Below are 71,884 nucleotides of genomic sequence, written 5' to 3'. Positions count from 1 at the left end.
GGCAGGTGTGTGAAGTGAGTCCAGTGCTGTGGGTTTAGAAGGGCCCCACAAACTGCAGGCTTCCTTAAGTCCCCTCTTGGTCAATCCAGAGAATTAGATCTTGGCTCTAATTTCTTGCCAGTCATCATAATTTCCTGCAGTCTGGAGCCCTTCAGCCCCACAAGCCTTCAATCTCTCACTGGGTCAGCAATCCCACTCCTGGGCATACACCCAGAGAAAACCATAATTCAAAAAGACACATACACCCCAATGTTCACTGCAGTACTATTTACAATAGCCAAGACATGGCAGCAACCTAAATGTCCGTCAACAGAGGAAGGGATAAAAGATGTGGTACATATATACACTGGAATATTACTCAGCCATTAAAAAGAACAAAATAATGCCATTTGCAGCAACATGGATGGACCTAGAGATTGTCATAATGAGTGAAGTAAGTCAGACAGAGAAAGACAAATATATGGTATTGCTTATATGTGGAATCTAAAAAAAGGGTACAAATGAACTTATTTACAAAACAGAAATAGAGTCACAGATGTAGAAAACAAACTTATGGTTACCGGGGTGTAAGGGGGCGGGGGGAGGGATAAACTGGGAGATTGGGATTGACATATACACACTAGTATATATAAAATAAATAACTGATAAAGACCTACTGTATAGCACAGGGAACTCTACTCAATACTCTGTAATGGCCTATATGGGAAAAGAATCTAAAAAAGAGTGGATATATGTGTATGTATAACTGATTCACTTTGCTGTACACCTGAAACTAACACAACATCGTAAATCAACTACACTCCAATAAAAATTTACAAAAAATCTCTCACTGGGGTTCTAGTCCAAAAGGCCAGGTAGCCAGAACCACTGACTTCAAGCATTGTGAGCCACTGAAGCAATGCTTCTGGGCCACCCTCCTGGACAGAGCTCTCTGGGCCTAGGTTAAGGCTGATTTACCACCTTCGCCCCACTGCTTTGGTCAGTGGCTCTGCCAGTACTGCTATCCCCTCAGGGCTCTGCCTGGCTGGGCCTTCTCTTCCCCACTGACTGGCACCGTGGATCCAGCCTGCCTCTTTGTGGAGCTACATCAAGTGAGTTTGCTGCTGTGAGTTCCACACACTTACCTAAATGCTGCTGGGCTGCCATCGATCCAGGCATAAAGGTCCTGGCAGGCTGTGCCATTGCTTTGTTTCTCTTCACGCCTCCTAAGCCCAATCCAGAAATCACCATCAGAAGCCAGGAGGTTTTCAATGAACTTTTGTATCAGTCTCTGTTCATCTTCAGACTCGATGCTGACTAGCTGGCCCCCAGCTCTCCTGCAGGCTGCTCTGGCTTCCTCAAAGTTCAGTCTTCGAGAAGCATCATGGAAGTAAATGACTTCATAGCAAGGCTTCTGTGTTCCTCCCCGGCAGACTGGCTGACCTAGAGAAAAAAAGAAGCCTCCCTATGTTAGTGCCCCCGACATACCAGAGCAGGTATGCCTGGAGGCATCTGAATGAAGCTGTCCCTCAGCAGGAGTTCTGATTACTCATCAGTGGTTTGTTGTAGTGTCATTAAGCTCTCAGAGCAAATTAATACCCCTTCCAGCATGGAGATACAGTGACTTAGACTCCATGTTTTGTTTGTTCCATTACAGATTATTGAAAAGCAGACATTTAAAATTAATCTTTAAAAGAGAGGTAGATGAAGATTTATTGTTTCACTCAAAGGCAAACAAATAACACTTTCATGCCATTAGGGAGTCTCAGGAGATGGTGTGGCTTAAAGTGAGTTATCTCTGTTTGGGGGTTCCTTCAGGTAAGAGAGGCGTTCTGAAGTCAGGTGTGGGCTCCTCTGCCCTGGAACCCTCTGTGTATGTGTCAGTAGCAGGACTGAATATTCACCCAGTCTATGGTATAAGCAGAAGATAAAAGCATCAGATCCATGCGGTTTTCTGCTACTGGTCTTGCTTAAAGTCAACAGCTAAGGTTCAGTGAACTCTTACTATGTGTCATGTACTATGCTAAGGGCTTTTGCATTTACATACACACCTTATCTCATTGAACACTCATAGTAATCCACTGTTGTTGATATTGTTTATGCCCCATTTTACAGATGAGAAAACTGAGGCTCAGAGAAATTAGTCCGGCTAAGGCCACATAAGCTATCAGTAGCATGACTTGAGTCAGAACCCAGATCTAATTACAAAGTCACAGCCATAACCACTGAACTCTGCTCCCCACACCATCCCAGGCTCAGGTTGCACTGGGAGCCCATGTAATATGCCTCATCTGACTGACACCTGAAGGGCTGAAGACGATCAAGGACAAATGGATGGGATTCTACTGAGGACGGATAAAAAATCGTTCACCAGTACACACCACCCTGGCTTGTGTCTGGGTGCCTAAAGCCGTGCTGCACCCAAAACATTAGCCTCATTGCTCCTTCGTTAAGTCAGTATGTATCGCATGTACGCTCGTGCCTGGCGCTGTGCTAGGTGCCGGGAATACAGAAACACTTGCCGCTTCCTAACCCACAGGAACACACAGCATGTTTCTGGATCCAGATGTACAGTGAAAACCAGATTTCAACAAGGGGAATCCCTTGCAGTGGAGAGCCAGTCTGTGGGCTGTGGGTATGAACTACTGCCACAGAGCGAGGAATAAAGGATTTTGGTTTGGGAACCTCTTCCCAGCTCTCGCAGTTCTCATTTTCCTAATTTGTTTTGTAACTGTGCACGGAGCCAGATAGCATTAGTTATACTCCAAATTGTCCAGAATACAGAGCAAAAGGCCACAGGCAGTTAACTGCATTTTCAGTGCTTAAATGGGAACAGAGCACATACAGATAATCTGGAAAGCTCCTGTGAATTCTTATTTTCAGTTTCTTCTTTCATCGCTTTTGTAAAGAAATTTTCAATAAACAAATTGTAAAAGTTTTGCATCTTCTCCCTTTCTCTGTCACTTTTCTCCTATTGCTGAATAGGGAAACTCTAACAGGACTGCTCCATCAGCAAATTAGGAGGCCTCAAAAGTGGGACATTCTCACTAAGGAGGTGTTCCAGAGAGACTAGGGACCACTGGCCAGAGAGGCCGGGGCTGGGATGCTCCCTGGGGAGAAGGCTGGGCCAGCTCAGCTTTATGAGTCCTTAAAGGTGGCTCCAAATGAGGCAGCAGAGGAAAAACATATGAGCCCCAGGCACCCCCAAGGTGGAGTTGAATTTACTGGCAGTCCCCACTTTTCCATCGTTGGATTATCAAGGGAAAACATAACACCTTAAATGAGTTTCCTGTATGGCCCAGCCTGGCCACACATCCCAAGTCAGCCAGTGAGTGCCAGAGGGAGCCAGAGCTGGAAGAAGGCCCAGGGTGCAGCTGGTCCCCCTGCCTTCAGGAAGTGTTTCTCTCCTCTCATTTGCAGGAAGGGGAAGGGCGGCCACGGAGGACAGAGCCCGTGCAGCCGTCACCCAAACAGCTGAATTCGGTTACCCTCCCATTTTGCCACCCTGCACCCCACCCCATCCTGAAACCAACTTTAGATCCCTTCAATCAGCTTCGGAAGCACCGATAACGGAGCAGAGGTTTTCATTCTCCTCCATCCCTCTTGGCTAATCTGTTGCCTGCCAAGGAAACCTGAGAAAGGGGAACGGACATCCCCTCCGCCGCCCTCCCCCCCTCCCCCGCACCGCCCTCGCCTCGACATGCAGAACAAATGGAAGAGGCAAGGAGCCAGAGCACTGTACCTCCTCTGAGGTCCAAGTCCGAGGCTGCAGTGACACGACAGGAGGAAGGAAGCAGAGAGAGTCATTCCCTTGAGTCAGGCGGGGCTTGCCCCGCGCTAACTAGGCTTCTTTCCCGATCTCTAAGCGCTCTTATTCCAGGCGCTGGATCCTGCCATCCTCTCCCCCCAGAAGAGTCCAGGAGTAACGGGCTGCGGTTCCCACGGCACAGCCGATCCAGGCTGCCTACTGTACGCACCGTCTCCCGGGACAGGAGGACAAGCCCTGCGTGGGGGTCCCGGGGACCACGGCGCCGCTCTCAGTGGAGCGGGCCGAGGGGGCGCCTACTGGGGCAGTTTGCTCACTGCCCCATCTAGCCTTCGTCTCTCGGTATTCTGGCAGCCCTGGGCGGGGAACGGACTTCGAGCGGTCCAAGACACGCAGGGAACCGGCGCTAGGCTCAGCAGCCGGGCGATTGCTCCTCTACAAGTACGGGGCGCCGCAGGGCTAAGTCCACTGGTGGGGCAGGGGCGCCACCCCTCCACCCACTCCGCGGAGGGCCAGAGAAGGGGCACCGTGGCCCTGAGGACGGTCAGCCTTAGGTGGGGTGCAGTGAGTGCTGCAGCCCAGCGCCCGGGAACCAGCCCCCGCCCCAGCGCGCGCGCACTCACCGCTTAGCAGGCGACCCGTCGCGCCCCGGAGCCCCGCCAGCAGCACGGCCACCAGCACGGCCTGCGGCGCCGCTCCCGGCTGCATGGCCCGGCTCGGGTGCGCCTTCGGACGCCGGGGCGCTACGGCGGTGGAGCGGGAAGAACGGCAGCGGCGTGCTCCGCAACTTCAACGGCGGGCGGCAGCAGCATCTCCAGAGGACCGACGGACCCGGCGCCCGGAGGAGGCGGGGAGGGCGCGGAGCCAGTCCGTCGCCCCTCCGCCCTCTGGGACGTCACTGCGGGGAGAGCAGCCCCGCCGGCTGGCCCGCCCCCGCCAGGGCCTCCTCCAGCGCGCTCGGCGCCAGACGCCCCGCCCGCCCGAGGGGAGCGAGCACGGGGCGGAGCCAGCTCCCCACCCCAATTGGAACTTCCCACGGAAATCCTGCGTTTGCCCAGGGCGCGGGGACGGGGAAATCCGAGACTGGCTTCTCCGAAATCCGATGAAGACCGCACTGTGGCTAAAAACAGGACCGCATCTTGCCCCCACTCCTCAGGAGCACAGCCAATTTCCCAGCGTCCTAGGCTCCGCAGTTGGGAGACGCAAACTCTGAGACCTTCCAGGGCTCGGTAGGCCGCCGTCCAGGCACTCAGGGCTACACCTGAGAAAGGAATGGCGGATGAAGAGAACAGATGCTCAAGTAGGCAGGGTGACCACTGGCCAGGCAAATTTTGGGACAGCGTGGATAGCGTCCAGAGGAGGCTAAGTTGGAGTTCTGGGCGAGAGGAGAGTGGACTTCCCAGAAGCCAAAGGGTGTCCTTGAGCCCAGCAAGGAAATAATAGTACTTTTTGCAGGGCACATGGGTGTAGGTGATTGTTCAGCCTTGTGGTAGAAAGGAGATGACCCCCTCACTTTTCCCCCAGGAAAGAGTGACCTCATTTCCTTTGGAAAAGCTTTCCTCACCAACCCAGCCCTCAATGTGTGCTCCTTTTTCTAAACTCCCACAATAGTCGTGTTTTACATTTACTTCTTGTTGTAAACAAAATGTTTTCAACTATATTCAAATAATAAAGTGAGCCTCCTGTCCAAAAACTAAAGTACTAAGTGCTGGAAGGTGGGTCTGATTTGCCTTTTCCCCTGTACCATGCTCTTGTGAAGCATGGCAGAAGCCCCATCTGGGCCACTGACTTCTGAGTTTTGGTCTCAGATTGAGCCACTGCAATTTTAGACAAACAGGCCTGATTGATCACAGGCTGGGGATCAGCTGGTAATACTGGGAAGCTCTGCTGCTGCAGAAAGCAGCAGCATTGGCAGGAAGAGGGCTGACGTTTATGGCAGGTTCATTTACAGCCTGTCTTTATGTCTGAATTAGAACATTTCACATCCAAAATACATTCTTTTTAGAAATTCCTGATTATCAAAACAACCAAAGAGAGAGCTGAAATGGTGAATAGAAGCACCTGAGTTGGCATCAGATGCAAGTTTCTTTGCCTAAATCAATTAACTCTTGGCAACAATAAAAGTTACCTTAACTTGTGCAGGTTTGATAAGGCTACTAGATATGTAAGTGTGCAGATAGCTGAGCACTTAATGTCAATTGCAAAGGATTTATTTCCAAAATTATAACATCTGCTATAACTTAGAGAAGCTGTTACCTTGGCCCAAATAATTAAATTGTGCCCTGAGTTCTCCCTCTGACACCCTGGCCCTTGGTCCAGATAGACTTGATTAAGGTATGCAGTTAACCTAATGCAGATTACAACAGTGACCCCAATTCTTCACCCCACCCTGTAACCACACTCTTTACTGTGTGACTTTGAAGTTCTTCTTACTAAAGGGGCAGAGTATATTTCCCCATCCTTTGTCCTTGTGTTTGACCGTGTGACTTGTTTGGCCAACAGAATGAGCCAGAAGTTTCTGAGCCTAGACTGGTAATGGCCTCACGTGTTTTTGTTGTTCTCTTGCTTCTCTGCCACTCGCTGAGAGGAACATAGCTCAGATATCCCACTGGTCCGGGTACATCCCGAAGAAGATACGTGGGGAAGAGCTGCCTCTGTCAATCAACAGACATGTAGCGAGAAGCAGACCTGCCCTGCAGCCTGAAGCGGAGCTATCTGGCCATACTTAGATCAGTCAAATCCTCCGTTGACCTAAGATATGTGAGCAATAATAAATGTTTTAGATCACTTTGTTATTCAGTACTGTTGCAGCAATACCTGACCATTACACTTGGTAATGCAGAGAGGTGTCATTGGGGGAACACTGGTTGCTGAGAAGGCTCATAACGTAGAATTTTTCTTGGTAAAATTGTCTTGGTCCAGGGTCCAATCCTTAGTTTGACAAGCTCAAACCCAGTCTAAGAGACTAATATATTTACCTGTTGAGAAATAGAATCATCAGGTAAACCGATGTTTGCCTTGGCCTGTTGAGCACATACTCTCCCTCTGGGCGAAAGAAGATTTCTCGGTGAGCATGCAATCAGAACAAAGGGAATTAACTATATGGTTTGAAAGTTTAGGCTTTGATAGCCTGCTATGTCCGTCTTCACAAGAGAGAGCTATCTGTCTGGCAGTGAAAAACATCACCCTGACAGGGTAACTTTTATTCTTGATGATGCTGAGATGAGATTACTAATTTTGTAACTTTCTAAATTTCCCTTCTCTAAGCCTGATTACCTTCCTTCTATTCAAAACATTTTTTCTCCAAATAGTATTGTGGCAGAAACATTTCTTTTAGTGATAGAGTCCTTGAATTCTAACTAGGCAGATGTCCCCGCATCCACCCCCATTAAAGACTATTTCCCAGCCTCCCTTGCAGTTTGGTGTGTCCCTAATGATTAAGTTCTGACCAGTGGGTCACTGGCTCCGCTGCTGGCACTGTGAATGGGAGCTGCATTGTATGGAGGTTACGTCCAGGACTTGCAGGTGGAGGCCAGGAGTGAAGTGCACGGTGGTCCTAAATAGAGCTGGAGCCCTGGAGTGCGTGTACAACCCTGAGTAGGTCTGCCAGTTGGACAATGCAGAAGGGACAAAGTCTTAACCTTCTCTTTTCCAATATATACCAAAGGGAATGATCTTTGAAAGTGAGCGAGATTGGCACTGGATTACATCCATGTGTATAAGACAAAGGAATGTTGAACCGCAAGATTTTTTTTGATCTTCCTCCTAGAGCAATGGAAATAAAAACAAAAATAAACAAATGGGACCTAATGAAACTTCAAAGCTTTTGCACAGCAAAGGAAACCATAAACAAGACGAAAAGACAGCCCTCAGAATGGGAGAAAATATTTGCAAACGAATCAACGGACAAAGGATTAATCTCCAAAATATATAAACAGCTCATGCAGCTCAATATTAAAAAAACAAACAACCCAATCCAAAAATGGGCAGAAGACCTAAATAGACATTTCTCCAAAGAAAACATACAGATGGCCAAGAAGCACATGAAAAGCTGCTCAACATCACTAATTATTAGAGAAATGCAAATCAAAACTACAATGAGGGGCTTCCCTGGTGGCGCAGTGGTTGAGAATCTGCCTGCCAATGCAGGGGACAAGGGTTCGAGCCCTGGTCTGGGAGGATCCCACATGCCGCGGAGCAACTAGGCCCGTGAGCCACAACTACTGAGCCTGCGCGTCTGGAGCTTGTGCTCCGCAACAAGAGAGGCCGCGACAGTGAGAGGCCCGTGCACTGCGATGAAGAGTGGCCCCCACTCGCCACGACTAGAGAAAGCCCTTGCACAGAAACGAAGACCCAACACAGCCAAAAATAAATAAATAAATATTAAAAACAAACAAACAAACAAAGAAACCTACAATGAGGTATCACCTCACACCAGTTAGAATGGGCATCATCAGAAAATCTACAAACAACAAATGCTGGAGAGGGTGTGGAGAAAAGGGAACCCTCTTGCACTGTGGGTGGGAATGTAAATTGATACAGCCACTATGGAGAACAGTATGGAGGTTCCTTAAAAAACTAAAAATAGAACTACCATATGACCCAGCAATTCCACTACTGGGCATATACCCAGAGAAAACCATAATTCAAAAAGACACATGCACCCCAATGTTCATTGCAGCACTATTTACAATAGCCAGGTCATGGAAGCAACCTAAATGCCCATCGACAGATGAATGGATAATGTGGTACATATATACAATGGAATATTACTGAGCCATAAAATGGAACGAAATTGGGTCATTTGTAGAGACGTGGATGGATCTAGAGACTGTCATACAGAGTGAAGTAAGTCAGAAAGAGAAAAACAAATATCGTATATTAACGCATATATGTGGAACCTAGAAAAATGGTACAGATGAAACGGTTTGCAGGGCAGAAACTGAGACACAGATGTAGAGAACAAACGTATGGACACCAAGAGGGGAAAGCGGTGGGGGGTGGTGGTGGTGGTGTGATGAATTGGGCTATTGGGATTGACATGTATACACTGATGTGCATAAAACTGATGACTAATAAGAACCTGCTGTTTAAAAAAAAAAAAAAAGACAAAGGAATGTTGAGTCAGCTATTCATAGAACTAGAAGCAATTCACTTCTGACTTCAGACATGTTCCAGAAACTGAATAAACCAAATTTTGGGAAATGGATTTTTTTTTTTTTTTTACTGCCAGAAGACTTTAAAGTTTTCAGGACTGACCTTTCATCTCTATTTCCTTATTAATTTTTACTGGTGGTCTACAAGTTGAAGCACATAAAGCCCGTTTCTTGTTTATCTGATATTCATAACATTGATCAAATATAGCAATTTTGGAAATACCCTTCAAATGAAAACAAGATAAATAGGAGTTTGTGAATGTATAAGATGACAGAGACGATTACTGTGTGGTACCAAATACAGTGATATTCACTAAGTAAAATAGACACAAGTATTCAGTAACTGGTAAAATTCCTAGGAGTGTTGCATATTTAACTTTTATTTCTTTGTCTAATTTAACTGATTCCAATGATCCTGATGTAAGAGCAGGTTGTTTCAAAAGTGAAGATCTAAGTGAGCCATCCTCTCCCATGTGTCAATCAAATTAGTCCAAGGCTTTGACTTCTTCTTGGTCTTCTTTATCTGACTCTGAAATCACTTTCCTGTTGGCAGTAACATGAATCAGTTCCAATACACAGAACTCTGTAGTTGTGAACACAACATGGCATGAAAAAAACTTTTGAAAGTTTCTCCAATAAAGATTTACTGTCTTGCATTCTGACTATGCCTTAGATTTTGCAATCAAGTGTAAACTTCTGTGTGGGAGGAGTGGTCATTCCACTGTGAAGTGTGACTTGAAGGACACGGGAGCAGACTTCCTAAACTTAAATATATTGTGCTCACCTGAGTCAAACTTCTGAGATTTCATCATTGGTGACTGATTTCTTTGGATGACCCATTGTTCCTTCTTGTCAGCCCTCTTTTACAATGCAAATATTGGATAAAAAACATAGTGCCACTGAAACTTTACTATGTACACACTTTCTAGTTCTTTCTTTCTGACAGAAGGGGACCTGGAGTATCCTAAGATCTGATGAAGGGGTGATGGAAAGGGCGTATCTGTATATGTGGGGAAGGTTTGGGTAGAGAGGAAAGGATGGAGGGAGGAAAAAGAGGGCAAAATTAAAATAAAATTGTGTTTAAGATATTTCACAAATTTAAAAATGTTTACAAATTAATGTACAGTATAGAAACACCATTTTCTAAATTAGCTACTGCTGAACTACATGACATTTTTTAGCTAAAATTTTTTGTTACAGGGAATTCCCTGGTTGTCCAGTGGTTAGGACTTGGTGCTTTCGCCGTCAGGCCCAGGTTCAATCCCTGTTGGGGAACTAAGATCCTGGAAGCCACTTGGCATGGCCAAAAAAAAATTTTGGGGGGGTTACAAATATTTTCTGAATTCCTAAATGGAGGCAGTGTGCTAGGCACTTTGGGTGACCCAGTTTCTCACAGAACTTACAATATAGTCATAGACGAGTAAAAAATATGTGAAAAGTTAAATAACAACTTAAGAGATAATGAGTTGAATAATTATAAAATATGGGCACAAAGTAGTGCATGACTAACTGCCAGAAGAATGGTGCAGACAGTAACTGTGTAAGAAGCTCAGGGGAAGAAGATGTCACAGTGAAATGGAATGGAATTCAAGGCTTCAGGACAGAGGAGGGAGGTCAACCTGGTATACAAAAGGAATTAGGTAAGCGCTTAAATCATTAAAGGAATTATCTGTTCAAGTTGTGAAATAATATTTTACTCTTAGGTGAATCTACTTGGGTAGTAACAGGACTGTTCTGATCATTCCTATAAAAATATGCACAGAAATCTAAGGTACGCAGACAGATCTGTTGATACAATTCAAGTAGCAATCTTCATTATTTGAATCAGATAAGTGAACTTTTGACTGAACTGGTTTTGCTTCACCCTTAGAAGCTAAGTCAAATCATCTAGCTGAAAAGCAAGAAATTAAGTTGTGGAACATTGTGTAGACAATATAGCCAGGTGATTAAGTGATCTTTCCATTTTTTCAGAAGTTTTAAAAATCAGCATAGACATATTAATTTTTCATTAATAACATCTGATAACATTCAAGGAAGTCGGCCTCAATACCAATGAGATAAGAATAAAAATTCTATTACTTTTTGTTTTTCCCTGAACGTAGTATGCAAATAAATATCTGTCAAATTAATGTCGAGTTAGCCACATTGGGTTTCAATCAGAATACAAAAATGAAGACATTTACATTTTTTATTAGGGATTCTTTCGTGATTAACCAGTGATAGCCGGTTTCCTTTAAACTCTTCGGGACCATGTGCCTGGTGCTGCTGTAACATTATTCCGCGGATAAGGCTATTAACCCGTCACTGTGAAGCTAGAGCCCTTGCTACATGAACTTAGATTTAGCAAGCTTAGGTATGCCGTTGGTGGTATCAGAGTCGATAATCTAGAAGACCTGCTGACCTGCCAAAGATGGCAGGGCTAGGTGTGGGTAGGGGATAAGGGTGCTGAAAGGGGAGTGATGGCAGGTGAATACAATCACCCAGGATGAGAAAGGAGGGGAAGAGAATGTGTACAGACTCGAGGTTGAGCTACTCTCCTGTTTGCACCAGTTTATAATTGCATGTTGCACAGACATGTAAGTGGGCACAGGCTTTAATGTAGATGAGCAGAAGAAAGTTTTCTCAAGGCAAGAAATCTCTAAAACAGTGGGTGGGTTTTTAGAAGATTTGAAGGTAGGGAGCAAACTGTGTAAAAAAAAAAAAAAAAGAAGCACTTCTATGACAGAAGTTAACTTACTTTGCTTTGTGTACTTTGGCTTTTGGTTTATAAGGAAGGGAAACCAGTTCTTTCTAAAACAAAACAAAATAAAAATAAAAAAGGAAAATTTTTAGTTCTTGCACTGACTGAAATTTACTTACTTGAAAAAAAATTTGAGGTAAAATTGTAATCTGAGTTTATAATGACTAGCTTCTTAAATCTGGAGACTGTGGGGTTAGAAATGGTCCAGATTAGGGCATTTGGGGTTCATTCAGGAGAGTGTGTTTGTACATCCAGAAGTGTATGGGGTGCTATTGCTTTTATTGTTTTTTCCTCTTCATTTAGCATTTGTTTTTGTAGGATCTAAGCAAGATCAATCATTGTAAAACAAATACTAGCAATGAAGTAGCCCATGTTAATATCCTACGGCTTTACAACATGTGACAATAAGCCCAGAGACAAGAGCACCATTTCTGTGCCAGCAGAGTTGCACACTGTGGAGATATCTTTGGTTTATCAAGGACTGTCAGATTATCTGATGTCTATGCCTTGCCCCCTCCAGCATATAAAAGGCTCTGGACCATGGGCACCTAGATTTAAGGAGTAAAGCTATAAAACCTCTCAGAATTTGCTATAGTTCACATCACCCCCCCAACCCTGCCCCGCCCCGAGGTTTATCTGAATGCCTCACTATCAGTCTCACCGAGATCCTTTCTTCTCTTTGTTTTCTTAAGAGTTGGATAATCTCATCTCTTTTTTTAGCCTGTTTAAAGGAAAAAAAAAAAAAAAAAAAAGAGCGGATGAGTCTTTTGACTCAATAATAAAGCTATGTGTTTATTGGGGGGGGGTAGGATTTTTTCCATTTTCCTTCTTGTATTTTGGGGCAGAATTAAAAATTTTTTCCATGATAGATTTATACTTTTCATTTATAACACAATTCAGTTTTTATTCCAGAGGATGCTGCTTTACAAAATAATTTGATTTTGATTCTAAATGGAGAGAATTTTTCTTGCCCATATAATAATAACTTTTATTGACTCTACTACATGAACCATACTAAGAACTTGATACGTTATATCATTATTTTCTTATAATAACTCAGAATTTTGACATCACTATCATCCCATTTTACATATGAGGAATGTGAAGAATACTAAGGTTAAATATCTTACTCAAGGTTTTAAGTGGCAGAACTGGATTTGATACCAGCTCTACTTGAAAACAAAGCCCAAGCTATTGGCCACCGCACTAAATTGCCACTAAATGGTAGCAAGACACAAAATCAGCCAGCTCAAACAGCATGCCACCACGTACATCCATGGCAAGAGGGCTCTTCTAAGTAGCTTACATACAGAACAGAATCTCACACTCCATTGCTCCTCTGTCTTAGATATTGAGACATGCACATCCTCAGGTTAGTTTTCTTAAGAGTAAAAAAACCAAACCAAAACAAAAACTCCCCACTAATTTAGTGCAGGCACAAAGATTTATCAAGATATAGACTGTAGGGCTTCCCTGGTGGCGCAGTGGTTGAGAATCTGCCTGCCAATGCAGGGGACACGGGTTCGAGCCCTGGTCTGGGAGGATCCCACGTGCCGCAGAGCAACTGGGCCCGTGAGCCACAACTACTGAGCCTGCGCGTCTGGAGCCTGTGCTCCGCAACAAGAGAGGCCGCGATAGTGAGAGGCCCGCGCACCGCGATGAAGCGTGGCTCCCGCTTACCGCAACTAGAGAAAGCCCTCGCACAGGAACGAAGACCCAACACAGCCAAAAATAAATAAATATAATAAAGAATTATAAAAAATGGTTAAGATGGAAAAAAAATTATTAAAAAAAAAGATATAGACTGTATACAAAGAGGCAAATATGGGTACAAATTTTTTTTCCTAGAATACAGTTATGTTCAGTATTGGAGATAGCCAGGCAGAAAATTGCATCTGGACTGTTTGAGAACAGGAGGAGAAAGAAATCTGAGAATCTGACAAATCAAACTTGTAGGTTCAAATGGCCAAATAAAATGAAAGAAGCTCTGCTTAGATCAAGGCTAGAAGGAAGATATAACTGAGAATGGCCATAGATTTGTCATATCTAGGTAAAAATTCTGTCGTCGATCCATCCATTCAAATTTATTGAGCACTGCATTATTTTCCTAGGGCTGCAGTAACAAAGTATCAAAATCTAGACGTCTTAAAACAACAGATATTTATTGTCACACGGTTTTGGAGGCTAGAAGTCCAAAACAAGGTGTCGGCAGGGCCATGCGCCCTCTGAAACCTGTAGGGGCACCCTTCCTTGCCTCTTCCTAGCTTCTGGTCATTTGCTGGCAATCTGGGGCTTTCTCTGGCTTGCAGCTGGGTAGCTCTAATCTCTGCTTTCGGTGGCATGTTGCTTTCTCCCTGTCTTCACATGGCTGTCCTATGAGGACACCAGTCATATTGAATTAGGGGCCCACCCTACTCTAGTATTAACTTCTTAACTAATTTTATCCACAATGATTCTATTTCCAAATGAGGTCACTTTTCATGGTACTGGGGGTTAGGACTTCCAACATATCTCTTTTTTTGGTGGGACACATTTCAATCTGTAATGAGTGCCTATGATGTAACATTACTGTGCTAGGGGCTGAACAAAATACCATTCTTGCCTGCCAGGTGATGGCAGACTTGTGGAGAAAAAGACAAGAGTCTCACCTCACATATACTACAATAGGGTTAGAATAGGATGAAATTAGAGAACTGAGGAGGGACCCTGAATTCAGATGAAGGTGTGTATGTATCTGTGGGGGAAATTCAGGGAAGATATCCCAGTGGAGGTGATGTCTAAGATTAGGCCTGAAAGCGTAGTCACCAGATAACAGTACAGATGGGATGGGGAAGAAAGCTTTCCAGGCAGAGGAAACAGGGTGTGCAAAGCCCTGGAGGCTGCATATTACTAAGTAATTCCTCAGGATGAGTCTTTTTTTTTTTTTTAGAGAGATCACTAAATGTTTATTTCTTTTGTCTGTTTCATACCATCTCTTCTTAATTCTAATAGAAAGTTTCTCCATTAGGCTTCTTTTTTTTTTTTAACATCTTTATTGGAGTATAATTGCTTTACAATGGTGTGTTAGTTTCTGCTTTATAACAAAGTGAATCAGTTTATACATATACATATGTTCCCATATCTCTTCCCTCTTGCATCTCCCTCCCTATACACTACCAAACGTAAAATAGATAGCTAGTGGGAAGCAATTGCATAGCACAGGGAGATCAGCTCGGTGCTTTGTGACCACCTAGAGGGGTGGGATAGGGAGGGTTGGAGGGAGGATGAGTCTTTAGTCCTGATGGCTGCAAGAGAAGCTGCAAAGCTCAGGCACGCTCCACCAAGACGTGCGGGGAGGAGCCGTGCTGGTGCACGAGCAATCAGCAGAGTACACTGCTGCTTTGGCTTTGCTTCATTCTGTTCAGTTAATTAATCATATTAATGATTAATTAATTAATCATATTAATCTTGCCTTTTAAGAGCCTACAGAGTTTTAATTTTATTTATTTTGGGACAAGATTTCTTCTTTTTACTTGAATTTAAGGCATCATGTATCACAGATATTGAAAGAAAAAAAAATTCAGGGTCTTTTAAAAACTAAGCTTATTTTTTTTTCTGGTTATACATATACATGTATCTATTCTTTTTCAAATTTTTTTCCCATTTAGGTTATTACAGAATATTGAGCAGAGTTCCCTGTGCTATAAAATAGGTCCTTGTTGGTTATCTATTTTTAAAGTATAGTAGTGTGTATATGTCATTCCCAAACTCCCAACTTATCCCTCCCCCGCACCTTTCCCCTTTGGTAACCTTAAGTTTGTTTTCTGTGAGTCTGTTTCTGAAAAACCAAGCTAATTTAAAAATACCTGTCAATCTGCTATGGATTGAATAAAATAATGTCTATAGAAAAAGACCTGGGATATTTTCAGTGTAGATAATCAATGTTAGTTTCTTTTCCAACTTTCCCATTACACATGTACTCAGTGGGAATTAAATGCTCCCATACTGTGATTACACAGCACTTTATACCCTTATTACAGTATTGATCTTACTTTCCCTGCTTTATCTCATAGTTGCTACCATGTCTCTTTCAGAGTGTTACTCATCCTTTTATCCTTCCTTAGAGCTTAACAGTGCCTTGTAAATGATACTCAATGAATTTTTGTTGAATTGATTTGTCATGATATATGAATGAACCCATTACACTGTCTAATGCACAATCATTAGTCTAAGCAAAAAAAAAAAGTTTTAGAAAGTGAAATTAAACAGTAAGTAAGTTTAGTTCTTAAAATCCCCTATGAACAAAACTATATGATTATTTTCTGTGTAACTATTGGGTAGTCACAGGCAAGTTATATTGTCATAATGCTTCTAATATAAATGAACAAATATTTAGTTATAAGACTCTAAATAATAGTAGGGTAAAACAATCATTCATTTAAATTTTGATTTCAGGTGATTTTTATTATAATGGATTATATTATATTACAAAACTTAATCAGTTTTGTAATATAATATAATGCACCAGAAACAAAGTTTTCAAATATGATTTGATTTCTGCTTCCTGGACATGTTTCCTGGGAATGCATAACAAAACTACTGTAGGCAACTGTGTCATCAGAACAAAAACAATGCCAACTATTCTAAGAAATCTCTGCCAGGATAAGTAAATACATTCAGTGGTAAGAGAAAATTCTTACAATTTACCTTATTAGTAGGGATAAATAATTTACTTGTTAATTTCATAATGACAAAAGAATTCTCATTTCTAACCATGGTGTTTCGGTTGTGTTCATTAATGGAATTTATAAGACATTTTAATCATTTATTAGTTCTTAAAATAATAGCATAAGGGGGTCAGAATTTATACTTATAATTTTTTTTTCAGTTTTTGTTGTGATATAACTGACATACAACACTGTGTAAGTTCAAGGGGTACAGCGTAATGACTTGACATACATATATATTGTGAAATGATTAGTACTTGAGTTTAGTTACCATCCATCATCTTATATAATTTCAAATTCTTTTTTTGCTTTTGATGAAAACTTTTAGGATCTACTCTCTTAGCAACTTTCAAATATACCAGTACAGTATTTTTTATTATAGTCATAATGTTGTATATTATATCCCCAAGACTTATGTATAATAATATATTTATAATATTTTAATGCTGGACATTTTCTTATATTATACATTTTAGTTATATTACTTATAGTTATATCCTACTCCCCAAAAAATAAATTACAGAATAAAAAGTGATTTTAGTAAGTTAGGATATGATCATTTATACATTTAATATCTCATAGAAGGTTAGTGGAATTTTAGTGCCACTTCAAGGATTAAGCTGCTGAGTTCTCTGTTTTTGGCTTTTCAGAGCCAAACAATTTGGGTGGCAACATAGATTAGTGGAGTCAAATACATTTGGGTCTGAACCCCAATTCTGCTGTGTGATTAATGGCAAGTAATATCTTAACTATTCCTCCTGGTTCCTCCTTTCCTCCTTCCAATGTAATCACTATCCCATTGGTTAGAGGTTTGTGACCTTGGGTAAATCAAAGAACCACTTCTCTGAGTATTGATTTCTCATCTATAAGGAAGGTTGTGAAAATTGGAGATAATACAAACATTGCTTAACAATGCATGGCATATGGTGGATATTCAATAAATGGTAGCTATTATTATTATAGAAAAAAATTTTTTCAAAGCTTTCAAAATGTGAAAGAGTGGGAAAAAGGAGGAAAGGATGGATTACCCACCTTCTGTGTACAGGCATGGAGGATTTTTGATGATTCAACCTCTTACCTACAGGTGAGTTAGTGAATAGAGTTGGAAGGAAGAAAGGAGAAACAAGGAGGGATATCTAAGATATTACTTGCCCTTTATGCAGTAGAAATCCCTCTACAAATTCTCCAGTGTATTATAAACTTTTTCCTCAGTTAAATTTCAGTTATAAAAAAGCTCTTAATAAGCACTAGACTCTAAAAGAAAGGTCCTTTCTTCTCAAGACCTGGTTCTCGTATGAAAAATGCATTTCTTCCTTGTATTATGATTAAAAATTTTTGACTGAAACATTCATTAAAGATAGCATATGGTAGTGTTTATTTCTCTGATTACCTATCTACATTACCAAAAGAAATTTTCTCTTGACCACCACAGTATAGGAGACTAATTACTGAATTTAATCTTAAGAATATCTTAGAAGAGTATTGAACTGGTTCCAATTCAATAAGCTCTTTGCTTAGTTACCTGGCAACCATCCCGATACCTAGAGAATCTAGAAACTCTTGAAACCAGTGTGGTATAGTAGTTAAGCACATTGGCTCCATTGTCAGATGGACCCAGGTTCAAACTGTCTTTACTATATTTTAGCTGTGTGACCTTGAAAAAGTCACTTACATGTTTCTGCTTCAGCTTCCTCATCGGTAATAGGGGTAATTATAAACCTCCTCAGACAAAGCTGTTCTGATGATTAAATAAGAATATGAGCAAAGGACTTAGAGTATATATGCTGTGTAGTTAGTTCTCAAAAATATTACTATTCTCTAGTGAGAGGAGGAGATGGTTGGAAAAGGAAAAAAACTTGAAGAAAATAGACTAGGAAGCACTGGGGGAAATATATCAACTCAAATAGAAATTTAAAAAAATATTTATTCTTTCCTTTGACTATCAATGCAATACATGCTCATGACACAAACATTAAAACATGTGAAAAAAAAGCACATAAAGGAAAATAGTATTTACACAAATTCATTGCTGAATCTAAAATCTTAATATAAGTTAAGATTTTAAAACATGTAAAAATTTTAGAAGAACCCTAAAGGACCTCCAAAATAAATAATCTAAGGATTTAAAGATAATACATCAAAGGGAGAAAGGCAGCTAGGGGAGCAGCTTAATGATCATGACACAAAAAGCATGCTCAGTGATGAAAAGAAGATAGCAGTTCATCCAATTAAAAATAAATGGAGATGTAGAGGCAGGAACAAACTTAAAGTTGCTGAAAGATGGTGATAAGCCTGGCTTGACTGGGACAAGATGTTTGTTTTGGGGAATAGAGGTATATAGGGTAGGATAGTTGAATGGCATCATGCTGAGGACCTTGACATAAAGATAGCTCTGTTTATACTTGATTTAGTAAAGATAGGAACTATATTTCTGACCTCAATATTAATAAGTTAGAAATAAAAAAGAGATAAGAAGACTTCATAGATTTGGTAATTAAAAAGCATACTTCTAAATAGTTCATGGGACAAATTATAAATCAAAATAGAAATTTAAAAATACTTAAAGTGGAATAATAATGAAAACATTATATAGCTTGTGAGTTGCAGCTAAAATAGTACTTTGAGGGCTAGTTATAACTATAAATACTAATATTAGAAAAGAGATAAAGTGGAAAATTAAGAAACAAAGTGAGACGGGAAGGAAGTTAGAATGAAAATAAGAACTAACCCAGAATTGAAGGGAGAAGTAATAAAAATCAAGAACTGATAACATAGGAAACAAAAATAATGACAGAGGATAATAAAAACAAATGTTGGTTTTCTGAAAAGACTGTTAAAATAGATAATCCTTTGATATAATTACTTAAGAAAAAAGGATGCAAATGATTAGAAATGAAAAGGGGTAATAACTAGAGCTCAGCAGAGAGTACAAAGATGATTAAAAACACTATGAATCCTTTACATGAATAAATTTGAAAATGTAGATGAAATGGACGATTTCCTAGTAACTTACCAAACTATTGCAAGGGAAAAAAAAAACCTATTTACTCAAACACAAAAACAAAATAAACAAACAAACCAAACCTATAGTACTTATGCAGATTAGTGCCATATTTTTCATTTCACCTAATTTTAGTCAATATTTAGCTCATGGGTTGGGCTTGCCTTGGATTGAGTTGGGTCTACTTGCTGTACTATCCACCACTCTAATAACCTTGGCTTCTAAGTTAGTTTCTATACCAGCGTCTTTTTCTAGGTTTCCAAGAACTGTTGCAAAGGGTGTGTATATAGTGGAATATAGTAATATTCTTTTCTCCCTTGATTTTTGACAGGGTTCTAATTGAGAACCACTGATCCAGACCTGCAGAATTATCATGACATTTACCTCTTAATCTATATTTGTAGAGAGAGGCATTATGATAAAATTTAATTATATTTTATTTACCTGCAATGGTTAAATTAACTTTGCCTACACATTTTGCTCCATAGTTGAAATTTCAAAATATATCTTCAGTGGTAATTTTTCTTTTTGCAGATGATGAAGATTGGGTTAAGAAAAATATGTGAGAGTCTCTTTACAGTATGAGCAAGCCAATCTTGATTGTGTCTTTTAATCAGGATGTCGATACCTGGGTGACCATGTCTTTCATAAACTACTCATCATCCTTTGAGATTTACCACTTTGGTCAAACCATTTCATTTAATACTAAAGCTTATTTTGTACTTCCTAAAATTTTATTTTTCAATTATGGGTTAAAAAAAGAGGGAAAGCAGAGAAGTTAAAAACAAACTTTCATTGGGTACCTGCTGGATGTCAGGCTTTGTGTAATTCCTTTAATCCTGAGGTAGATGATATTATTGTCTCTTTACAAATAGAAGGAACTCAACCAACATAAAAATTAACAACTTTTCTCAGGGTCACTTAACATTAATTAGGTAACTAGTAACTGGCAGAGCCAAGGATTCAAACTCATTCTCAGTTCTGTTTGACTCCATGCTTCTTTTGCTACACTACTTAAAACACATACTAGAGATTGTGGCACACTTACACACACATACACACACAGTAACAGAATGGTTTCTTTATTCAATCGTGATTCTGGAAATGAAGAATTAATTAGGATTAACCATGGTGAAGAAGACAGTCTCTGCTCTCACAGAAAAATATATATTCTAGTGGAAAATGTGTGCTATGGGAATACACAGCAGGTGGAGCTAATCCAGAGTGAAGTCTGCTTGATCAAAGTTAATTTACTTATTTTATGGGATCATGTAGCACTTTGCAAAAAGTGGTTAAAGGGTAAAGAATAGTTAAACTATAGTGGTACCTATAAACTGATGAACTTTCTAAGATCTTATTTAATGTACGCTAAATATTTATGATGACTTTTGATTATAAGTTAAGTATAAAATGAGAATTACAGTACGTTCCAATTTTAGAATATTACCTAAGCAGAACCAAGGTTCTGTGGTTTTACAGAGATTAGAGAACATTATCTGATGTTTTTCTTGAGGCTCCAGAATTTAATTTTTATCTCTATGCCAATAATTGCAAGTTAAACGCCCAATGGAGTCACAAGGGAGTCTTAGTTCTTATTCTACACAGTCTTAATCTTCAGTAGCTTCTATTCCTGTTCTGTTACAAAATGCAGTTGAGGAGGGTTAGCATTACTATTGGCTTAAGGTGAAACTATGTCTCACATTTGGGCTTGATTCCAAAAGGCAGTATGTGCCTCTTGGCCTGTTGATTTTGATAGCAGAATGCTTCAACTGTGAATTTACTCTATGAATTTACTACCATTCCCTGTGTCTATTAATTGGAATCTGCTATGTAGATTCTACAACTTCCATATAGTAAATTTATATCTACTATAATAATAAGATACAGAACTGTTGGCCCACAAATGACCTACCATGTACTTTAAAAGATAGCCTGACTGGGTTTCCCTGGTGGCGCAGTGGTTGAGAATCTGTCCTCCAATGCAGGGGGCACGGGTTCGAGCCCTGGTCTGGGAAGATCCCACATGCCGCGGAGCAACTGGGCCCGTGAGCCACAGCTACTGAGCCTGCGCGTCTGGAGCCTGTGCTCCGCAACAAGAGAGGCCGCGACAGTGAGCGGCCCGCGCACCGTGATGAAGAGTGGCCCCCGCTCGCCACAACTAGAGAAAGCCCTCGCACAGAAATGAAGACCCAACACACCCATAAATAAATAAACAAATAAATTAAAAGCCAAAAAAAAAAAAAGGTAGCCTGACTAATCATCGAAAACGCTTTCTCCAGTTCTAATCTGATATTTAGAAGGTAGATCTAAAGGCACTCATCTATGGGAGTGGATGGAAGATGTTAGAGGATTATTAATCGGGAGGAGGAAGAATGCTGACTTGCAGAAAAAAATGCATGTCTAAGCACATTTTCATACCTCCTGAAAATTGCCTGATCCTGGCTCAATTCCCAGCTTGGGCATATATAATTTTCATTTGAAAAATAGTGGCTTACTAAAATGAGAGAAACATATCAGTCATTACATAAAAGGGAGTCAACAATTTTTCTTAAATGTAGGTTTTGATAAAACATGAATTTATCTGTTTTGAAGAAGAAAAAAATGTGTATTTTCTTGGTTCTGTTACATATTTTTTCTTAATTCTGTTACATATATTTTAATGGAAAACCAATAGTAATTAACTGAAGAGCATAGCTCTTATTTTATTTTTTTTAATAGTCTTCTTTTTTTAAATATTTATTTATTTATTTATTTATTTGTTTGGCTGCGTCGGGTCTTCATTACGGCACGCTGGCTTGTCTCCAGTCATGGCTCACGGGCTCCAGAGCGTGCAGGCTCCGTAGTTGCCGTGCATGAGCTCTGTAGTTGTGGCGTGTGGGCTCCACAGCGCGTGGGCTCTGTAGTGTGGCACACAGGCTTAGTTGCCCCGTGGCATGTGGGATCTTAGTTCCCTGACCAGGCATGGAACCTGCATTCCCTGCATTGGAAGGTGGATTCTTAACCACTGGACCACCAGGGAAGTCCCGCATAGCTCTTATTTTAAAAGTCACACAAAACAAATGCATGAAAGTATAAGCATAAATGATTTTTAAAAACTGCTTTATTTATTTATTTTTTAAATTTCCCCAGCTTGTTTTTAATTTTTTAAAATTTTTATTGGAGTATAGTTGATTTACAATGTTGTGTTAGTTTCAGGTGTACAGCAAAGTAAAAAACTACTTTAATGTTGCTTTAAAAGGCACTTATTTTTAAAAAAAGCCATAAGTGAGATTTGAATTTTAATGTTGAGAACAATATGAGCATAAAATGAATTATTATACCTTTAAATTCAATAAAGTATAGATATATTAAAGATACTTCTATATATGATTGAATTATATACTATTGATGATTTGCTCTACGATAATTACCAAGACTTGTCCTTAGCAAACAAGTAACTGCTGAATCTTTAATGTTTTCATCATGTTGATGGGTTACACAGATATGATGAATGGGTGAATGGGACTGACCTCACCTTTCAGGTATGTCTCTCCTGTCCTGCCCATTAGGTTGTAAGAAGGAGAGGGTGGGGGATTCTCCATCCAGATGACTCTATCTCATCTCTGGCCCATACTTCTCTAGCCCATATATTTAGCCCACAGGCCTATTTGACAGCTCGAATAGGCTTATCATTGCTTATCTCAAAGGCACCTCACACTCCATGAGTCTAAAACTGAACTTCTAACCCCTTCCCACTTCCCCCAAAACCCCCAACACCTGACCTTTATTTAACGTTCCTTGTTTCAGAGAATGGCACCATCCATCCTGTTGTGCAAGCCAGAAAACTCTGAGTTATCTTTGATACCTCGCTATGCCTCACCATCCATAGCCAATACACAACTGAAGTCCTACTTATTTTACTTCCTAAATATCTCTTAAATCTATCTACTTTTTCCTAATCCAAACTACCATCACCTCCCAACTGGATGATTGCAATGGCCTTCACTCTGGTTTCCCTACTTCTGCTCCAGCCACTTTTAATTCATTCTCTTGAATTTTTTCAAACAAATCTGATATTATCATCCCCCAGCTTAAAACCCTTCAATGGTTTCTTATTGTTTATGTACTATGGCCTAACCTTCCCATCACCACACTGGCCATTCGGCTTCGGACACGCGCTATGCTGTTTCTACTGTCCGGAATGCTCTCGTAATGCTCCCTCCACCCCTCCTTCTGGCCTAATTAATGCCCACTCTTCCTTTGAATCTCAGCTTAATCTTTGCAGAAATTCTCCCTGACTCTTTTGATTGGAACAATACTGCCCTATTAAATGTGCCTCTAATATCATGTAAAATTCTTCATAAATATCTCTCTCCTTAATTAAATTGCAAGTTTCAGATAAGGACAGAGTTTGTATCTTGTTTTTTGTTGTTGTTCATCATTGTTCTCCAGTGCCCAGCACAATGCCAGGTGTACAGCAAAGTGAAAAACTGCTTTAATGTTGCTTTAAAAGGCACTTATTCTTTAAAAAAGCAATAAGTGAGATTTGAATTTCAATGTTCACTCAATAAATATTTGTTGAGTGAATCTTGCACAATTTTCCCAAATCAGATTCTCCTAACTTTTGGCTTGGGGTCTTATCCTACTGTTGATGTCTTTGCTTGGCTCTTCTTGCCTGAGCTTGACATTGCCTCTTCAGCTTTGGCCCTTTCCTTGCCTACATCTCTTCTTTTTTTAAGGCTACAAACTTTTCAACTGCTTTGGGTAAACATTCTGTAAAGTTCAGTTTGGCCTTGTGACCCTACACTTCAGTGCAGGGCCCTCACCTGTATGCATTGAGACCCATACAATGTCCAATTCAACTTCACACATAGAGACTAATGTCTATACCTACTCCAACATCTACATTATATCTATTGGGAACATTTATGGCCATAAACCCCAGAGAATGCAAAGGTAATATATAAAACTTTATAACCACAATTAAGAACTATCTTTTTTCTTTCTGTTTTTACTTATTCAGTGCTCTAAAAATTTATCCTTTAAAATAAAAGTTTCAAAGTTCAGATAAAATATCTTAAATAACTTCTAAGTTTTTTCAAATAAATTACCGAATTAGTGTTACAATGAAAATATGCCTTTTTCTTCCTTAAATAGTCATTTAACAGAGTTTATCTCAACAATAGAATCAATTATTGGTAAATTGATTTTTGAACAGTATCTTTTGGCTTGGCCAAGAAAAAATTACTATGGTTAGGTGAATTGTCTCATATATTGATGGCTCTAAAGTAGTTTTCTGGGTATGGCAGTAGAGAATGACATAAATGTTTAGGAATGTGATTGGAGTTTGGGGGAAAGGTACATGCTTCTAGGAATTTGTTTTGTTTTGTTTTTTTTTTTAAATTTTAAAACCAAGCCTATCTCTGTACCAAAGTTCTACTGTATAGAATATTGTCTTGTCCCATGTGTTCAAGTCCATGTCTTGTTTCTTTGTCTAGCATCCCCGACAATCTGAGACAGTGGCCTTGACTTATTTTCTACTCCTGATGCTGAATTCTAATTCCCACGTCAAGATTTCTTTTATATGCTGTTGAACCTTGGCACCATGATCTTAAATTTCCATTTATTGCCTTTTCCTGGTATCGCTTCCTTCAGAGAACTGATAATGCTCATTGGCTGTGGCTTTCTTCTGTGGCCTACAGACTGTATTTCCACTCTTGTCTGTTGCTTGAACATCCTTTTCACGAGTGACTACATGTCTGTTCGTTCCCTCTGAGTCTGTGAGGCCTCTGAGTCTTGGTGAATCCTATTTTGGACCGTCCTCCTATTAATGAGTACCTCATATGCCATCCAGCTCAAGGAACTGGACTATCATGCAGGATTCTGGGCCAGACAAGTTACATCATCTATTTATTCACTCATAAGCATTTATTTGGTAGGTTAGGAGATCATCTGATATTTGTCAGGTCTTGTGATTATAAAGTCGAAGAAGTCATGATCCTTTTCCTTAAGAAATTTAGAGCCTGCAGGAGAAATACCTCAACTACACCACAGTACATACCTCAACTACACTACAGTACGATATGTCAGTGATTACGACTGGGGAATGCACAGGGTACTAGGGAAGCACAAAACAAGGGGCATTTGTTATCAGCCTGGGGAATATATAAGGGTGAGGAAAGACTTGAATGTGACTATTTTTGAATTGTTTTTAAATACAAGTAGGCATTAGCTAAAGGGAGAAACGGGAGAAAAGCATTTCCAAGCGGAAGAAACTGTAGACTCAATGTCACCGAGGTGATCGTGTCTCCTAGGTTCCTGCCTGTCTTTGATCATAACATTTCACCAATGGATCAATATATAGCCTTGTTTTATGTATATTTCTCTTTATAGACACCTTATTTAAAATACCTTGTTGATTCATCAACATTGAACTCATAGCCAACAGCACTTATAACTCATGTCTGAATAAAGCTTATCTAATGCATGTATTTTCTCCATAAGGCATATCACAACCTTCTTGCACTTAAGAACACTAGACAGTACTTCAGCACGTGGAGGCTATTTAAAACAGCAAAATCATCAAAAAAAAAAAAAAAAAAAAAAGCAAAGAACGTGGCACTTAATAAACTGCAAAAAGGAAACCTGTTCACGGTATAAGCTGAAACAAGAAGGCAGAACATTGCCTTGTTCAGCCTCAGCTAGGAACATGTGTGTTGGGCAAATCAAATTTTTCTCTGCTCTGTGAATGTCCTCCAATGACCATGAAAGTGCTACAGGTATTGATTTTGGGGTTACAAATAAACTGTTGCTAGTAAGTGAATTTGCAAATATGGAATTGTGAATAATGAGGATTGACTGTATTTCCAACACAGTGGCTTGGGGAACTGCAAAATCTCAGGAGCCAAATAGACAAACGGCTGTATCACCTCAGGCTCTGACGGTATGCTTGACCACACCTATTGTGACTAAAATACCTTAGCATAGAAAGTGATTAAATGGTGAAATAAATATAGATACAGAAAATTTTAAATTTTCTTATCTGGCTCCAATATAACTTACCTACATATCTTTTCATCTTGCTATTGATAGAGGCAAAGGGAAAAGGCAGATTATGGATTTGATTTCAGGTATGTTGTATTTTCTGAGTTACCTGATCCACAGAATTACCCAGTTCTTCAATAAATACTATTTGATTCACCCTACTGCTTATAAGGTGTTTGAAAATTTGAACAATAAGGCTTCATGTAGCTGGAATCAAATTGATAGTTCTGCCTTTATTTAAAAAAATACACCATCCTTTTTCGCTTCATTCTGTGTTCAGTAGTTTCATTTAATCATGTTTTACCAGGAGATAGATAGTATGGGTCCTTGCCTAATTGTACCGCAGGGCTTAAAATGCTTTTATTTTGTTCTTAGGGTGAATGTATACAGAAGAGAAAGTATACAGATTTTTGGAAAAAAGAGGATGCGATGCATTTGGGGCATGACCCTATCCAACTCTGGGGCTAGGTCTGCCTGGGGCAATGAATTTGGCTATTTGATCTCAAATCTCATTTCTTACCCTGAGTATCTTTTCTCAGATGTTGCTAAAGAAGATTAAGAGAGGAACCTCATCTGTCAACTGAAAATGTTTCCCCAGATTGAATAACGTTTGAAAACAAAGTGGTACAATAGAGGATTTAAAAGAGTGATTCATATTTATGCAATCTTTTAATTATCATTTACTACCAAAATATTTGCTTGTTACTGTGAATGCACAGTCTGTTTTTATGATTCTGCCTCTTGAATTCTTTGACAAATTAGGAACAACAAGAATTTAAATAAGTATCTTTTGTTGGTGAAGGAGAAATCCACCACTTCCTAATGGTATTTATTTTATGGAGGAAAAGGAACTTTGTTATTATTACATGAGGGCAGGAAAGCAAAATTAAAACAAAGCCAGATAACACTGTGACTGAGAAAAATTTGGTTTGTCTGGGAAGCCATTCCTGGGCAACTTGACAACAGAGAGGATTTTCTTTTATCTGAGCATCCTGGGCAATGACACTGAGGAAGTTTATTGTGTCTTTGGTTTGGCTCTACAAAATTGACTTATAATGATTCTGAGTATCCCTTTTAAAGTGTAAGATAATGGAGGATAATGTTAAAGTTTTCCACTTTCATGATTCGGTGTCTAAAAATACACCTTTGTGAAACTTCTTAGACTCTTTTTCTAAGAATGTTCTCATCATAGCATGATTTGCTTCCGGTTCACTGAAGCACCATATAGCAAACTGACTTTTGAGGAAGGCTTACACTATGGTCAGTATTGGTTGTAAAGGTTGTGTGACTGAACAGATTAAAACCCCATTCCCAATAAAGAGTATATATTTATTGTTGTTCTGCAGATTGCATATTTTCCTTGTGAAAACCTTTAGTTTATATTCACTCACGTTAAAACTCTGATTCCAGATGGACATTTCTAAATACGTCACCTATATACATGCCTTAAAGTACTGCTCTGATCTTTTCTTCTTCCTCCCAGCAAATGAATTATTTATAATTCTTTTCATAAAGAGATAATCAGCTAAAGAGCTTTCTTAAAGGTGGCAAAACTAAAAAGCAAATTAATTTTATGATTTCAAAGAATTAGCTGACTATTCATTTCTTATAATGTTTTCAGACTACTTTAGAACTCTCAAAGGAAGAATAATGGTCCAGTTGAGTGCTATACGGTTTCCTTTATGGACAGAGTAAGCCATTTAATCTTGACAGACTCAAATTGTTCTTGATTTTCTGCCATGGATATCCATCGCAGAAATAGTACTTGTGATTAATAGCATTTTGTGCACTAACCAAAAGCATTTATAAGGTATACCTGGAAAATATTCCAAAATGGAGGATAACATTAAAGTTTTAAAAGTTTAGCAACTGAAAAATCAATATCAGTTGGGGAGAAAAAGCTATAAAAGTAGTTTTAAGAGAGACAGAGATAAATTTTTAGATTTTCATTAATTTTAAGGAGAAAGTGGAAGAAAAAACCTTTAAGAGACTTGATGGGAAATATTTTTTTCCTTTTTATAATGAAAATTATACCAGGCATTTACTTATACAAATGTATATGTTCAAAATATGTAGAAGATTCTCAAATTGAATAGATCATTGTAAATGTTTTATTAGTTACCTAGACCCTCCCACCTCCCCATTTATGTTGTGCCATTAAGGTAAGAATTCTAGAATGGTGGTGGCAGCAATGCAGAGAGAGTACTACAGACTTAGAAAAACAGCAGTATCCAAAAATAGATTCTATGTTTTAGTGATTACAGGGAGTCACATTTCCTCCCATCATATATAGACCCACGAGGTAAAAGCAAAACCGAGATGCGAGGGGATATGCTAAATTGCTCCTAAAGCAGACTTGCAAACAGACTAGCTTTGGGGCATATTCTTGCAAAATTGTCAGCCTAAAAAAATTTGCCAGATGTGTATATGTACAAAAGGCTAACCAAAATGGTGTTATCACTGTATACAGCATATGTTCACTGATTAATTCAGTTATGAATTTATTTATTAAGTCAACAAATATCGATATTTACTGAGTTTCAATAGCTGGAAAAGCACGAGAGTTAAGTAAATAAGAAATGACCTCTTCCCTCATGGAGGAAAAGAGAGTTAACACTTGTTGAGAGAAAACAATGGCCCGGTGCTTTACATATCTTATACCAACTCGATGAGGGGAATATTTTTATCATTCCTCCTTCTCTACCTGAGGAAGCTGAGCCTCACAGGGGTTAAATAGGCTGCTCAAGGTCACTCATATAGTAAGTGGCCGAGTCAGACTTCCAAACCCTATGGTGCCTGGAATTTAGCAGGAAGGACAGAAACATACCTATAACACAATTACCTATAACACAGATCGTGACTTGCTCTGAGAGCACAGAGAAGGGAGCTATTCATTCTGTTGTCTCTAAGTCACCTCTGGGACAGCTTCACAGAGAGGTTGCATTTGAGCTGGGCCTTGAAGGTAAATGGGGGAGAGCATTTCAGGTAGAGACACGAAAGTGCATTGTAGGTTGAAGAAACAGCGTATAGTCACTGTTTCTCACACTTGTATTCATACCACAGTTTTGAATTTTAGAATATTTGGCAGCATAGCTGAACAATTCGCTGGCCAGCAATCATTACAACACAATGAGTCTCACAGGCTTTGGAGTTAGGAGACAGACTTTGAATCTAGGCTCGGCCACTTACCAGTTGTGGGAACTTTGGAAAATCATTTAAGCCCTTGTTTGATTAAATGGGAATAATCCTCATGAGGCTATTTTAAGGAGAATGTGAGTTGATGCATGTACAGTGCTTAGTTTAATATATATAGCACATGGTAGACACTCACTAAATTGGGTGTTATGAGTACCACATCACAACAGTATCTGAGGATATCTGTAAGAGCCTTCAGTTATTACACAATTCTCTTGTTTTTTTCACCATGGCATTGTTTGACTAGAACTGTATCGTACCAAACTGATTCAGCTCTCCTATATACTCGCAAGGCACAGTTTCAGTAATATTCTCTTTCTATCCTGCTGGCTTGCTGCTTGGTTAGGCCTCTTGTCTTGTACTCTCAACATCATAGAATCTTCTTTATACTGCATTGCAGGACCCACTTGACTTAATGTACAATGTGGCAGATATCACAGTATGTGCATGTTTAGGTTTAGAAAAAATATATTTTACCCATTTACCACTTCGGTAGCACATATGGGGAGGGGTACACAGTGTCCCCAAGCCTAGTGGTGAGAACCAACTGTACAGAGTAGGCTGCCTTGGGGGTAGGGTGGGGTATAGGGGAAGGAGGAAGGAGAGTGGTAGAAGCCAGTCAGGTTATAGTCAGACTGGAAAAGAACTTGAATACCATGCTGGAGAGTCTGGTCTCTATCCTGCAGAAATGGAGAGCCAGGGGAAAAAAACAAAAGTAGGTGTATGGACTGAATTGTGTCATTTCCACCCCCACTCCTGCAATTCCTATGTTGAAGCCCTAACCCTCAGTGTAACTCTATTTGGAAACAGATCCTTCAGGGAGGTAAAGTTAAATGAGGTCATTAGGGGCCCTAATACAATAAGACTGGTGTCCTTACAAGATGGGGAAGAGACACTAGAGCTTTCTCCCTCTGCCACGTGAGGACACAGTGAGAAGGTGGCCATCTAGAAGCCCGGAAAGGAGGCTTCATCAGAAACCAACTCTGGAGGCACCTTGATCTCAGATTTCCAGCCTCCAGAACTGTGAGAGAATAAAATTCTGTTATTTAAGCCACGTGGTCTGTGGTATTTTGTTATGGCAGCCCTAGCAGACTAATACAGTAAGAAAGCAGCACAATAGGATTTGGGTTTTAGGAAGATAACTAGTGCAGCATGGAGGATATTCTTTGTTTGGTCAACTCTATACATTCTTTGAAGCTCAGTTCCTTTGGGAAGATTCCTTGATTCCTTAAGCTTGACTTTGATGTCCTTCAATGTGTTCCCATAGTATTAAGTGCATACATCTATCATGAAAATGTATCATAATTCCTGCCTTTAATTGGCATTCTCCCCCACCAGGTTATAAACTCCTTGAGATCAGGGAACACATCTTGTCTTTGTATTCCCAGCATCTAGTACAGTACTTGGCACATGGCAGGATCTCAATAGATATCTGGGAATTAATTAAGTAATTAATAATAGAAGAACCTGAGGCAAGGAAATCAGTTCTAAGAGTACCATTAGCAGAACATCTACTTGTAACTCATCTTATTGTCTTAATTGTTTGACAAAAGATGAAAGAAGTTGATAATAGTTTGTCTTTAATCTTTTATTTCTAATCCCTTCCAAAAATGAAATTAAAACACACTGAAGAAGTCAACTTTTAATGATCTTTGCTTCACTGAAAATTAGGTTCCCTTCCCACTATTAAGTCCTGGTATAAATATACATTATCTAATATCCTCAAGAGAGAATAAAATGCTGACTATTTCTAATCACTTAATTTGTTTGGAGGAATCACCAAGAGTCCACAAAGGAAACTAATGTGATCAGCAAACTCAAATGCATTGTTGTGTAATTTATGTAGAATTCCCGATAAGTCTTTTGGACTTTGCCAATACATCTGTTGATTAAAGACATTAGGCCAGACGAATCCTCTATCTGCTTTTAAAGTACAGGAACAGTTAGAGGAATGGAATTTATCCATTAACCAAATAAAATGTTTCTATAAATCACGGTACTAATTGTTGAGTTAGAGGCTGTGTCTGCAAAAGAAAAGCAAACAAGGGATGTTGCCAAGAAGAGACATGTTCAGTTGATTTGACAACACCAATGTGTTTAACTGCAGCCTTTAGGCAAAATGGTTCTAGATGACGGACTCATTCCTCTGATCACTTAATTTTGACGTATTAAGGTAGTCAATTCTGTTCCGTTTTTCCTGTTCTTACAATATTTCTGTTCTTACAACACTGTATATGGTTTGGGGCCTTATTGGGTGGAAAGTGTGTGAATCCGTCTTTCCCCACTTCCCTCTGATTTCATTGTTCTTACACATCCTTGGGCTTTTGCAGAGACTGAGAATAGCCAAAGTTTAATAGAATTTCTTAATCTTAAATTAAAATCCTAATAAAGGTTTTCCTATTGCTCAAGCTGATATACTAGAAGCAGAACATTTTTATATACATATGTTAAAAAAAGAATAATTGGGATGATTTAGAAAATAATAATGAAATTTTAATGAAAATCAGATGACCTTCTGAAATATTGGCCTACCTTTTGGAGATACTTTTTTTTCTCCTCAGATTCCTGAATCTTTAGGGTTTCAGCAGTGACATCTCTTCTCTCTAAAGAAAATAGAATCAAATACAATCTGAAATAATTTTATCATGATCCTACAATAATGTTGATAAAAAATTAAAATTTAAAAGGTAATATATAAAGTAGGAAGGTAAACACAAATACGTACTGTCTTGAAACTTTATGAACCAGATTCATAAATAACTGGAGACTGAATTAATTAGCTCTGGCTGCAGGGAACCTCTAATCTCTTTAGAAGAGGAGTAGCCCAAGTCCAGAGACAAGCAAAGGTCTCTAAACAGAACTTACTTGCAGTATCATAGATTACAATTTCTACATTCCTATTCAACGTGTTATAGGAATTTAGGCATTTTCCCCTGGATAAATGGGGTGGTCCCTGAGGCAGGGTCTTGGTATGCAATTCAGAAAGTTATGCCAAGGGAAGAAGTTGTATCTTTACACTTACTACCTATATATATATTTTTTTTAAGAGTCTAGGAATCAGGATATTGAAAGGCGTAAAACTTGATACTTACTGCTTTTCTCAAGGAAAAAAGGCTGGAAGTAACTTTTCTCTAAAAAATACAAAAGGGAAGCAGTCATTGGAAAAACCACAGCATTAAAGGTATTTAATTTTTCTATACCTGTAAAAATTGCATAACAGTTTCCCATCTTAGGCCTTACAGGTCAGGGAACTTGGTTCCTAATGTTGACTCTGCCTTCAACCTTCTCTAGGGCTTTCACTTTTGAACTCTATTATGTAAAACACCATCCTTTATATCCTTTCAGCAAACATATAGCATTTGCCCAGATTATTATATACCGTTTAGGCAAATAGATGTCATAACCAAGGGATATTTTCAGATGGACTTTTAGATGTAACAAAGATACCACTGATCATTTTGGGGTGGAAGGATTGCTGGGAAGACTTTAGAACTGTTTGTCCAGGGTTTTAGACATCTCAATGAAAGATTCTTATTTTAGATTTAGGTTCGGCAGTTTCTCCTGGGAGGGGCTCTGGTGTCTGCCCCGTGGTTACGGAGGAGGCAGAAATCGCTGACAGAAGGCAGCTACTCACCAAGCGCACTGCTCCTCGAGGGCCGCGCCACCGGCAGACGCTGACTGCTACCTCTGGACAGCACCAACTGAGATTCGTTAGGGGGATACATTGACGCCCCGATCCAGAACTGCTTGGCCAAATTGGCATCGTGATCCGAAGAGCCGGTGAACACCAGTAATCCCTGCGGGTGAGTTTCACACGACTCCCTTCGGCTGCTAAGACCGTTGCTGGGCCTCGTTTCCATGGCAACTCAGGACGCTTCTCCAAGCTCCCTTGCCCTTCTCCCAGCACCGCCCCCCCCCCCCCCCCCCGCCTCCGCCGGAAACCCGCTAAGTTGGCCACAACCACGGCCGGAAGCCCTTAGTTTCCTCGATAGAAGCTGGGGTCTAGCGCTCGCGCTTGTGCGCCACCTGAATCCCACTTCTGTAGTGATCGCAGACTTCGGGGCCAGTCCAAGCCTTGGAGTCGAGATAGGAGAGTCAAAACATCAACTTTGGGGCGTCTTGTCCTGTTGGAGTCAGTGGGGGAGCACTTCAGCTCTCTTTTATTCTGAGTTAGCCTCCAACCCACCACCTCCACCCCCCGCCTCCCCCCCCCACCCCGCGACCAGCTTCCTTTCCCCCCAACTATATCTAAATAAAGCTTCCCTTAGCTCCACCGTCCCAATCCCCTTTCCACACCAGATTGCTGTAGCTCAGCACCCTCTATGGGGAAGTTCTGGGCCTGCAGTGGTTGGTGAATTCAATAAGGCAGCTAACAACCTAGCCTATGGAAGCTAGAGGTGTGAACTGGGCTGATAGGCACCTCTGTATATAATGTTTTATACACTTTCTCCCCTGCATCCTTTAAGACCAATCTTACGGAAAGAAGGTCGATTTAGATTGTAACATCAGTCCCACTAAAAGCTGCTTAGACTGCAACAGTTGTAAATATATCGGATGAGTGGACCCAGTCCCTTCATGAAAAACACTATAAAAATTTCGGTTAATGAATTCTTATAAAAATATTAGTAAGTGTATGTGCATAGCTTTCCCGGGAGATCTGGTTAATCTAGGAACAATTTAACCATTTCAGCGATAGGAAAGTTGTAATTACTGTGGCAGGAATTGAAATGGACATCATAAAACCAATTTAGGAAAGGAAATGGACACATTGGTAATAACCACAATTTAGTTTCCTTATGGCCTTATAGTTTCCATAGTGACCTTATGGCACTTTATGCTTTCAAGATATTAATACAGTCCCACAGAAAGATAGCTCAAAAATTGATAATTACAAATCTATACAATGACAGTCAGCTAAGGAGAAAAATCCTATTCCCCAACATATCCGAACATTTTTTGGTTCAGAGCCTGAAGCAATATTGAAAAATTGTATATAAAGATATACATATATTACATATGTTGTATATTTAGCGGCCAAAATGTTGATATCTCTCTTGGCTGACCTATTGAAAAATAGGCAATGGGTAATGTTAGCAAATTCCAATCCCCCAAATCCCCCCCACCCCCAGAACACTGATATGAACAGGCAGCTCATTTAGATGAATTCCCAAATCTTTTTACCTGGCCGTGTGGTTAGTGATTGGTACTATTAGCAATCAGCTAACTACACTGCCTAGTAACTAGACTCACAGAAAAAAAAAAAAAGGCTTTCATCATAAACTGCGTCTCAGGTTGGTGCCCCATACGTTGTGACAGGCAAATCATTGTTTCAGTTGTAGCTCACTTTACCAGGTGGGTTGGTGAATACCCTACTAAATAATGAAAAATAGGCACAATGAATCACAACAAACAGCATTAAGCGTTACATAGGGGGCCACACCCAGCAGTTTAAATGTCTTAAAGCCATTCAACACCACGGATTTCGCTTTGCTTACATGGTATTGTACAATCTTACTTTTACTCCTAGAGGTTGCTAACAGTTTAACCATATCTAGAAGCAGCAGCTCGCAGGAGTCTGCAGGGGTTACTAGCATGTTGACAACGTGCTCCGTCAGCAGCGGTAAACGCTGACGCATCAAATCTCGAAGCTCAGCGGGCTCTTCTCAAACGCTTGGGGTCGGCGGTTTGCCGCCGAGGGTGGCGTCTTCCTCCTGGCGGGGCGGCGGGTGATGCTGTGTCTTGTTTTGATGGCAGTGGAATTAGTGATTGTAAGCATCAGAGTACAATCAGCTAATTACACTGCCTACAAACCGAGCACCGGGCGCCCGCGGGCTGCAGCTCCCGGACGGTTCGCAGCGCCGACGCGGTATCCCCGAGCGGGCGGGCCGCGAGATCGGGCCCGCCGCGACCCCGCATTTCACCGGGGGCGACGCCCGACAGTGCCTAGGCGCGAGGCCCAGGACGCGGGTCCTCGGAGGACGCCTCCGAAGCCTCCCGGGCACTCTCGCCCGGCCCGCTGGCTGCGCTGGCCCCCCCCGGACTCGCCGCGCACCCTTGGCACTGCCAGCGGGCGGCGCTCCAGCGGGGACCTGCACCCCCAGGTTCGGGCCCCCCAGGCCCAGGTGACTCCCGGGAGCGCCCAGCCAGCTGGCTTCACCGGGGCCACCGAATCCCTGCGCCCCGCCTTCCCTGCCGCCGTCTCCCGCACCTCCCAGGGCCCTCCCGCTCAGGTTCCCTTCCCTTCCCCTCCCCTTCGTTTTCTCGGGCCGGCTCCCACCTCCCTCACCCGGGTCCGGCCAGCCCCAGAAAACTTCTCTTCAGTTCTGGGCCCAACTCTAGAGCCGGCTCTCTCAACCCCGTGCGCCCCGCCGCTCCGAGTGGCCGAGTAACCGTGGCCGTGGCGGGCTAACCGCCCTTGGAACCCCGCGGGTGGAAGGGGCGGGGCGGGCGCGAGACGGGGTGGGATGGGGGAGGGGCTGCATGGGGGAGGGGAGGAAGCCGCGAGAAGGGGCGGAGGGCGGGCCCCTGTGGGGAAGAGGCCCCGGAGACAGACACTGGTCTTGAGAAGTTCCCTGAGCTCCTCCCCTCCCCCCCCTCCAAGAAGTCCCACAGGCCCTCCCAGTTTTCAAACCCATCCGCGTCAGGGAAAACACCTTGCCGAGTACCAAATTGTAGCCTAGAATTTTCTAATGGGCGGTTGGCCTGGGTAGCCTGTAATGTGCAGGAGGACAGCCTTTGAGGTCCCATCTGTACCCTTGTGTTCCCCGTGGGTTCTCTCTTACACTCTCGGAGGGCCATGCAATAGGGTGGGTTCTGGATCTTCTAGTAAAAGAGTGAGACAGCCAGCTCATTAGTTAGATCAGAGTTTGGTCCACTTGAGATCAAGGCCACAGTTTTGTACTCTGTAGGTCAGCTTTAGGCAAAAATGAGCCCTACTTCCAGCACATAATTATTTAAATACCTGCTATATGTTCAGGACCTAAGGTCATTCATTCCACCCTCCCTATGTACAATTTGGATGGTAACACAAGGTGAACGTACATTATTTGCCATTCAAGACAGTATATAGTAAATTACTAAGGTGGGTAGAAATAAAGGGGGCAGGGTGGGGCATGTAGGAGAACTGTAATTGGTCAGGGAAGTTTCATGGAGGAGGTGGCACTAGAGTAGGTCCTTGAAGCAAGACTAAATTTGGACATTCAGGGTGAGGGCTGTGGAGGAGAGAGAAACAATGTCTTGTGACCGGTTACATTTTGTTATTCTCACAATTCCACATTGGATGATGTAGATGTGTTTATGTGTGCATTTGGAGTAGATTGGGCAAAGAGGATAATTAGGATTTCTGGGAGACGTCTACTAATAATTCTTTCCTTTAGTTACTCTTTCCCCTTGTTTCCTTCAGTGCATAAATCAGGAGAGAATAAAGAATATTCTCTGATTACCCAATTTGTAGAACTCAATTGGAAGTAGCCCCCTGACTGCCCTTTGGTCTTCATGCACCCAGGATGGATTACTTGTTGTTGACCCCAAAACCTTAGTTCTAAATTATTGCCCACAAAGTAAAACTCCCCAGTTATAGATTGGTTCCCTAAACCCAGCAAGTGGTCTCATAGATGCCACTCAATGTGGATAGGCCCAGGTGATCTAGATCATTCAACACACATTCTAAGCTCACACTGTTAAAACACCAGAAGAACTTCTCAAGGATGAATTTGAGTGAGTTTTAGCATTATCTTTGAATATGAAAGACAGCCCATTGTTTGTTAAATGAATCATTTCTTCTGTGTACACCGAAGAGAAGAGTAAGAAACCAAAGTGAAGTATAAAATGTACAGTACAGAAAACGTTAATTGTAAAAATTAACTTGTAAAGTTAAATTGCAAAAGGCAGGTCATTTACAGCTAACTGTAATTTGTATTCATTGTATCTTTGGGAGAGGCACAATGTTGTTGAATACATTATGTAAACCCCTCACATGCCTTTAACATGTATAATATACGAAGCCATAGCAGGCAACATGCTGTAATCAGAGCTAATTAACCTCTGAGCTCTCTAGAGATAACTGAGAACCAATTTTGTATTTTCTAGTTAAATATACATATATAAATAAAATCAGGAGCAAAATAGCCTCCATTCCATTAACAATATGCAGACTTACAAGCCTTGGTTAGGACATAGTTACAAAAGCAATTCTTTTCTTTCAAATTGTTAGTCATTTTTACCCAATACAGTATTTAATACCTCTTTTTTGATTGATGTTTTATGATTATTAGTTGCGTCTTACATGTCTTACCTGAGCTGAATTGCTGCCATCCAAGGCAATGGTTGCAGTAGATGCCTTGAAATTTAGATTTTTAAAACTTATCTTCAAAGGTGATAAAAAATAAAGAAAACTTATATAAAAGTCATCAATATGCGATGCCTACTGAAATAAGATTTTTAAAATGCAGTTTATTTTGTAGGTAGCACAACTAAAAAATTAAAATAACGAGATGAAATGTGTGTGGCCTAATTCTGTTTAAAAAAAAAAAGAATGCTTGTTCTTAGGGTTGCTGTTGATTTGGCCTGCAGTTACTAGAGAAACTCCAAGGATCTCATTCCCTTTATGGTTCATGTCTAGACATGCCTGGAGACCAGGGAGACCCATGATTTAATCTAAGTAAGAATGCTTGTGGTGTTTTAAATGCCCAAACAGAAGAGTGCATTTGTTTTAGACAGCACCAGGAAGGTACCTTTCAGGGGACTTGTTTACTGTTGTATTTAATTTCTGGGCATTTGGTGATTAGGAAGATGGGGAAGGTGCACTAAGGGAAGGAGGTGAGATTGGTTGTTAGGAGGAAACCAAGAAGAATGTAGAAAACAAATATGTTCTGCTTTAGCTTTGGCAAATTTATATTGGCTAAATTTATCACTCCTAAAAAGAACTAGAGTGATGCGAGTTGGGAATTACAAAAGATGGAGACAACTTATTCGCTGCTTACAGCACACACAAACATACCCCCTGAACATTTTCTAACTTCCACAGCTTTTGTCAGGGAGGAAGAAGTGAAGAATCAGACTGCGGAGAAATTATTGGAGTTTAGAAGCTTCTTTTTAAACCTGTTTTTTAAGTGTATATTTTTTCTTAGGAAATATAAAACCATGTTTTGATTTTTATGTAGATCAATTAATGTCAGATTACTTTATTAACATTCAAGATACTATAAATAAGAACTAATTTATTTGTTGAAGCAAGACTAGATTGAGGTCAACTTGGTGCCTTTGAAGAACTAAAAATCAACGAATCTGTTTAATTATGAGAGGAAATTTTCTTTCAAGCTAAAATGAGCTGCCAGCAATTTTTCTAATTTTACTTCTGATTCCATTTCATTGTACTCTCATTAGTAAGAGTGCACCAGATACTTAATTAGCTTCGTTTCTACTTATTGATTAATCAATACTGTTGCTTTCCATATGAAAATGTTAAATTAATTTATCTTTTTGTAAATCAGGAACAATCTGAAAAATAAGCTTTATAATTAGAGTTGCTTGAGCACTTAGTTATGACCTAGCAGCAGGAGCAAAGTTATTGCATATTTGTCATCTTTAGAGAACATAGTCTAGGGATCTATGGTCTAGTTAAAGAGGAAGACAATTTCTATACATAGATAATTAAGATAGTTATAGTATATTAATTTTATTACTATATACAATATAACTTGTATATTATTTATATACTTATATAATTATTTTAAGTACCAAGATGGTTAGATTAATAGGTGCTTCAAGACTCCTGAATACTAATGTGAGCTTCATTATTGCCATCATTTAGGAAAAAGAAAAAAGGAAAACACCAAGGATTGGGACACAGAGAAGGTTATGTGGAAACTACGGGCTCGAGCCAGGTCTGGAAGGAAAAGTAGGACATAGATAAAGGGAAAAGATAGAGAGGGTGCTCTTGGTAGCAGGAGCAACTTATGAAGAAAAAACACAAGCAAGTTCATGGAGATTGTAATACACATGGCTAATAGGAGAGCAATGAATGTGTCCCCACTGGGGAAATAAGATTAGAGAGTCAGGTAAGTAGGAGATAGATCCTGGAGCACTTTAGGTGTTAGGCCAGGGAATTTTAATCTCATTCTTCTGTCTGAGGGGCTGTGACTAATATGACATGTTGTTTTATGGAGATTAATAGAGTAGCATAGGTTAGAAGAGGGAGAGACAGAGGAGGCTTAGAGTCCATTTAGGAGATTATTTTAATAGCCCAGGTATGGAGTCACGCAGAAAGTATGGTCTGAATGAAAGAGACTTTGTGAAGGGAACACACAAAGGACCTGGTGACTGGTTAGAGTGAAGAAGAGAACAAGATTAACCTCCAGGTTTCAGTGACAAGTAGAGATGTTGGCAGGCAAATATAGTGAGAGGAGAATTATGATGTATTTAGGTTTAGGTGTGTTTAGGTAATGGAAGGACATTGTGGTGAAGTTAGATATTTGGAGCTGGAACTCTGGAAAGAGACCAGAACTGAAAGGAGAGTTTTAATAGTTTTCTGAAGCTGTAATCGTTTTAATAGTTGAAGTTACAAAGATAAATGAGATCTCCAAGAGAGGTACATTTTCTTATTTTTCATTGAGCCTCTAGCACATGCTGTGATTCACTCAGGACAAAGTAGGTGATTATCAGCAATGTATTTTTCTTGAATAGAGAATAGAACAAGGAAAGCGGAATGCTCGGGACCAACTTTGAGAGCATCCATTTCCTACTTAGGGGCTGGCAGACGGAAGTAAACCTTGAGAAGGGTTAATCCGCAAGGAGAAGCAGAAGAGAGGACTCACAGAATCCAAGTTGTTTTAAACAGGGTCATAGACACGTATGAATTCAAGGGAAACTGCTGCCTCCGCACCACCACATCGTAAAGTTTGGTCAGTGGAATTAGCCAGAGGGCAGAGGATGACCACACTGGCTCCTCCGAAGGTTTGCTTTAGGGCTTGATTCAGTGAGACAGTCGAGGGGCAATGAACTTCTCTAGGCTATTACTAAACAGGTTAACTTTCCTGGCTGCTTCTCACCACTGATTAACCTCTGTCGCCTCTCTGAAAAACCTCAGGTAGATTTTCAAGGTTTATAGAGATAATTCGACAACTCTAGGGATTCAGTATGGCCAACAAGTAGACTGAGTACACAGTTGAAGAAAGTCTACTCTCCTTAAGAACTCTATGAAACCAAAAGGAGGAAATTGACCATCTTGTTAATTCATTTACAGGAACGAAAATACTTTAAAGTGTGATTCTCTTAAGCATCACTCTATGACTACTTATTCTTGGTTTTGTTTCTAATCTCCCCGTTTGGTACTTAAGTCTTTTTTCTAGGCAGAATTTATATTCTTTAGTTTTTAATAATTACATAACTCTCATTTGTTACCTTTATTTCCTCTACAAACATAGAATATATCGCAAGGATTTCATCATGCTTACATTTAGTAAGGTTCATATTGTCCTTCCCCTCTTAGCTCATCTCCTGCTTGTTTAAAATCCTACTTCCTGGGTAAAATCTTCCTTGGTGACCTTAGTTCATTTTGATTTCCCTTTTCTCTTTGCACTTAATATATTCACTCTACAATTTATGTCTTCCATTAGTAAGATAATATTATTATTTAATACCCAAATTGCATTTTGAAATCAGCATTTTATTATACTATTAGAATACTATATTATTCTAATACTATACTGCAACAGGTCCAGGCAGGCCTTGGAAATTGTGAATAGAACAGTAGAATAACTGTTATAGTATACTATAGTATACTATAGTATACTATTATATATATAATAGTATATTAGTATACTATATATATTAGTATATATTAGTATATTATAGTATATAATTAGTATATAATTATATATTAATTAGTATATTAGTATGCTAATAGTATTAGTATACTAATATATTAAATTAGTATATAATATATTAGTATATTAGTATACTATATATAATAGTATATTATATATATATTATATATAGTATACTATAGTGTACTATTATACTATATATACTCTTAGGTATATATAACACACATTTATTATATTAGCACAGAATGTTGTATATACATTTTCTTACACCCTGAATTATTTTTAGTGGGCTAACTTGGTTTCCAACTTCATGCATGATACATACATTTTTGTGCCCTCTAGGACAATGCCACTTAACCATTGTGTGTGCTCAATAATGCACATGGAAAATACAAATAAAGTAGGAAAAAGGCTTGTGGTAAATAAAACACTTGTAGGTAACCTTATCAAAAAGAAGCATTATATAGTTTGATTCATTTAGCTTATCAGTAAATGAGTTTCACTTAGTAGATTAGGCAGCTCTCAACTTAATTTCTTTTGGGTTCAAATTAATATTACATGACTACAGAATTTTATTAGGTAACATTTTGGCATATGCAATTTTGTTTCAACAATTAATGTGACTTCCTTTGTATGTGTTTTGAATATAATGGGAGTGAGTTCATGTGTGGGTTTTAGACTAGTTCATTGCTTTATAAAATGGTGCTGCTTAGTTGCTGTTATCAAAAAATATACACTTTCTGTCAGAAGTGGGATTTTTGCTAAAACAGCTATCTTTTCCCCCTCACTAGCAATGATGTGCATTTGCAAACGGGTGGATGTAATTTGCAATTTAAGGAAGGGAAGCTAATGAAATCAAATAGGTCTGATTTTAAGGCTGGCTATGACATCAAAAGTCCAGTCAATTTAATGTTCAATTTAGATGATATTTTAAAATTATCTTGCCTATTTGAAAACTTCTATCATAAATAGTTTCATTTTATAGCTGAAGGTTAGCTAAAATTAAGAAGACAAATGTAGTGTCAAATTTTCAAGGTAAATCTTTATTGGAGAACCTTGAGGCTTGAAGATACCTTAGTGATCAAGTTGAATTCCCTCATGTTAAAATGAAGAAATGTGATTCTGGAAACTGCTACTTCTACAAGGTCATTTTGGTTATTTTCATGTTTTAAACCATTTGAATCTCTGTTTCAGGCTTAATGAGAAGGTAAAGTATGTCTGTGATGCTCTGTTTCCTTCTGTTCTTCATCCTCATTCTGAGTGACCAGAAGTCTCATGTATCCCCCATTTTGTGTGGTGCCTCCCCCAGGCTTTCTCTACTCTTCCAAACCTCTCCAGCCAGAACACAATTCTTTTGTTCTACTATGGATAACCCATCTGACATTTTCCAAAAGGAAATCCTGGAGAGACAATGTCTTAATCAGGGAATAAATGTCTGATAGTGGGAATTCTGGACATTACTTAAAAACAGTGGGAGAGCTGATTTTTTTGTCTTCAAAACTCAACACCCATTTTCTGTTCTACTTAAATATGAAGTTGGATTAGGCTCGCCCAGGCTGAACTGTCTGCTAAATTCTAGTTTCCTTTCAGTGGACATTACTATATGGGTATTAAATTGCCATAAAAAACCCAGTAGACCTCAATCTGAACCAACCATTGTTCTTTTTATACGGGTTCTTCTGCTGAGCTCATTTATTTCAATGACAACATTATTGTCTTGGTTACTAATGCTTGAAACTTGAAGTAATTTTGGAGTATCCCATTTCTCAAGCTCTGTATCCAAATGGTCTTGTGTACGTATCTGAGCTCTTTCTCTAGATCATAAACCTCTTGAAAGGAAAGTTGAAAAATTTTTTAAGCCCACAGCACGTAGCAGTGTCTAATATGTAGTAGATAGTCACCGAATACACTGAGTAAATGTTAATTATAACAGAAGGTATAATTGTCATTAATGTTTAGGAGATGATTTTAATAAGGTGTTTAAGATCATCATAAACAAGTAACTGAAGGAAGTCTTGCATGACGTATAGTTTCTGTTTGATTGTTCTTTCCTGAAGTCTAAGTACACTGTTATTCTACTGTTCTATTCACAATTTCCAAGGCCTGTCTGGACCTGTTGCAGAAAATAATGCTAGGAAAGGGTTCAAAGCCTCATCAGCTAATGTGTTTCACCAACTCAGAGTGCAATAGAATGGCATGTCATTGGGAAGGTGAAATAGTGAAAGAATTATTAAACACCATTTTAATGTTGTAAATGCAAACACAAACCATTTGAAAAGGAAATATTTGAGTATGTGCTAATAACATATGTTGCCTTTGGTTCTGAAGCAGATTTTATTTCAGCAACATACGAGTAGTTGTCCTGATTTTCAATTTTGTCACCGCTAACATAAGTTAAAAAAAAATTATTTGGAAAAGTTATCTCAGCAAAGTCTAGAAAAGATGAGAATAAATGATGCAAATTTGTCATAACAATTTTTGTTAAGCTAAGCAATCAAAAGTGTAAAATAAAATTAAAATCTCCTTGATAGCTGGGAGATATCTATCTTAACGACATTCCACCCTTGCTGCTCATTAGAATCACTTGGAGATCTTTAAAAAGTCCTGATGCCCACGTTGCACTCCATCCCAATTAAATCAGAATGTCCAGGGGGTAGGAGCCAGGCATTTAAAATAGATATTAAGGTGATTCCAAGTATAGCAGTTTGGGAACTCCTGCCACTGAGTGAGGAGAATGAGAAATATATCATGGGAAGCTGAAATAAGTAAGATACTGTTGAAGTAAAAGGAAAAGGACATTAAGGTCCTAGTCTCACCATTATCTTATGTGTTCTGCGCTTATAGTAGACACTTAAATACTTACTGAATTGAATTGAACTAGCCTTATTAAATCGTGCCATTACTAGACATCAAGGTGCTCACCCATCTGTTTCTACGGTCCTTATATTACCATTTCTCATACATCTTAATCATCAAAGATATTACACTAGCCAGTGCACCTCCTAATATGTGTTCCATCTCAGTTCATCACTGATGAAGTTTGTAACAATCACAGCACTCCGGCATGCCAGGAGCCATCTATATCCATATTCTATCCATATTCTAGTATCACCAGCCATGAGATTTTTATTTCAGCCAGCAGGTGAGTAATCCACTTCCCAAATCCCATTTTAGACTCTGCTTCCTTACACATTCCTGTTACAAACTGTCTTAGGCTAGGCTCCTTAGGAACAGCCTCTGAGATGGGGAGTTGCATGCAGAAAGTTTATTGGGGAGTTTTCTTGAGAAATACACACATAAGGGAGTGAGAAAGATAGGATCGGGCAGAGGGAGAGGTGGACCAGTGATTTGGTTGTAGTAGAGGCCTCTGCCTATCTTATGGGGAGCTCTGGAGATGGGATGGCCCTTCAGAGTTGTTGCAAATTGAACATGGGGGCCAGGCTTTTGTACCCCTACACTAGACAGTCAATGGTTGCAGGCCACCCCTTGGGCAAGGGATAACTATACCATGAGGTAGTTTCTGAGAGTAATTCCCAATGAGAGATAGAGCTTTGAGCCATCATCATCTGATAGTTCCAGTAGTTGGGGGATGATTGTATTGACGCTGAAGAGGGGAATGACTTATCGTTGGCCAATGGGAGCTCTTCATGTAGGCTTTTGTATCTTTTGACATGACCCATTGGTTTTTTATAGCTTTCTTGCTTTCTGGTGTAATACATTGCAGGCTCACCTAATATATTACCTGAATGAGAACTGGAATCGACCATTTCTCCAAGAATTTTTTTTTAAAGTGGGAAATTGTAATTAGAGACCACAAAATGAGTGTTAGCATTATTTATTGATTCTAGGCCTTTTTAGTGGACAGAACTAAAATACATATTTTAGTATGTTAAAAAAATCACAATTCATATTAATATTGCCATTTCAAATTTAACATTATAGGATTTTTACTTAATTTCTTTGAGTTTGTACTTTTATTCTTTTTTCCTTACATTGAAAATCTTAGTACATGACAACATGGACGTAAATATGTATATTACCCTATTCTATTCTCTCTCTCTATATGTATATATCTATATATATATAGCTTCAAATTGTAATACTAATATTACTGTAAACATGGTACAGAATGACATTTTAAAAACATATCTTCATAGTTTTCTCTAGAATATATTCCAATGTGTTCTAGAATCACTTGAAATATTTCTTTTCTTTGTGTAGTTGTCACTAGATATAATTTTTGTCTTGCTAGTAAAATATAAGCATAGTAGATCCTAAAATTAATTTGACTTTCCATTCATTTTGAAGTTTTGAGTGAAATTCATTTTACGGTAGAATTAATTGGTTGAAGTGAAAATGACTAGTGAAGGAACACCATTTTGAAGCGGGATCTCCTAGGATTCTGTCAAATCACTCTTCTTGATCTTAATACTATTCAGCTTGTTTATTTATTACTTGTAGGAGGACATATTCTTGTCAAATTTACAGGTAACATGTAGCCAAAAAGAGAATTTAGTGGATGACAAAATCAGGGTGACAAATAATCTCGATTCCCTAATGGTCTAAATTTAACACAATGACATATGACAGGTACAGCTGAATATGTAGTTATCTTTTACTCCATTTAATCCACAAAAGCATTAGAAAAGACATAATAAAATGATAAATATAAACGTACATATATTAATAAGAAAGGTATTTTTGAGTACTTAGTATATCCAGTAAATTCAGTTAGGATCCAAATCTGGCAGTCTGATTCCAAGACCTTAAGTACACGTCTTATCCACCTTTTTACAGATGATATTTTGAAGATTAGAGCAGTTGAGAAACCTCTCCAAGTTTCTAGTAAGCTAGAGGACTGGGAGTCAATCCCATGACGCTTGATCTTATAGCTGATTTGTTAACTACTCTGCTGTACTGCCTTCCTGTAACAACTGCTACATACCCTCCACTAGGTGCTTTAATACAAAACATTATTGATTGTAGCTCGCTAACAACACTATGAGGTCACTATCATCCCTCCCAATTTCACAGACAGGCAAATGAAAGTTCAAGAAGTTAAGCAAGTTGCCCAAGGTTACATGGATAGTGAGTTGTAAAGTTGCCATTTATACGTAGTCCTATCTGACTCCAAAGCCCATATATTTAAAAAATGTTTATTTTTTAAAAATTAAAAAATATTTTTATACATTTTTAAAGGTTACTTTCCATTTACAGTTATTACAAAATATTGTCTGTATTTTACACCCAATAGTTTGTGCCCCCCACTCCCCAACCCCTATATTGCCCCTTCCCCCCACCTCACTGATAATCACTAGTTTGTTCTCTGTATCTGTGAGTCTGCTTCTTTTTTTGTTATATTCACTAGTTTTTGTATTTTTTTAGATTCCACATATAAGTGATATCAGACAGTATTTGGCTTTCTCTGATTTGTTTCACTTAGCATAATGCCCTCCAAGTCTATCCATGTTGCTGCAAATGGCAAAATTTTGTTCTTTTTTATGGCTGAGTAGTATTCCATTGTGTGTGTGTGTGTGTGTGTGTGTGTGTGTGTGTGTGTGTATGCCACATCTTCTTTACCCATTCATCTGTTGATGGACACGTAGGTTGCTTACATATCTTGGCAATTGTAAATAATGCTGCTATGAACACTGGGGTGCATGTTTTCTTTTCAAATTAATGTTTTTGGTATTTTTTGGTGTATACCCAGAAGGAGTGGAATTGCTGGGTCATATGGTAGTTCTATTTTTAGTTTTTTGAGGAACGTCCATACAATTTTCCACAGTGGCTGCACCAATTTACATTCCCACCAACAGTGTACAAGGATTGCCTTTTCTCTATATCCTCACCAACATTTGTTACCTGTGTTCTTTTTGATGATAGCCATTCTGACAGGTGTGAGGTGATATCTCATTGTGGTTTTGGTTTGCATTTCCCTGATGATTAATGATGCTGAGTATCTTTTCATGTGCCTGTTGGCCATCTGCGTTCCCTCTTTGGAAAAATGTCTATTCAGGTCTTCTCAAAGCCCATATTCTTAAGCATTATGTTGTGCAGGAAGGAAAGATGTGACAAAACAATAGCATTAGTGAAAAAGACTAAGTGCTAGTTCAGCGTGAAGCAGAGGTATGATGCCACTACCACCAAGGCGAATGCCACCTGAGGCTGTGTTCTAGAAATACAGTATTCAGAGCAAGGGAGGTTAACAGTCCCATTCTATTCTGTCATGGCAGAGCACACCTGGAACATTGGGCTTCTGGGCTTTACACTTTGAAAGAAGATTACTGATGCACCTGAAACTCATCCAGATGTGAGCGCTGAGCATGGCGAAATGTCTGAGTAACATGTTTATGGGAAGAACTGTCGAAAAGCTAAGAATAGTTAGCTACCGCCCCCAAAGAGGAGTCTCAATAGCTAGTATTTGAAGCGGCTTCATGTGGTGGAGGATTAGATACAATCTGTATGGTTCCAGAGGGAAAAAATTAGGCTGCAAATATAGAGAATCAAAGAGTTGGATGTAGTTTCTCAAGGGGAGGAAGGACCTCCTGGCATTTGGAACTTTTTAGAAAAGAAATGGGCTTCCTTGTAAGAGAATGAATTCTTTTTCAGTGACAGAGAACCTGAATGACCACTTATGATGGGTGTTAAAGACATATGCCAGGTGTAGTGGTTCTTAAATTTAGTAAGCATAAGAATCACCAGAGGGAACTTGTTAAATACTGATTTCCAGGTCTGCCTTCAGAAGTATTGATTCAGTGGATCTGGGATAAGGTCCTGGAATCTGCATTTTTAACAAGCAGCTCAGTGGGTCCAAATCAGGTGATCAGCGACCTACGCTGTGAGAGCTAGTGAGACTAGATGAACTTGGAGGTCTCGTTCACTTATTTTACAAATAAGCATTTTAGTGAAAAATGTGTGTAGTCGATATAATGACTATTCAAAGAGAGTTGTCTTTAGTTTCAGAATAGATCCAAGACAAACTTCTTTAATATGTTGATGGTTATGTGAGACAAAAATATTGGAATGTAGGCTCTCAGGATATTGAAGGAGAAGGCTTGATTCTTAATCAATGTCATAACAGATAAGACTTTAAGAGCAAAATAGAAGATAGAAATCCAGTTTGAAGATCTTTAAACACTTTAAGTAAGGAACCCACTCTGCATATGCCAAGGAGCAATCTGATGGGGACCTGGAAAAAGCTGTCAGTTATCCTAAAGGACAGCACCTGTGTAAGGCTAACACCTATCAGGTTTTGGGGCCCAGGTTTATATAAACTGCAGCCTAAAACTGACAAAACAAGTGTGGTGAGAGTGTCTTCTAACTCTGGCCCACTTTCTGTTGGGCTAAAGAGCTTTTGCTGGCAAGTTTAATATATATTTGATTAATCTTAACTTTTACTTAAAGTGTGCAACCTGAGAGCCACATTTTAGGAACTACTGTATCCTGAAATGATTTTGCTCTCTGTAAATAGGTTTTCAACACTGGTACGTGGTGTAATTTACTGTCCCATGTCCAGACTTTTAAAAGCATTTAATTTGCAGAGTGATTCATTTGTTTAAGTGTATCACAGTATTTAAAAGATGTTTTTTTCTTTGAAAATCATTCAAATGATTTGAAAATCATTAAAGGTTAGTTGAGGAATTGGTATTCTTGGCTGTTTTGTTGATTGATAGTATTGATGTGCTTTTTTTTAGTTCATTAAGGACTAACAAGTGACTTCTGTTTTAAATTTAAGGTATATAAAGTTTCCAAATGGCAATTACATGTTGATAATAAGTTAGACCCTTGTTTCTGTTTTATTTCTTCTTGCCTCCTTTTAATGGCTGCAGACCTACTCGTCGACTCTTCTTGAATCATGAGAGATGAAATAGCAACAACAGTCTTCTTTGTCACAAGATTAGCAAAAAAACATGATAAATTGAGTAAACAACAGATAGAAGACTTTGCAGAAAAGTTGATGACGATCTTGTTTGAAACATACAAAAGTCACTGGCACGCTGATTACCCTTCTAAAGGGCAAGCCTTCAGGTGAGAGTTGATATGCATGGCAAAGGGAAGTAATAAGTCAGCAGTGACCACCTGCAATGATTTTGTTGGCAACCTTTAAGTAATTAAAATTTTATGGGCTCAAATTTATTTGTTTGAACTTGGACTTGAAAAAAGGAGATGTGGTAGATGACAGTACAAGTCAAAAACTATAGGGCAAACCTCTTTATGTGAGGTGGATTAAACAATTTCTAACTTGTGTTTACCCTGAAGGCTATACAGTGAACCTTTGGTGTGACTTAGTAATGGAATCCATGTTCTGAGTTGCTGTGTAAAAAGTCGGTATTTTACTCTTGCTGTAAAACTGGAGGGTTGCCGAGAGTTGAGGAAAGATGGGAGTGAGGTGGGAGCTGTGTGTATTGGAGTTTCTTGCCTACAACATGATTCTCCAGCTAAAGTACCTGTCACCACGTCTTTGTTTCCCTTTCCTTGTTTTTAAAGGTGTATCAGGATAAACAATAATCAGAATAAAGATCCTATTCTAGAAAGGGCTTGTGCTGAAAGTAATGTGGATTTTTCTCACCTGGGACTTCCAAAGGAGATGACCATATGGGTAGATCCCTTTGAAGTGTGCTGTAGGTGAGTAATCTCATTGGAGTTAGTTTGTGTGCTCTGTGACCCTTGGAAACCTTAGGATATTTAGTCAGCTCTAGGCACCTTTGTGAAAGGTGATACTCCAAAGCCCTGGATTAGCAGGGAGGGCACAGGGTGACTAAGACTAGATGCAAACTATATCAGACAAAACAGACTTCCCAATTAGGGTGGATGGAGTGGGAAGCACAAAGATTTTTGCATAGTATTTGAAATTTGACTTTAATCACTGCATCATATTGCCAACTGTAGATTATAATGTCCAAGTATTATAGGCAGTATCAAGGGGGAAGAGGAGTTATTTACCATCAGCAATTCAGTCCATCAGTTGAATCGAAAGAAAGTAGTCTGACTTTATCTTAGTTAATTCCTAGAAAGCTTTTATAGACTCCTTGACCCCTGCCAATTATGACAGTATTAGTAGCTGAAGGTCATAATGTCTCTCAATGTGCTTTGCTGTCAAACCATTTCAATTTGTTTTTTTTTAATTGAAGTATAGTTGATGTACAAAATTATATTAGTTTCAGATATACAACATAGTAATTCAAAGTTTTTACAGATTATACCCCATTTAAATTTATTATAAAACATTGGCTATATTCCCTGTGCAGTACTGTATTCTTGTATCTTATTTATTTTATACATAGTAGTTTGTACCTACCCCTATCTTTCCCCTCCCCACTTCCCTTTGCCCTGCTGGTAACCACTAGTTTGTTCTCTATGTCTGCTGAGTCTGTTTCTGTTTTGCTATATACATATGTTTTATTTTTTAGATCCCACATATAAATGATATCATACAGTATTTGACTTTCTCTGTCTGACTTAGTTCACTAAGCACAATATTCTCTAGGTCCATCCATGTTGCTGCAAATGGCAGAATTTCATTCTTTTTTATGGCTGAGTAGTACTCAGTTGTATATATATATGCCACATCTTCTTTATCCATTCATCTGTTGATGGACACTTGGGTTGCTACCATGTCTTGGCTATTGTAAATAGTGCTGCTCTGAATATTGGGGTGCATGCAATGTTTTGAATTTTCTGGATATGTACCCAGGAGTGTTTTTTTTCTGGATATTTACCCAGGATATATATTGCTGGATCATATGGTAATCCTACTTTTAGTTTGAGGAACCTCCATATTGTTTTCCATAGTGGCTGCACCAATTTACATTCCCACCGATAGTGTACAAGGGTTCCATTTTCTCCATGTTCTTGCCAACATTTGTTATTTGTAGACATTTTGATGATAGCCATTCTGACAGGTGTGAGGTGATGTCTCATTGTTTTGATTTGCATTTCTCTAATAATGTAAGACGTTGAGCATCTCTTTATGTGCCTGTTAGCCATTTGTATATCCATTTCTTTGGAAAAATGTCTATTCAGGTTTTCTGCACATTTTTTTTTTGAATTTTATTTTATTTATTTTTTTGTACAGCAGGTTCTTATTAGTTACCCATTTTATACTTATTAGTGTATATATGCCAATCCCAATCTCCCAATTCATCACACCACCACCCCCCCCCCCACACCACTTTCCCCCCTTGGTGTCCATATGTTTGTTCTCTACATCTGTGTCTCACTTTCTGCCCTGCAAACCGGTTCATCTGTACCATTTTTCTAGGTTCCACATATATGCGTTAATATACGATATTTGTTTTTCTCTTTCTGACTTACTTCACTCTGTATGACAGTCTCTAGATCCATCCACGTCCCTGCAAATGACTCAATTTCGTTCCTTTGTATGGCTGAGTAATATTTCACTGTATATATGTACCACAACTTCTTTATCCATTCATGTGTCGATGGACATATAGGTTGCTTCCATGTCCTGGTTATTGTAAATAGTGGTGCAATGAATATTGGGGTGCATGTGTCATTTTGAATTATGGTTTTCTCTGGGTATATGCCCAGTAGTGGGATTGCTGGGTCATTTGGTAATTCTATTTTTAGTGTTTTAAGGAACCTCTATACTGTTCTCCATAGTGACTGTATCAATTTACATTCCCACCCACAGTGCAAGAGGGTTCCCTTTTCTCCACACCCTTTCCAGTATTTGTAGTTTGTAGATTTTCTGATGATGGCCATTCTGACCAGTGTGAGGTGACACCTCATTGTAGTTTTGACTTGCATTTCTCTAATGATTAGTGATGTTGAGCAGCTTTTCATGTGCTTCTTGGCCATCTGTATGTCTTCTTTGGAGAAATGTCTATTTAGGTCTTCTGCCCATTTTTGGATTGGGTTGTTTGTTTCTTTAATATTGAGCTGCATGAGCTGTTTATATATTTTGGAGATTAATCCTTTGTCCGTTGATTCGTTTGCAGATATTTTCTCCCATTCTGAGGGTTGTCTTTTCACCTTGTTTGTGGTTTCCTTTGCTGTGCAAAAGCTTTGAAGTTTCATTAGGTCCCATTTGTTTATTTTTGTTTTTATTTCCATTACTCTAGGAGGTGGATCAAAAAAGATCTTGCTGTGATTTATGTCAAAGAGTGTTCTTCCTATGTTTTCCTCTAAGAGTTTTATAGTATCCCATCTTACATTTAGGTCTCTAATCCATCTTGAGTTTATTTTTGTGTTTGGTGTTAGGGACTGTTCTAATTTCATTCTTTTACATGTAGCTGTCCAGTTTTCCCAGCACCACTTATTGAAGAGTCTGTCTTTTCTGCATTGTATATCCTTGCCTCCTTTGTCATAGATTAGTTGACCATAAGTGCGTGGGTTTATCTCTGGGCTTTCTATCCTGTTCCATTGATCTATGTTTCTGTTTTTGTGCCAGTACCATATTGTCTTGATTACTATAGCTTCTAGTATAGTCTGAAGTCAGGGAGTCTGATTCCTCCAGCTCCGTTTTTTTCCCTCAAGACTGCTTTGGCTATTCGGGGTCTTTTGTGTCTCCATACAAATTTTAAGATTTTTTTGTTCTAGTTCTATAAAAAATGTCATTGGTAATTTGATAGGGATTGCATTGAATCTGTAGATTGCTTTGGGTAGTATAGTCATTTTCACAATATTGATTCTTCCAATTCAAGAACATGGTATATCTCTCCACCTGTTGGTATCATCTTTAATTTCTTTCATCAGTGTCTTATAGTTTTCTGCATACAGGTCTTTTGTCACCCTAGGTAGGTTCATTCCTAGGTATTTTATTCTTTTTTTTGCAATGGTAAATGGGAGTGTTTCCATAATTTCTCTTCCAGATTTTTCATCATTAGTGTATAGGAATGCAAGAGATTTCTGTGCATTAATTTTGTATCCTTCAACTTCACCAAATTCATTGATTAGCTCTAGTAGTTTTCTGGTGACATCTTTAGGATTCTCTATGTATAGTATCATGTCATCTGCAAACAGTGACAGTTTTACTTCTTTTCCAATTTGTATTCCTTTTATTTCTTTTTCTCCTCTGATTGCCGTGGCTAGGACTTTATGTTGAATAATAGTGGTGAGAGTGGACCTCCTTGTCTTGTCCCTGATTTTAGAAGAAATGCTTTCAGTTTTTCACCATTGAGAATGATGCTTGCTGTGGGTTTGTCGTATACGGCTTTTATTATGTTGAGGTAGGTTCCCTCTATGCCCACTTTCTGGATAGATTTTTATCATAAATGGGTGTTGAATTTTGTCAAAAGCTTTTTCTGCATCTATAGAGATGATCATATGGTTTTTCTTCTTCAGTTTGTTAATATGGTGTATCACATTGATTGATTTGCATATATTGACGAATCCTTGCATCCCTGGGATAAATCCCACTTGATCATGGTGTATGATCCTTTTAATGTGTTGTTGGATTCTGTTTGCTAGTATTTTGTTGAGGATTTTTGCAGCTATATTCATCAGTGATATTGGTCTGTCACTTTCTTTTTTTGTAGTATCCCTGTCTGGTCTTGGTATCAGGGTGATGGTGGCCTCACAGAATGAGTTTGGGAGTGTTCCTTCCTCTGCAATTTTTGGAAGAGTTTGAGAAGGATGGGTGTTAACTCTTCTCTAAATGTTTGATAGAATTCACCTGTAAAGCCATCTGGTAGTGTACTTTTGTTTGTTGGGAGATTTTTAATCACAGTTTCAATTTCATTACTTGTGATTTGTCTGTTCATATTTTCTATTTCTTCCTGGTTCAGTCTTGGAAGGTTATACCTTTCTAAGAATTTGTCCATTTCTTCCCATTGTCCATTTTATTGGCATAGAGTTGCTTGTAGTAGTCTCTTAGGATGCTTTGTATTTCTGCTGTGTCTGTTGTAACTTCTCCTTTTTCATTTCTAATTTTATTGATTTGAGTCCTCTCCCTCTTTTTCTTGATGAGTCTGGCTAATGGTTTATCAATCTTTTATGTCTTCTCAAAGAAACAGCTTTTAGTTTTATTGATCTTTGCTATTGTTTTCTTTGTCTCTTTTTCGTTTTTTTCTGCTCTGATATTTATGATTTCTTTCCTTCAACTAACTTTAGGTATTTTGTTCTTCTTTCCTTAGTTTCTCCTTTTCTTAGTTCCTTTAGGTGTATCGTTAGATTGTGTATTTGAGATGTTTGTTGTTTCTTGAGGTAGAATTGTATTGCTATAAACTTCCCTCTTAGAATTGCTTTTGCTGCATCCCATAGGTTTTCGATCATCGTGTTTTCACTGTCATTTGTCTCTAGGTAGTTTTTTAGTTCATCTTTGATTTCTTCAGTGATCTCTTGGCTATTTAGTAACGTAGTGTTTAGCCTCCGTGTGTGTGTGTTTTATGTTTTTTCCCTGTAATTGATTTCTAATCTCATAGCGTTGTGATCAGAAAAGATGCTTGATATGATTTCAATTTTCTTAAATATACTGAGGCTTGATTTGTGACCCAAGATGTGATCTATCCTGGAGAATGTTCCATGTACACTTGAGAAGAAAGTGTAATCTGCTGTTTTTTGGATGTAATGTCCTATAAATATCAATTAAATCTATCTGGTCTATTGTGTCTTTTAAAGCTTGTGTTTCCTTATTAATTTTCTGTTTGGATGATCTGTCCGTTGGTGTAAGTGAGGTGTTAAAGTCCCCCACTGTTATTGTGTTACTGTCGATTTCCTCTTTTAGAGCTGTTAGCAGTTGCCTTATGTATTGAGGTGCTCCTATGTTGGGTGAACATATATTTATAATTATTATATCCTCTTTTTGGATTGATCCCTTGATCATTATGTAGTGTCCTTCCTTGTCTCTTGTAACAGTCTTTATTTTAAAGTCTATTTTATCTGATATGAGTATTGCTACTCCAGCTTTCTTTTGATTTCCATTTGCATGGAATATCTTTTTCCATCCCCTCACTTTCAGTCTCTATGTGTCCCTAGGTCTGAGGTGGGTCTCTTGTAGACAGCATATATATGGGTCTTGTTTTTGTACCCATTCAGCAAGCCTGTTTCTTTTGGTTGGAGCATTTAATCCATTCACATTTAAGGTAATTATCGATATGTATGTTCCTATGACCATTTTCTTAATTGTTTTGTGTTTGTTTTTGTAGTTCCTTTTCTTCTCTTGTGTTTCCCACTTAGAGAAGTTCCTTTAGCTTTTGTTGTAGAGCTGGTTTGGTTGTGCTGAATTCTCTTAGCTTTTGCTTGTCTGTAAAGCTTTTGATTTCTCCATCAAATCTGAATGAGATCTTTACTGGGTAGAGTAATCTTGGTTGTAGGTTCTTCCCTTTCATCACTTTAAATATGTCTTGCCACTCCCTTCTGGCTTGTAGAGTTTCTGCTGAGAAATCAGCTGTTAACTTTATGGGAGTTCCCTTGTATGTTATTTGTCCTTTTTCCCTTGCTGCTTTCAATAATTTTTCTTTGTCTTTAATTTTTGCCAATTTGGTTATGTTGTATCTCAGTGTGTTTCTCCTTGGGTTTATCCTGTATGGGAGTCTCTGCGCTTCCTGGACTTGGGTGGCTATTTCCTTTCCCATGTTAGGGAAGTTTTCGACTATAATCTCTTCTAATATTTTCTAGGATCCTTTCTCTCTCTCTCTTCTCCTTCTGGGATCCCTATAATGCAAATGTTTTGTGTTTAATGTTGTCCCAGAGGTCTCTTAGGCTGTCTTCATTTCTTTTCATTCTTTTTTCTTTATTTTGTTCTGCAGCAGTGAATTTCACCATTCTGTCTTCCAGGTCACTTATCTGTTCTTCTGCCTCAGTTATTCTCCTATTGATTCCTTCTAGTGTATTTTTCTTTTCACTTATTGTATTGGTCCTCTGTGTGTGTGTGTTCTTTAATTCTTCTAGGTCTTTGTTAAACATTTCTTGCATCTTCTCAATCTTTGCCTCCACTCTTTTTCCAAGGTCCTGGATCATTTTCACTATCATTATTCTGAATTCTTTTTCTGGAATGTTGCCTATCTCCACTTCATTGAGTTGTTTTTCTGGGGTTTTATCTTGTTCCTTCATCTCGTACATAGCCCTCTGGCTTTTCATCTTGTCTGTCTTTCTGTGAATGTGGTTTTTGTTCCACAGGCTGCAGGATTGTAGTTCTTCTTGCTTCTGCTGTCTGCCCTCTGGTGGATGAGGCTATCTAAGAGGCTTGTGCAAGTTTCCTGATGGGAGGGACTGGTGGTGGGTAGAGCTGGCTGTTGCTCTGGTGGGCAGAGCTCAGTAAAACTTTAATCTGCTTGTCTGCTGATGGGTGGGGCTGGGTTTCCTCCCTGTTGGGTGTTTGGCCTGAGGTGACCCAGCACTGGAGCCTACCTGGGCTCTTTGGTGAGGCTAATGGAAGACTCTGGGAGGGCTCACAACAAGGAGTAATTCCTAGAACTTCTGCTGCCAATGTCCTTGTCCTCACGGTGAGACACAGCCACCCCCTGCCTCTGCAGGAGACCCTCCAACACTAGCAGGTAGGTCTTGTTCAGTCTCCTATGGGGTCACTGCTCCTTCTCCTGGGTCCCGATGCACACACTACTTTCTGTGTGCCCTCCAAGAGTGAAGTCTCTGTTTCCCCCAGTCCTGTCGAAGTCCTGCAATGAAATCCCGCTAGCCTTCAAAATCTGATTCTCTAGGAATTCCTCCTCCCATTGCTGGACGCCCAGGTTGGGAAGCCTGACGTTGGGCTCACAGCCTTCACTCTAGTAGGTGGAATTCTGTAGTATAAGTGTTCTTCAGTTTGTGAGTCACCCACCCAGTAGTTATGGGATTTAATTTTATTGTGATTGCGCCCCTCCTACCATATCATTGTGGCTCCTCCTTTGTCTTTGGATGTGGGGTATCTTTTTTGGTGAGTTCCAGTGTCTTCCTTTTGATGATTGTTCAGCAGTTAGTTGTGATTCCGGTGCTCTCGCAAGAGGGAGTGAGAGCACGTCCTTCTACTCCGCCATCTTGAACCAATCCGATCTGTCCATTTTTTGACTGGGTTGTTTGTTTGTTGTTTTTTTTTCCATATTGAGTTGTATGAGCCGTCTATATATTGTGGATATTAATCCCTTGTCAGTTATGTTACTTGTAAATATTTTCTTCCATTCAGTAGGTTATCTTTTTGCTTTCTTGATGGTTTCCTTTGTTGTGCAAAGGCTTTGAAGTTTCATTAGGTCCCATTTGTTTATTTTCGTTTTTGTTTTCTTTGCCTTAGGAGACAGATCCAAAAAAAAATATTACTACAATTTATATCAGGGTTCTGCCTATGTTTTCCTCTAGGAGTTTATATCATTTGCAGTCTAACATATAGGTCTTTAATCCATTTTGAGTTTATTCTTTATATGGTGTAAGAAACTGTTCTAATTTCATTCTCTACTTGTAGCTGCCCTGTTGTCCCAGCACCACTTATTGAAGAGAATGTCTTTTCCCCATTGTATATTCTTGCCTCTCTGTTATAGATTAATTAACCATAGGTGCATGGGTTTATTTCTGGGCTCTCTATTCTCTTCCACTGATCTATGTGTCTATTTTTGTGCCAGTATCATACTGTTTTGATTACCAGAGTTTTGTAGTATAGGCTGAAGTGCAGGAGCTTGATACCTCCAGCTCTGTTCTTTCTCAAGATTGCTTTGGCTATTTGGGGTCTTTTGTGTTTTCATACAAATCTTAGAATTATTTGCTATAGTTCTGTGAAAAATGCCATTAGTATTTTGATAGGGATAGCACTGAATCTGTAGATCGCCTTGGGTAGTATGGTTATTTTAACAATATTAATTCTTCCAATCCATGAACATGGTATGTCTTTCCATCTCTTTTTGTCTTCAGTTTCTTTCATCAGTGTTTTATAAATTTCTGAGTACAGGTCTTTTTACCTCCTTAGTTAGATTTATTCTTAGGTATTTTATTCTTTTTGATGTGATGGTAAATGAGATTGTTTTCTTAATTTCTTTCTGATAGTTCATTGTTAGTGTGTAGAAATGTAACAGATTTCTGCAACAAATTTCTGTATACTAATTTTGTATTCTGCAATTTTACCAAATTGTTTTCTGGTGGTGTCTTTAGGATTTTCTATGTATACTATCATGTCATCTCCAAACAGTGACAGTTTTACTTCTTCCTTTCCAATTTGGATTCCTTTTCTTTTTCTTTTTCTTTTCTTGTCGGATTGCTGTGTCTAGAGTTTTGAATACTATGTTGAATAAAAGAGGTGAGAGTCGGTATCTTTGTCTTGTTCTGATCTTAGAGGAAATGCTGTCAGCTTTTTATCATGAGTATGATGTTAGCTGTGGACTTACCATATATGGCCTTTGTTATGTTGAGAGATGTTCTCTCTATACCCACTTTGTGGAGAGTTTTTATTATAAATGAATGTTGAATAGTGTCAAAAGATTTTTGTGCATCTATTGAGATGATAATAGGATCTTTTATTCAACTTGTTAATGTGATGTATTGCATTGATTTGCGGTTATTGAACCATCCTTGCATTCCTGGGATAAATCCCACTTGACATGGTGTATGATCCTTTTAATGTATTGTTGGATTTGATTCTCTAATATTTTGCTGAGGATTTTTGCATCTATGTTCATCAACGATACTGGCCTGTAGTTTTTTTCTGTGATATCTTTGTCTGGTTTTGGTATCAGGGTGTTGTGGCCTCATAGAATGAGTTTGGAAGTGTTCCTTCCTCTGCAATTTTTTGGAAGAGTTTGAGGAGGATAGGTGTTCACTCTTCTCTGAATGTTTGCTAGAACTCACCTGTAAAGCAGTCTGGTCCTGGAATTTTGTTTGTTGGGAGTTGTTTTTTTTTTCCATTATTAATTCAATTTCTTTACTGATAATTGGTCTGTTCATGTTTTCTATTTCAGCCTGGTTCAGTCTTGGGAGAGTGTACAGTTCTAGGAATTTGTCCATTTCTTCCAGGTTGTCCATTTTATTTGCGTATGGTTATTCATAGTAATATCTTGTGATTTTTTTTTGTTTGTAACTTCTTTTTTATTTCTGATTTTATTGATTTGGGCCCTCTCTTTTTCTCTTGATGAGTCTGGCTAAAGGTTTATCAATTTTGTTTATCTTTTCAAGAACCACCTCTTAGTTTCATTGATCTTTTTTTGTTTGTTTGTTTTTTGTCTCTATTTCATTTCTGCTCTGATATTTATAATTTCTTTCCTTCTACCAACTTTGGACTTTATTTGTCTTCTTCTAGTTTCTTTAGGTGTAAGGTTAGTCTGTTTGAGACTTTTGTTTCCCAAGGTAGGCTTGTATCACTATAAACTTCCCTCTTAGAACTACTTTTGCTGCATCCCATAGATTTTTGGATCATTGTGTTTTTGTTTTCATTTGTCTCCAGGTATTTTTTGATTTCCTCTTTGATTTCTTCAATGATCCATTGGTTGTTTAGTTTATATTGTTTAGCCTTTACATGTTTGTGGGTTTTTTTTTGCAGTTTTCTTATAGTGATTTCTAGTTTTGCAGCATTGTGGTCAGAAAAGATGCTCAATATGATTTTAGTCTACTTAAATGTACTGAGAATTGATTTGTGGCCTAGCATGTGATTTGTCCTGGAGAATGTTCCATGTACACTTGAAAAGAATGTGTATTCTGCTGCTTTTGGATGGAATGCCCTGTAGATATCTGTTAGGTCCATTTGGTCTACTGTGTCATTTAAGGCTAGTGTTTCCTTCCTGATTTTCTGTCTGGATGATCTGTCCATTGATATAAGTGGGGAGTTAAAGTCCCCTACTATTATTGTGTTACTGTTAAGTTGTCCCTTTATCTCTGTTAATATTAACTTTACATATTTAGGTGCTCCTATGTTGGGTACATATATATTTACAACTGTTATACCTTCTTCTTGGATTGATCCCTTGATCATTATGTAATGTCCTTCTTTGTCTCTTGTTACAGTTTTTGTTTTAAAGTCTACTTTGTCTTAGAGTCTACTTTGTCTGGTGTAAGTATTGCTACCCTGGCTTTCTTTTCATTTCTTATTTCCATGGTATACCTTTTTCTGTCCTCTCACTTTCAGTGTATGTGTGTCTTTAGATATGAAGTGAGTTTCTTGTAGACAGCAAATATATGAGTATTGTTTTTGTATCTTCACTCACTCTATGTCTTTTGATTAGAACGTTTATTCCAGTTACATTTAACGTAATTATTGATTGATATGTACTTATAGCCAGTTTACTAATTGTTTTGGTGGTGTTTTTGTAGGTATTTTGTTCCTTTCTTCTTTTCTCTCTTCCTTTATTATTTGATGACTATCTTTAGTGTTATGTTCAAATTTCTTTCTGTTTTTTGTGTATCTATTATGGATTTTAATTTTTGGTTACCATGAGGTTTATATATAGCAATCTACATATGTGATTATTTAAGTTGCTGATCTCTTAATTTCAAATGCATTTTAACAACCCTGCATTTTTACTCCTCCCCCCTCATGATTACTGTTTTTTGACATCATAGTTTCCATCTAATTGTTTTGTGTATCCCTTAACTACTTATTGCAGATCTAGGCAATTTTACTACTTTTGTCTTTTAACCTTCCTATTAGCTTTGTATGTGGTTGATCTTACTGCCTTTATTGTATATTTTGCCTTTACCAATGAGCTTACCTTTCATAATTTTCATGTTTCTAGTTGTGGTTTTTCTTTTTTGCTTAGCAAAGCCCCTTTTAACATTTCTTGTAAAGCTGCTTTGGTGATGCTGGACTCTTTTAGCTTTTGCTTATCTGTAAAACTTTTGATCTCTCTTTCAAATCTGAGGGTAAGCCTTGCCAAGTAGAATATTCTTGGCTATAGGTTTTTCATTTCATCACTTTAAATATACTGCAACACACCCTTCTGACCTGCAGAGTTTCTGCTGAAAAGTCAGCTGATAGCTTTATGGGGAGTCCCCTTATATGCAACTTGTTGCTTTTCCCTTGCTTTTAATATCTTTTCTTTATCTTTAATTTTTGCCATTTTAATTACAATGTATCTTGCTGTGGTCCTCCTTGGGTTGATCCTGTTTGAGGCTCTCTGTGTTTCCTGGACCTGGATATCTGTTTCCTCTGCCAGGTAGGGAAGTTTTCAGCTATTATGTCTTCAAATATATTCTCTGACCCTTTTTCTCTTCTCCTTCTAGGATCCCTATAATGCAAATGTTAGCATGCTTGGTGGTGTTCCAGAGATCTCTTAAAATATTCTAATTTCTTTTTATTCTTTTTTTCTGTTTCAGCTTCAGTGACTTCTATTACTCTGTCTTCCAGCTCACTGATCTGTTCCTCTGTATCATCTAATCTACTGTTGATTCCTTCTCGTGTATTTTCACTTCATTTACTGTAATCTCCAGTTCTGCTTTGTTCTTCTCTATCTTCTAACTCTTTGTTTAACTTCTCACTATTTCCCTCCATTCTTCTCCCAAGTTCTTTGTTCATCTTTATGATCATTACCTTCAACTCTTTATTGGGTAGATTGCCTTTCTCCACTTAATTCTTCTTCTGGGGTTTTATCCTGTTCCTTCATTTGGAACATGCTCCTCTGTTTCCTCATTTTGCCTAATTTGTTTTTATTTCTATGTATCTGGTTGGTTGATAACATTTCCTGGCTTTGGAGAAGTAGCCTTTTGTAGGAGACATCCTGTGCATCCCAGCAGTGCACTCCCCTCCGGTCACCAGAGCTATATGCTCTAGGGGTGCCCCCTATGTGGGCTGTGTGGGTCCTTATGTTGTGGTGGACTGACTACTGTTGGTGGTCTAGTAGGTGGGGCTGGTTCCTGATCTGATTGGTTGCCAGGCCCTGCCTTGTATGGAGGCTGCCAGCTGCTGGTTGTGGGGTTGGGTCATGAGGCAGCTGACTGCGGAACCATGGGGAAGGGGGTCCCGGGGCTAGTGCTGGCTCACTGATGGGCAGAGCTGGGTTCTGGCCTTGGTGGTTGTGGGGCTGAGGTTTCCAGTTCTAGTGTCAGCCTGCTGGTGGGCAGGGTTGGTTCCTGATACAACTGGTTGTGCATTCTGGAGTGTCTCAGAGTTGGTGCTGGCCCATTGGTGAATGGGGCTGGATCCCAGTGTGGCTGGCTGAGGGGGTTCATGGTTTCCTGGAGCTGGTTTTGGCCTGCCAGGGGGTCAGGCTGTGGTTGAGAGGGTGCTGGGGCTAGTGTTGGCTCACTGGCTCACTAGGGCTGAGTCCTGAGATTTCTGGCTGCAGGGCCTTTGGGTCCTAGAGTTAGCTGGTGTAGGCCTGCTGGGGAGTGGGGCAGCTCCCTGACATAGCTGGCTACAGGGTCTGGGGTGTCCCAAAGGTTGTTTTGGCTTGCTGGTAGGTGGGGCTGTACCCCTGAATGGCTGGCTGAGGGACCCAAGTTGTCTCAGAGCTAGTGTTGGCCTGTTGGTAGATGGGGCCTGGGCCTAGGTGATCTTGGAGCTGATGTTAGCCTGCTGGTGGGTGGGCTGGGTCTTGCCATGGCAGGCTGTGGGGTTATGGTGGTCCTGGGGCTGGTGCCTGCCCACTTGTGGGTGAGGCCAGGGCCCAGGGGTCTTGAGGATGTCCACTGATGGGTGAGGTTCCTCCCTAGGCTAGTGCTGGCTCATTGGTGGTGGGGGCAGGGTCCAGGGCATCCTAGGGCCGATTACTTCCCACTGGTAGGCAGAGCTAGGTCCTGGGGTCTCTGCCTGCAGGGCCCTGTGGGTCCTGGGGCTAGTGCTGGTGCACTAGTGTGTGGGGCCAGGCCCTGGGCCCTCTGTTGGACAGTGCTGCTTCCTGGGGCAGCTGTGGGTTCAGGGGGTCTTAAGGCCATTTGCCTGCTAGTAGGTGGGGCTGTTTTCCCACCTGGCTAGTTGCTTGGCCTGAGGCATCTCAGCACTGGTGCTGATGGGCTGATGGGCTGATGGGCGGGTCTGGGTCCTGGTGCTAATAAGCTAGAGGGAGGATTTCAAAATGGCGCTTGCCAGCACGAATGTCCACGTGGTAGAACAAGCTCCCCAAAATGGTTGCTGCCAGTGTCTGTGTCCCCAGGATGAGCTCAAGTTGCCCCCTGCCTCTCCAGGAGGCTCTCCAAGATCAGCTGGTGGGTCTGACCCAGGCTCCTTTCAAGTTACTGCTTCTGCCCTGGGTCCTGGAGATTTTGTGTGGTCCCTTTACGAGTGGCATCTCTATTTCCCACAGCCCTCTGACTTTCCTAAAGTCAGCCCCACTGGCCTTCAAAGCCAAGCATTCTGGGGGCTCATCTTCCTGGTACAGGATCCCTGGTCTGGAAAGCTCCATGTGGGGCTCAGACCCATTGCTTCTTCGGGAGAACCTCTACAACTGTAATTAGCCCCCCACTTGTGTGTTGCCCACCCAGGGGTATGGGTCTGACCTATACCATGACTCTGCCCCTCTTACTGGTCTCATTGTGGTTCCTTCTCTATAACTTTAGTTGTAGAAGATCTTTTCTGCTAGATTCCGGTCTCTCATCAATACTTGCTCTCTAAATAGTTGTAATCTTGGTGTGCCCATGAGAGGAGGTAGGCTTAGTGTCTTCCTACTCCACTATCTTGGCCAAGCTCTCAGAATTTGTTTTCTTTTTTTTAAAGTAACTCTTCTTGTAAATTACTGAGTTGTTTCCAGAAAAGATTAGAGATAAAACCTGTGAGAATTTGAATCCCTAATGAATGCTTTATTTTCCTTTCCTACTTAGGTATGGTGAGAAAAATCATCCATTTACAATTGCTTCTTTCAAAGACAGATGGGAGGAATGGGAATTATCCCAACAAATCAGTGATGCTGTTAATAGAGCCACGTTAGACTACTCCTCTGGCACTTCCTCTGATGAAGAAAGTTGTAACAAAGAACCTCAGATAATTCCTAAAGTCAGCAATCCAAAGAGTATTTATCAGGTAAAGTGTTCTCCATTTCTTCTCTGTACATTTTTTTTTCTACTCTAATTCTAAAAAGAGTATGCTCACTGTAAAAGCAAAGAAACAAATAATTGGAAAATATGGAAAGATTATAAAGATTAAAATCACAATAATAATATTCTGGCAAAACCTTTTCTGTCTTTTTTTCTTCCTTCTCTCTCTTTATACCCCTACTTGGCTGAGTGCTCACTGATTTAGGGAGAATCTCTGACCATTTGTATGTATGTAAATTTGTTTTCTTAATCACTTATGTATTGACACATTAAAGCAATTTAAATATTTTACATTTTAAATCATTTGCTTCCCTTATAATTTATTTAGCTAATGTATTATTGGAAGACATCTAGGTTGTTTTCACATTGTTGTGATATTAAAAAAACTAATTTTTACAGAGATGTCAGAATTCTAAGTTATTTCTAGAGATCTGATTCTCAGACATGTAATTACTGGGTCATTGGGTATGGATATTTTATGAGTTCTTACCACAGGACAAAGTACCTTCTAGAAAGATGTCTTTGTTTGTAGTCTTACCAGCTCTATGTGAAAGTGTTTATCATTTTCCCTAAAATTGGGTATTCTCATTGAAAAATATCATTTTTATTAATTAAATTAAACATTAAAACAAAAACTCCATGTACCTAAATGTTGTAGGTACTTACTGTCTTATGAATTTTTTCTCCTTCACCCATTTATCATTTGAGGTCCTACTGTGTTATTAAAGGCTTTTCAAAGGTTAGAAATATTTTAACCCCTTGTCATATTACTGGCAAACTTTTTTCCCCTAGCTTGTTTAGTTTTCTAAACTATATATGTAGTTCATATTTAGTTCTATATGTAAAGTTTAAAATTATGTAGTAAAATGTTTGCCCTTAATTCTATTTTTATGCTTAGAGAGATCTTCTTAATCTAAGGATCAGATCTGTAGTCAGCTATATTCTTTTAGAACAATGTCCTTTGAAAGTGTGGTCTGCAAAACATTTATATTGGTCATCTGAGATGTTTAAGATGGGTGTTTCTAGACCTCAACCCCAGAGATTGTGATTAGATAGTTTTGGGTTGAGCGAGGTGGGGATCAGGTAGGAGAGAACACAGGAATATATACTAATTTGAATAAATTTTTAAATTTTTTGTTTTTAAAATTCTTGGTTGGACTAAAGAATTTTGTTAAAAGATATGAAGTGAGTTACTTCATACTCTCCAATGCAACTCAACTTTCCAAAGGTAATGATCTACTTTGATTTCTATTCATTTGTATTTCCTATGCTTTTGAAAGGTTGAACCTGTGAGTTATGGGTTTATATTTAATCCTTAGAAGTGGCTTATTTGTTTACAGAAAATCACCATGCTCCCTTTTTCTTCTTTTTTTCTCCCCAGGTTGAAAACTTGAAACAGCCCTTTCAATCTTGGTTCCATATCCCCCGCAAAAAGAATATGGGTGATGGCCGAATGGGCCTCCTAGGAAATGTTTATCATGCATTGCATAAGATCCCTAAGGGTCACAGGCCTGCTGCTGGGCACCGAGTGGACAGGTACCACTGGGTCAACACACACCGATAGTGCAGCGGCGGCTGGGCCCTCGCGGGGTAGAGCTCAGCAGAGCCACTTTATTTTCTCTGAAATGAAAACAAGTCTAAGCTCAAGAGGCCCAGGAAACAGAAAAAATAACCACATTAGGGACTAGGGTGCATGGTGAATCCTCTCATGCAGATCATGACTGTGTTCTTAGCTGTACTTTTAATTCTTTAATTTTATATGAAGGTTTATATAACACTAATGACTGTACCCAATAAGGTAATAGAATGAAGATATTGACCTGTGATAAGATTCAATGCATTATGAAGAGTAACAGTTTAAATAAACGTGCTGTGTTTTTAATACCTTCTTAGTTGAGTTTGTTGCAAGAAAGTTTTAAAAGTTCTTGTTTTTCATTAGCCATTAAAAAAAAAAAAAGTAGACCTTCATTTAGGGAAGAGTGATCCTCATAGTATTCAGGTTCTACTTTATTACCTGCCATTACTGTTCTATTTTATAAGGTCAGTAAAAGCTTGTTTGAAAACCACTTTTTAAGACATCATTCCCTTAAAAAATTAGGCTTATTTCTAAACCTCATAATAGCCTTAATTATGACATTTTGTGGATGATATATCTCATTATGAAGAATTCAAGTGAAGCAGAAAAAAGCATAGTACCAAGGAAATAAAAATCCCTCCCATGCAACCAGAAATTACCATTATTAACATTAAATGGTGACCATTTTTCCAGTGATCCTTTATATACATACAAATCTAAGAATTGACATATAGACAATTTAATAAGAAAACCATACTACGGGAGCTACTTGATAGATATTTAGATTTAATTTTACTTGACCTTAGAATAAAAAACCTAAAGTGAAACTGAAAGTTATTGAAATAGTCATAAGATTTTCTCCCACAGAGTATTTTATTTTTTGAAATATTTCTCTTATGGTTTAAAAAAAGGAACACTAGGAGGCCAGAACAGTCTTTAAAACTTAAAAAAAAAATACAGTATTGCTTATTTGTTACTATGAAAGCTGCAGAAATTAACATTCTTCATTTTTCTCTTTGCCCTTATTTTCCATGTCACTTTACAAAATGAGGTATAATTGACATATAACATTAGTTTCAGGTGCACAGCATGATCTGATATTTGTATACATTGTGAAATGATTACAACAATAAGTCTAGTTAACGTCTGTCAGCATAAATAGTTACTTTTTTGGGGGGGGGATGAGAACTGTTTTTACTCTCTTGGTAACTTTCAAATATGCAACGTTTTTAATGTCAAGGTTTAACATTTAAGTTCTCTCCTGAAATAATTATTCTTAATACTTGTTTTTGCTTAGTTCTATATTTCAACTGATTCAATGAATGCTCATCAATATTTTCTATATGTGAAATCTATTTTGATTCACGTTTCTTTTTTTTTTAATTTTATTTTATTCATTTTTTTATACAGGAGGTTCTTATTAGTCATCAATTTTATACACATCAGTGTATATATGTCAATCCCAATCTCCCAATTCATCACCCCCCCACCACCCCCCCCCACCCCCAACCACTGTCCCCCCTTGGTGTCCATATGTTTGCTCTCTACATCTGTGTCTCAATTTCTGCCCTGCAAACTGGTTCATCTGTACCATTTTTCTAGGTTCCACATATATGCATTAATATACGATATTTGTTTTTCTCTTTCTGACTTACTTCACTCTGTATGACAGTCTTTAGATCCATCCACGTCTCAACAAATGACTCAATTTTGTTCCTTTTTATGGCTGAGTAATATTCTATTGTATATATGTACCACAACTTCTTTATCCATTCATCTGTTGATGGGCATTTAGGTTGCTTCCATGACCTGGCTATTGTAAATAGTGCTGCAATGAACATTGGGGTGCATGTGTCTTTTTGAATTATGGTTTTCTCTGGGTATATGCCCAGTAGTGGGATTGCTGGGCCATATGGTAATTCTATTTTTAGTTTTTTACGGAATCTCCATACTGTTCTCCATAGTGGTTGTATCATTTACATTCCCACCAACAGTGCAAGAGGGTTCCCTTTTCTCCACACCCTCGCCAACATTTGTTGTTTGTAGATTTTCTGATGATGCCCATTCTAACTGGTGTGAGGTGATACCTCATTGTAGTTTTGATTTGCATTTCCCTAATAATTAGTGATGTTGAGCAGCTTTTCATGTGCTTCTTGGCCATCTGTATGTCTTCTTTGGAGAAATGTCTATTTAGGTCTTCTGCCCATTTTTGGATTGGGTGTTTGTTTCTTTAATATTGAGCTGCATGAGCTGTTTATATATTTTGGAGATTAATCCTTTGTCCATTGATTCATTTGCAAATATTTTCTCCCATTCTGAGGGTTGTCTTTTTGTCTTGTTTGTAGTTTCCTTTGCTGTGCAAAAGCTTTGAAGTTTCATTAGGTCCCATTTGTTTATTTTTGTTTTTATTTCCATTACTCTAGGAGGTGGATAAAAAAGATCTTGCTGTGATTTATGTCAAAGAGTGTTCTTCCTATGTTTTCTTCTAAGAGTTTTATAGTGTCCAGTCTTACACTTATGTCTTGAATCCATTTTGAGTTTATTTTTGTATATGGTGTTAAGGGGTGTTCTAATTTCATTTTTTACATGTAGCTGTCCAGTTTTCCCAGCACCACTTATTGAAGAGACTGTCTTTTCTCCATTGCATATCCTTGCCTCCTTTGTCATAGATTAGTTGACCAGAGGTGCATGGGTTTATCTCTGGGCTTTCTATCTTGTTCCATTGATCTATGTTTCTGTTTTTGTGCCAGTACCATATTGTCTTGATTACTGTAGCTTTCTAGTATAGTCTGAAGTCAGGGGGTGTGGTTCCTCCAGCTCCGTTTTTTTCCCTCAAGACTGCTTTGGCTATTCGGGGTCTTTTGTGTCTCCATACAAATTTTAAGATTATTTGTTCTAGTTCTGTAAAATATGCCATTGGTAATTTGACAGAGATTGCATTGAATCTGTAGATTGCTTTGGGTAGTATAGTCATTTTCACAGTATTGATTCTTCCAATCCAAGAACATGGTATATCTCTCTATCTGTTGGTATCATCTTTAATTTCTTTCATCAGTGTCTTATAATTTTCTGCATACAGTTCTTTTGTCTCCCTAGGTAGGTTTATTCCTAGGTATTTTATTCTTTTTGTTGCAATGGTAAATAGGAGTGTCTCCTTAATTTCTCTTTCAGATTTTTCATCATTAGTGTATAGGAATGCAAGAGATTTCTGTGCATTAATTTTGTATCCTTCAGCTTCACCAAATTCATTGATTAGCTCTAGTAGTTTTCTGGTGGCATCTTTAGGATTCTCTATGTATAGTATCATGTCATCTGCAAACAGTGACTGTTTTACTTCTTTTCCAATTTGTATTCCTTTTATTTCTTTTTCTTCTCTGATTGCCGTGGCTAGGACTTCCAAAACTAAGTTGAATAATAGTGGTGAGAGTGGACATCCTTGTCTCGTTCCTGATCTTAGAGGAAATGCTTTCAGTTTTTCACCATTGAGAATGATGTTTGCTGTGGGTTTGTCGTATATGGCTTTTATTATGTTGAGGTAGGTTCCCTCTATGCCCACTTTATGGAGAGTATTTATCATTAATGGGTGTTGAATTTTGTCAAAAGCTTTTTCTGCCTCTATTGAGATGATCATATGGTTTTTATTCTTCAATTTGTTATTATGGTGTATCACATTGATTGATTTGCATATATTGAAGAATCCTTGCATCCCTGGGATAAATCCCACTTGATCATGGTGTATGATCCTTTTAATGTGTTGTCGGATTCTGTTTGCTAGTATTTTGTTGAGGATTTTTGCATCTATATTCATCAGTGATATTGGTCTGTAATTTTCTTTTTTTGTAGTATCTTTGTCTGGTTTTGGTATCAGGGTGATGGTGGCCTCACAGAATGAGTTTGGGAGTGTTCCTTCCTCTGCAATTTTTTGGAAGAGTGTCAGAAGGATGGGTGTTAGCTCTTCTGTAAATGTTTGATAGAATTCACCTGTAAAGCCATCTGGTCCTGAACTTATGTTTGTTGGGAGATTTTAATCACAGTTTCAATTTCATTACTTGTGATCGGTGTGTTCATATTTTCTATTTCTTCCTGGTTCAGTCTTGGAAGGTTATACCTTTCTAAGAATTTGTCCATTTCTTCCAGGTTGTCCACTTTATTGGCATAGAGTTGCTTGTAGTAGTCTCTTAGGATGCTTTGTATTTCTGCAGTGTCTGTTGTAACTTCTCCTATTTCATTTCTAATTTTATTGATTTGAGTCCTCTCCCTCTTTTTCTTGATGAGTCTGGTTAATGGTTTATCAATCTTGTTTATCTTCTCAAAGAACCAGCTTTTAGTTTTATTGATCTTTGCTATTGTTTTCTTTGTCTCTTTTATATTTTTTTCTGCTCTGATATTTATGATTTCTTTCCTTCTACTAACTTTAGGTTTTTTGTTCTTCTTTCCTTAGTTTCTCCTTTTCTTTGTTCCTTTAGGTGTATCGTTAGATTGTGTATTTGAGATGTTTGTTGTTTCTTGAGGTAGAATTGTATTGCTATAAACTTCCCTCTTAGAATTGCTTTTACTGCATCCTATAGGTTTTTGATCATTGTGTTTTCACTGTCATTTGTCTCTAGGTATTTTTTGATTTCATCTTTGATTTCTTCAGTGATCTCTTGGCTATTTAGTAATGTAGTATTTAGCCTCTGTGTGTGTGTGTTTTATGTTTTTTCCCTGTAATTGATTTCTAATCTCATAGCGTTGTGATCAGAAAAGATGCTTGATATGATTTCAATTTTCTTAAATATACTGAGGCTTGATTTGTGACCCAAGATGTGATCTATCCTGGAGAATGTTCTGTGCGCACTTGAGAAGAAAGTGTAATCTGCTGTTTTTGGATGTAATGTCCTATAAATATCAATTAAATCTATCTGGTCTATTGTGTCATTTAAAGCTTGTATTTCCTTATTAATTTTCTGTCTGGATGATCTGTCCGTTGGTGTAAGTGAGGTGTTAAAGTCCCCCACTGTTATTGTGTTACTGTCGATTTCCTCTTTTAGAGCTGTTAGCAGTTGCCTTATGTATTGAGGTGCTCCTATGTTGGGTGCATATATATTTATAATTGTTATATCTTCTTCTTGGATTGATCCCTTGATCATTATGTAGTGTCCTTCCTTGTCTGTTGTAACATTCTTTATTTTAAAGTCTATTTTATCTGATATGAGTATTGCTACTCCAGCTTTCTTTTGATTTCCATTTGCATGGAATATCTTTTTCCATCCCCTCACTTTCAGTCTGTATGTGTCCCTAGGTCTGAGGTGGGTCTCTTGTAGACAGCATATATATGGGTCTTGTTTTTGTACCCATTCAGCAAGCCTGTTTCTTTTGGTTGGAGCATTTAATCCATTTACGTTTAAGGTAATTATCGATATGTATGTTCCTATGACCATTTTCTTAATTGTTTTTGTTTGTTTTTGTAGTTCCTTTTGTTCTCTTGTGTTTCCCACTTAGAGAAGTTCCTTTATCATTTGTTGTAGAGTTGGTTTGCTGGTGCTGAATTCTCTTAGCTTTTGCTTGTCTGTAAAGCTTTTGATTTCTCCATCGAATCTGAATGAGATCCTTGCTGGATAGAGTAATCTTGGTTGTAGGTTCCTCCCTTTCATCACTTTAAGTGTATCATGCCACTCCCTTCTGGCTTGTAGAGTTTCTGCTGAGAAATCAGCTGTTAACCTTATGGGAGTTCCCTTGTTTGTTATTTGTCCTTTTTCCCTTGCTGCTTTCGATAATTTTTCTTTGTCTTTAATTTTTGCCAATTTGATTACTATATGTCTTGGCATGTTTCTCCTTGGGTTTATCTTGTGTGGGACTCTCTGTGCTTCCTGGACTTGTGTGGCTCTTTACTTTCCCATGTTAGGGATGTTTTCAACTATAATCTCTTCAAATATTTTCTCTGGTTTTTCTCTCTCTCTTCTCCTTCTGGGACCCCTATAATGTGAATGTTGTTGTGTTTAATGTTGTCCCAGAAGTCTTTTAGGCTGTCTTCATTTCTTTTCATTCTTTTTTCTTTATTCTGTTCTGCAGCAGTGAATTCCACCATTCTGTCTTCCAGGT

The 71,884-nt window shown here is 38.9% G+C and overlaps 4 protein-coding genes across 5 annotated transcripts in view; 1 reads left to right on the top strand and 3 right to left on the bottom strand.

The window, feature by feature from the left end:
• The window catches only part of LAYN (layilin), a 22,095-nt gene extending 17,485 nt beyond the window's left edge, over positions 1-4,610 (bottom strand). The window contains exons 1-2 of the mRNA XM_082476891.1: positions 4,369-4,610; positions 1,125-1,422 (exon numbers count right to left, since the gene is read on the bottom strand). Of these exons, the coding sequence (XP_082333017.1) occupies positions 1,125-1,422; positions 4,369-4,453 (383 nt within the window). The 5' untranslated portion in view covers positions 4,454-4,610. The remainder of the gene's footprint in view (positions 1-1,124; positions 1,423-4,368) is intronic.
• Positions 4,489-6,598, bottom strand: LOC309636464 (uncharacterized protein; the record flags this gene model as incomplete). The annotated part of the gene is made up of 3 exons (XM_082409608.1): positions 4,489-5,006; positions 6,291-6,399; positions 6,563-6,598. The coding sequence occupies 3 exons, from the start codon at positions 6,596-6,598 to the stop codon at positions 4,489-4,491; spliced, it is 663 nt and encodes a 220-aa protein (XP_082265734.1).
• A 2,665-nt stretch (positions 6,599-9,263) lies between these two features.
• Positions 9,264-33,459, bottom strand: HOATZ (HOATZ cilia and flagella associated protein). 2 transcript variants are annotated; one of them, XM_082476927.1, is made up of 6 exons: positions 33,201-33,459; positions 32,659-32,697; positions 32,099-32,169; positions 12,303-12,362; positions 11,639-11,691; positions 9,264-9,444 (listed from the first exon to the last, which is right to left on the bottom strand). In XM_082476927.1, exons 1-6 carry the CDS (start codon positions 33,424-33,426, stop codon positions 9,387-9,389), a joined length of 507 nt encoding a protein of 168 aa, XP_082333053.1. In that variant the 5' UTR covers positions 33,427-33,459; the 3' UTR covers positions 9,264-9,386. The 2 variants fall into 2 exon arrangements, with proteins under 2 accessions (XP_082333053.1, XP_082333054.1); XM_082476928.1 differs by lacking the exon at positions 11,639-11,691.
• An 8,039-nt stretch (positions 33,460-41,498) lies between these two features.
• BTG4 (BTG anti-proliferation factor 4) lies at positions 41,499-71,243 on the top strand. Its single transcript, XM_082476916.1, has 4 exons — positions 41,499-49,419; positions 49,879-50,016; positions 64,015-64,213; positions 65,609-71,243. The coding sequence occupies exons 1-4, from the start codon at positions 49,247-49,249 to the stop codon at positions 65,789-65,791; spliced, it is 693 nt and encodes a 230-aa protein (XP_082333042.1). The 5' UTR covers positions 41,499-49,246; the 3' UTR covers positions 65,792-71,243.
• Positions 71,244-71,884: the final 641 nt, after the last annotated feature.

This window comes from Balaenoptera physalus (genome assembly GCF_965194825.1).
Source record: "Balaenoptera physalus genome assembly, chromosome: 10".
Lineage (NCBI taxonomy): Eukaryota > Metazoa > Chordata > Mammalia > Artiodactyla > Balaenopteridae > Balaenoptera > Balaenoptera physalus.
The sequence above is the reverse complement of the archived record's forward strand: the minus strand, read 5'-3'. Positions and strand labels throughout refer to the sequence as shown.

Bases quoted from the DNA above. Each gene is read 5' to 3' on its own strand.
- HOATZ (XM_082476927.1), bottom strand. From the start codon at position 33,426: ATGGAAACGAGGCCCAGCAACGGTCTTAGCAGCCGAAGGGAGTCGTGT. The intron at 32,698-33,200 runs GTGAGTAGCTGC...TGTATTTTTTAG, and splicing joins CTCGAGGAGCAGTGCGCTTG to AGAAAAGTTACTTCCAGCCT. The intron at 32,170-32,658 runs GTAAGTATCAAG...TATTTTCTTTAG, and splicing joins TTTTTTCCTTGAGAAAAGCA to AGAGAAGAGATGTCACTGCT.
- BTG4 (XM_082476916.1), top strand. From the start codon at position 49,247: ATGAGAGATGAAATAGCAACAACAGTCTTCTTTGTCACAAGATTAGCA. The intron at 49,420-49,878 runs GTGAGAGTTGAT...TTGTTTTTAAAG, and splicing joins TCTAAAGGGCAAGCCTTCAG to GTGTATCAGGATAAACAATA. The intron at 50,017-64,014 runs GTGAGTAATCTC...TTTCCTACTTAG, and splicing joins CCCTTTGAAGTGTGCTGTAG to GTATGGTGAGAAAAATCATC.